A 72,089-nucleotide genomic window follows, 5' to 3' on the forward strand; every position below is an offset into this window, starting at 1 on the left:
ATGCAATAGTCATTTACAATCAAAATATTTAACATTAAAAAATTACCATTTCTGACCATCTGGAGAAAGTTCGACAGGTCACGGGTCATCGTTTTTCATCAGAAAATTTATTTTTGGGACTTTAGAAAAATTGATTCAAAATGTCATTTGTATTGTGCCTCATGTTGAATAACTACTTTTTAAAGCCTCAATGTGACCAAAATTGCCATTTTTACAGACTTTTTCTCCTACTCAGAGGCTTCTATTTCGACCAATTTCAGGCATTAAAATGACTCTAAACACACTTATTTTAGTTTCAGAAGTGATAATTCACATGCAATAGTCATTTACAGTCAAAATATTTAACATTAAAAAATTACCATTTCTGACCATCTGGACAAAGTTCGACAGGTCACAGATCATCGTTTTTCATCAGAAAATAGATTTTTTGGACTGTAGAAAAATTGATTCAAAATGTCATTTGGATTGTGCCTCATGTTGAATAACTACTTTTTAAAGCCTCAATGTGACCAAAATTGCCATATTTACAGACTTTTTCTCCTACTCAGAAGCTTCTATTTCAACCAATTTCAGGCATTAAAATGACTCTAAACACACTTATTTTAGTTCCAAAAGTGATAATTCACATGCAATAGTCATTTACAGTCAAAATATTTACCATTAAAATATCACCATTTCTGACCATCTGGACAAAGTTCGACAGGTCACGGGTCATCCTTTTTCATCAGAAAATAGATTTTTTGGACTGTAGAAAAATTGATTCAAAATGTCATTTGTATTGTGCCTCATGTTGAATAACTAGTTTTTAAATCCTCAATGTGAACAAAATTGCCATTTTTACAGACTTTTTCTCTTAATAGGAAGCTTCTATTTCAACCAATTTCAGGCATTAAAATGACTCTAAACACACTTATTTTAGTTCCAAAAGTTATAATTCACATGCAATAGTCATTTACAGTCCAAAAATTAAACATTAAAAAATTACCATTTCTGACCATCTGGAGAAAGTTCGACAGGTCACGGTTCATCGTTTTTCATCAGAAAATTTATTTTTTGGACTTTAGAAAAATTGATTCAAAATGTCATTTGTATTGTGCCTCATGTTGAATAACTATTTTTAAAGCCTCAATGTGACCAAAATTGCCATTTTTACAGACTTTTTCTCTTACTCGGAAGCTTCTATTTCAACCAATTTCAGGCATTAAAATGACTCTAAACACACTTATTTTAGTTCCAAAAGTTATAACTCACATGCAATAGTCATTTACAGTCCAAAAATTAAACATTAAAAAATTACCATTTCGGACCATCTGGAGAAAGTTCGACAGGTCACGGATCATCGTCTTTCATCAGAAAATTGATTTTTTGGACTGTAGAAAAATTGATTCAAAATGTCATTTGGATTGTGCCTCATGTTGAATAACTACTTTTTAAAGCCTCAATGTGACCAAAATTGCCATTTTTACAGACTTTTTCTCTTACTCGGAAGCTTCTATTTCAACCAATTTCAGGCATTAAAATGACTCTAAACACACTTATTTTAGTTCCAAAAGTTATAACTCACATGCAATAGTCATTTACAGTCCAAAAATTAAACATTAAAAAATTACCATTTCTGACCATCTGGAGAAAGTTCGACAGGTTACGGATCATCGTTTTTCATCAGAAAATAGTTTTTTTGGACTTTAGAAAAATTGATTCAAAATGTCATTTGGATTGTGCCTCATGTTGAATAACTACTTTTTAAAGCCTCAATGTGACCAAAATTGCCATATTTACAGACTTTTTCTCGTACTCAGAATCTTCTATTTCAACCAATTTCAGGCATTAAAATGACTCTAAACACACTTATTTTAGTTCCAAAAGTGATAATTCACATGCAATAGTCATTTACAGTCAAAATATTTACCATTAAAATATCACCATTTCTGACCATTTGGACAAAGTTCGACAGGTCACGGGTCATCCTTTTTCATCAGAAAATAGATTTTTTGGACTGTAGAAAAATTGATTCAAAATGTCATTTGTATTGTGCCTCATGTTGAATAACTACTTTTTAAAGCCTCAATGTGACCAAAATTGCCATTTTTACAGACTTTTTCTCCTACTCAGAAGCTTCTATTTCGCTAATTTCAGGTTTTAAAATGACTCTAAACACACTTATTTTAGTTTCAGAAGTGATAATTCACATGCAATAGTCATTGACAGTCAAAATATTTAACTTAAAAAAATTCCCATTTCTGACCATCTGGACAAAGATAGACAGGTCACGGATCATCGTTTTTCATCAGAAAATGTATTTTTTGGACTGTAGAAAAATTGATTCAAAATGTCATTTGGATTGTGCCTCATGTTGAAATATTACTTTTTAAAGCCTCAATGTGACCAAAAATGCCATTTTTACAGACTTTTTCTCCTACTCAGAGGCTTCTATTTCGACCAATTTCAGGCATTAAAATGACTCTAAACACACTTAGTTCAGTTTCAGAAGCGATAATTCACATGCAATAGTCATTTACAGTCAAAATATTTAACATTAAAAAATTACCATTTCTGACCATCTGGACAAAGTTAGACAGGTCACGGGTCATCGTTTTTCATCAGAAAATTGATTTTTTGGACTTTAGAAAAATTGATTTAAAATATCATTTGTATTGTGCCTCATATTGAATAACTACTTTTTAAAGCCTCAATGTGACCAAAATTGCCATTTTTACAGACTTTTTCTCTTACTCGGAAGCTTCTATTTCAACCAATTTCAGGCATTAAAATGACTCTAAACACACTTATTTTAGTTCCAAAAGTTATAACTCACATGCAATAGTCATTTACAGTCCAAAAATTAAACATTAAAAAATTACCATTTCTGACCATCTGGAGAAAGTTCGACAGGTTACGGATCATCGTTTTTCATCAGAAAATAGATTTTTTGGACTTTAGAAAAATTGATTCAAAATGTCATTTGGATTGTGCCTCATGTTGAATAACTACTTTTTAAAGCCTCAATGTGACCAAAATTGCCATATTTACAGACTTTTTCTCCTACTCAGAAGCTTCTATTTCAACCAATTTCAGGCATTAAAATGACTCTAAACACACTTATTTTAGTTCCAAAAGTTATAATTCACATGCAATAGTCATTTACAGTCCAAAAATTAAACATTAAAAAATTACCATTACTGACCATCTGGAGAAAGTTCAACAGGTCACGGTTCATCGTTTTTCATCAGAAAATTGATTTTTTGGACTGTAGAAAAATTGATTCAAAATGTCATTTGGATTGTGCCTCATGTTGAATAACTACTTTTTAAAGCCTCAATGTGACCAAAATTGCCATATTTACAGACTTTTTCTCCTACTCAGAAGCTTCTATTTCAACCAATTTCAGGCATTAAAATGACTCTAAACACACTTATTTTAGTTCCAAAAGTGATAATTCACATGCAATAGTCATTTACAGTCAAAATATTTACCATTAAAATATCACCATTTCTGACCATCTGGACAAAGTTCGACAGGTCACGGGTCATCCTTTTTCATCAGAAAATAGATTTTTTGGACTGTAGAAAAATTGATTCAAAATGTCATTTGTATTGTGCCTCATGTTGAATAACTACTTTTTAAATCCTCAATGTGAACAAAATTGCCATTTTTACAGACTTTTTCTCTTAATAGGAAGCTTCTATTTCAACCAATTTCAGGCATTAAAATGACTCTAAACACACTTATTTTAGTTCCAAAAGTTATAATTCACATGCAATAGTCATTTACAGTCCAAAAATTAAACATTACAAAATTACCATTTCTGACCATCTGGAGAAAGTTCGACAGGTCACGGTTCATCGTTTTTCATCAGAAAATTTATTTTTTGGACTTTAGAAAAATTGATTCAAAATGTCATTTGGATTGTGCCTCATGTTGAATAACTACTTTTTAAAGCCTCAATGTGACCAAAATTGCCATATTTACAGACTTTTTCTCGTACTCAGAATCTTCTATTTCAACCAATTTCAGGCATTAAAATGACTCTAAACACACTTATTTTAGTTCCAAAAGTGATAATTCACATGCAATAGTCATTTACAGTCAAAATATTTACCATTAAAATATCACCATTTCTGACCATTTGGACAAAGTTCGACAGGTCACGGGTCATCCTTTTTCATCAGAAAATAGATTTTTTGGACTGTAGAAAAATTGATTCAAAATGTCATTTGTATTGTGCCTCATGTTGAATAACTACTTTTTAAAGCCTCAATGTGACCAAAATTGCCATTTTTACAGACTTTTTCTCCTACTCAGAAGCTTCTATTTCGCTAATTTCAGGTTTTAAAATGACTCTAAACACACTTATTTTAGTTTCAGAAGTGATAATTCACATGCAATAGTCATTGACAGTCAAAATATTTAACTTAAAAAAATTCCCATTTCTGACCATCTGGACAAAGATAGACAGGTCACGGATCATCGTTTTTCATCAGAAAATGTATTTTTTGGACTGTAGAAAAATTGATTCAAAATGTCATTTGGATTGTGCCTCATGTTGAAATATTACTTTTTAAAGCCTCAATGTGACCAAAAATGCCATTTTTACAGACTTTTTCTCCTACTCAGAGGCTTCTATTTCGACCAATTTCAGGCATTAAAATGACTCTAAACACACTTAGTTCAGTTTCAGAAGCGATAATTCACATGCAATAGTCATTTACAGTCAAAATATTTAACATTAAAAAATTACCATTTCTGACCATCTGGACAAAGTTAGACAGGTCACGGGTCATCGTTTTTCATCAGAAAATTGATTTTTTGGACTTTAGAAAAATTGATTTAAAATATCATTTGTATTGTGCCTCATATTGAATAACTACTTTTTAAAGCCTCAATGTGACCAAAATTGCCATTTTTACAGACTTTTTCTCTTACTCGGAAGCTTCTATTTCAACCAATTTCAGGCATTAAAATGACTCTAAACACACTTATTTTAGTTCCAAAAGTTATAACTCACATGCAATAGTCATTTACAGTCCAAAAATTAAACATTAAAAAATTACCATTTCTGACCATCTGGAGAAAGTTCGACAGGTTACGGATCATCGTTTTTCATCAGAAAATAGATTTTTTGGACTTTAGAAAAATTGATTCAAAATGTCATTTGGATTGTGCCTCATGTTGAATAACTACTTTTTAAAGCCTCAATGTGACCAAAATTGCCATATTTACAGACTTTTTCTCCTACTCAGAAGCTTCTATTTCAACCAATTTCAGGCATTAAAATGACTCTAAACACACTTATTTTAGTTCCAAAAGTTATAATTCACATGCAATAGTCATTTACAGTCCAAAAATTAAACATTAAAAAATTACCATTACTGACCATCTGGAGAAAGTTCAACAGGTCACGGTTCATCGTTTTTCATCAGAAAATTGATTTTTTGGACTGTAGAAAAATTGATTCAAAATGTCATTTGGATTGTGCCTCATGTTGAATAACTACTTTTTAAAGCCTCAATGTGACCAAAATTGCCATATTTACAGACTTTTTCTCCTACTCAGAAGCTTCTATTTCAACCAATTTCAGGCATTAAAATGACTCTAAACACACTTATTTTAGTTCCAAAAGTGATAATTCACATGCAATAGTCATTTACAGTCAAAATATTTACCATTAAAATATCACCATTTCTGACCATCTGGACAAAGTTCGACAGGTCACGGGTCATCCTTTTTCATCAGAAAATAGATTTTTTGGACTGTAGAAAAATTGATTCAAAATGTCATTTGTATTGTGCCTCATGTTGAATAACTACTTTTTAAATCCTCAATGTGAACAAAATTGCCATTTTTACAGACTTTTTCTCTTAATAGGAAGCTTCTATTTCAACCAATTTCAGGCATTAAAATGACTCTAAACACACTTATTTTAGTTCCAAAAGTTATAATTCACATGCAATAGTCATTTACAGTCCAAAAATTAAACATTACAAAATTACCATTTCTGACCATCTGGAGAAAGTTCGACAGGTCACGGTTCATCGTTTTTCATCAGAAAATTTATTTTTTGGACTTTAGAAAAATTGATTCAAAATGTCATTTGTATTGTGCCTCATGTTGAATAACTATTTTTAAAGCCTCAATGTGACCAAAATTGCCATTTTTACAGACTTTTTCTCTTACTCGGAAGCTTCTATTTCAACCAATTTCAGGCATTAAAATGACTCTAAACACACTTATTTTAGTTCCAAAAGTTATAACTCACATGCAATAGTCATTTACAGTCCAAAAATTAAACATTAAAAAATTACCATTTCTGACCATCTGGAGAAAGTTCGACAGGTTACGGATCATCGTTTTTCATCAGAAAATAGATTTATTGGACTTTAGAAAAATTGATTCAAAATGTCATTTGTATTGTGCCTCATGTTGAATAACTACTTTTTAAAGCCTCAATGTGACCAAAATTGCCATTTTTACAGACTTTTTCTCTTACTCGGAAGCTTCTATTTCAACCAATTTCAGGCATTAAAATGACTCTAAACACACTTATTTTAGTTCCAAAAGTTATAACTCACATGCAATAGTCATTTACAGTCCAAAAATTAAACATTAAAAAATTACCATTTCTGACGATCTGGAGAAAGTTAGACAGGTCACGGATCATCGTCTTTCATCAGAAAATTGATTTTTTGGACTGTAGAAAAATTGATTCAAAATGTCATTTGGATTGTGCCTCATGTTGAATAACTACTTTTTAAAGCCTCAATGTGACCAAAATTGCCATTTTTACAGACTTTTTCTCCTACTCAGAAGCTTCTATTTCGCCAATTTCAGGTTTTAAAATGACTCTAAACACACTTATTTTTGTTTCAGAAGTGATAATTCACATGCAATAGTCATTTACAATCAAAATATTTAACATTAACAAATTACCATTTCTGACCATCTGGAGAAAGTTCGACAGGTCACGGGTCATCGTTTTTCATCAGAAAATTGATTTTTTGGACTTTAGAAAAATTGATTCAAAATATCATTTGTATTGTGCCTCATGTTGAATAACTACTTTTTAAAGCCTCAATATGACCAAAATTGCCATTTTTACAGACTTTTTCTAACACTCAGAGGCTTCTATTTCGACCAATTTCAGGCATTAAAATGACTCTAAACACACTTATTTCAGTTTCAGAAGTGATAATTCACATGCAATAGTCATTTACAGTGAAAATATTTAACATTAAAAAATTACCATTTCTGACCATCTGGACAAAGTTAGACAGGTCACAGATCATCGTTTTTCATCAGAAAATTGATTTTTTGGACTGTAGAAAAATTGATTCAAAATGTCATTTGGATTGTGCCTCATGTTGAATAACTACTTTTTAAAGCCTCAATGTGACCAAAATTGCCATTTTTACAGACTTTTCTCTTACTCGGAAGCTTCTATTTCAACGAATTTCAGGCATTAAAATGACTCTAAACACACTTATTTTAGTTCCAAAAGTTATAACTCACATGCAATAGTCATTTACAGTCCAAAAATTAAACATTAAAAAATTACCATTTCTGACCATCTGGAGAAAGTTCGACAGGTCACGGATCATCGTTTTTCATCAGAAAATAGATTTTTTGGACTTTAGAAAAATGTATTCAAAATGTCATTTGTATTGTGCCTCATGTTGAATAACTACTTTTTAAAGCCTCAATGTGAACAAAATTGCCATTTTTACAGACTTTTTCTCCTACTCAGAGGCTTCTATTTCGACCAATTTCAGGCATTAAAATGACTCTAAACACACTTATTTCAGTTTCAGAAGCGATAATTCACATGCAATAGTCATTTACAGTCAAAATATTTAACATTAAAAAATTACCATTTCTGACCATCTGGACAAAGTTAGACAGGTCACGGATCATCGTTTTTCATCAGAAAATTGATTTTTTGGACTGTAGAAAAATTGATTCAAAATGTCATTTGTATTGTGCCTCATGTTGAATAACTACTTTTTAAAGCCTCAATGTGACCAAAATTGCCATATTTACAGACTTTTTCTCCTACTCAGAAGCTTCTATTTCAACCAATTTCAGGCATTAAAATGACTCTAAACACACTTATTTTAGTTCCAAAAGTGATAATTCACATGCAATAGTCATTTACAGTCAAAATATTTACCATTAAAATATCACCATTTCTGACCATCTGGACAAAGTTCGACAGGTCACGGGTCATCCTTTTTCATCAGAAAATAGATTTTTTGGACTGTAGAAAAATTGATTCAAAATGTCATTTGTATTGTGCCTCATGTTGAATAACTACTTTTTAAATCCTCAATGTGAACAAAATTGCCATTTTTACAGACTTTTTCTCTTACTAGGAAGCTTCTATTTCAACCAATTTCAGGCATTAAAATGACTCTAAACACACTTATTTTAGTTCCAAAAGTTATAATTCACATGCAATAGTCATTTACAGTCCAAAAATTAAACATTAAAAAATTACCATTTCTGACCATCTGGAGAAAGTTCGACAGGTCACGGTTCATCGTTTTTCATCAGAAAATTTATTTTTTGGACTTTAGAAAAATTGATTCAAAATGTCATTTGTGTTGTACCTCATGTTGAATAACTATTTTTAAAGCCTCAATGTGACCAAAATTGCCATTTTTACAGACTTTTTCTCTTACTCGGAAGCTTCTATTTCAACCAATTTCAGGCATTAAAATGACTCTAAACACACTTATTTTAGTTCCAAAAGTTATAACTCACATGCAATAGTCATTTACAGTCCAAAAATTAAACATTAAAAAATTACCATTTCTGACCATCTGGAGAAAGTTCGACAGGTTACGGATCATCGTTTTTCATCAGAAAATAGATTTATTGGACTTTAGAAAAATTGATTCAAAATGTCATTTGTATTGTGCCTCATGTTGAATAACTACTTTTTAAATCCTCAATGTGAACAAAATTGCCATTTTTACAGACTTTTTCTCTTAATAGGAAGCTTCTATTTCAACCAATTTCAAGCATTAAAATGACACTAAACACACTTATTTTAGTTCCAAAAGTTATAATTCACATGCAATAGTCATTTACAGTCCAAAAATTAAACATTAAAAAATTACCATTTCTGACCATCTGGAGAAAGTTCAACAGGTCACGGTTCATCGTTTTTCATCAGAAAATTGATTTTTTGGACTGTAGAAAAATTGATTCAAAATGTCATTTGGATTGTGCCTCATGTTGAATAACTACTTTTTAAAGCCTCAATGTGACCAAAATTGCCATATTTACAGACTTTTTCTCCTACTCAGAAGCTTCTATTTCAACCAATTTCAGGCATTAAAATGACTCTAAACACACTTATTTTAGTTCCAAAAGTGATAATTCACATGCAATAGTCATTTACTGTCAAAATATTTACCATTAAAATATCACCATTTCTGACCATCTGGACAAAGTTCGACAGGTCACGGGTCATCCTTTTTCATCAGAAAATAGATTTTTTGGACTGTAGAAAAATTGATTCAAAATGTCATTTGTATTGTGCCTCATGTTGAATAACTACTTTTTAAAGCCTCAATGTGACCAAAATTGCCATTTTTACAGACTTTTTCTCCTACTCAGAAGCTTCTATTTCGCTAATTTCAGGTTTTAAAATGACTCTAAACACACTTATTTTAGTTTCAGAAGTGATAATTCACATGCAATAGTCATTGACAGTCAAAATATTTAACTTAAAAAAATTCCCATTTCTGACCATCTGGACAAAGTTAGACAGGTCACGGATCATCGTTTTTCATCAGAAAATGTATTTTTTGGACTGTAGAAAAATTGATTCAAAATGTCATTTGGATTGTGCCTCATGTTGAAATATTACTTTTTAAAGCCTCAATGTGACCAAAAATGCCATTTTTACAGACTTTTTCTCCTACTCAGAAGCTTCTATTTCGACCAATTTCAGGCATTAAAATAACTCTAAACACACTTATTTTAGTTCCAGAAGTGATAATTCACATGCAATAGTCATTTACAATCAAAATATTTAACATTAAAAAATTACCATTTCTGACCATCTGGAGAAAGTTCGACAGGTCACGGGTCATCGTTTTTCATCAGAAAATTTATTTTTGGGACTTTAGAAAAATTGATTCAAAATGTCATTTGTATTGTGCCTCATGTTGAATAACTACTTTTTAAAGCCTCAATGTGACCAAAATTGCCATTTTTACAGACTTTTTCTCCTACTCAGAGGCTTCTATTTCGACCAATTTCAGGCATTAAAATGACTCTAAACACACTTATTTTAGTTTCAGAAGTGATAATTCACATGCAATAGTCATTTACAGTCAAAATATTTAACATTAAAAAATTACCATTTCTGACCATCTGGACAAAGTTCGACAGGTCACAGATCATCGTTTTTCATCAGAAAATAGATTTTTTGGACTGTAGAAAAATTGATTCAAAATGTCATTTGGATTGTGCCTCATGTTGAATAACTACTTTTTAAAGCCTCAATGTGACCAAAATTGCCATATTTACAGACTTTTTCTCCTACTCAGAAGCTTCTATTTCAACCAATTTCAGGCATTAAAATGACTCTAAACACACTTATTTTAGTTCCAAAATTGATAATTCACATGCAATAGTCATTTACAGTCAAAATATTTACCATTAAAATATCACCATTTCTGACCATCTGGACAAAGTTCGACAGGTCACGGGTCATCCTTTTTCATCAGAAAATAGATTTTTTGGACTGTAGAAAAATTGATTCAAAATGTCATTTGTATTGTGCCTCATGTTGAATAACTAGTTTTTAAATCCTCAATGTGAACAAAATTGCCATTTTTACAGACTTTTTCTCTTAATAGGAAGCTTCTATTTCAACCAATTTCAGGCATTAAAATGACTCTAAACACACTTATTTTAGTTCCAAAAGTTATAATTCACATGCAATAGTCATTTACAGTCCAAAAATTAAACATTAAAAAATTACCATTTCTGACCATCTGGAGAAAGTTCGACAGGTCACGGTTCATCGTTTTTCATCAGAAAATTTATTTTTTGGACTTTAGAAAAATTGATTCAAAATGTCATTTGTATTGTGCCTCATGTTGAATAACTATTTTTAAAGCCTCAATGTGACCAAAATTGCCATTTTTACAGACTTTTTCTCTTACTCAGAAGCTTCTATTTCAACCAATTTCAGGCATTAAAATGACTCTAAACACACTTATTTTAGTTCCAAAAGTTATAACTCACATGCAATAGTCATTTACAGTCCAAAAATTAAACATTAAAAAATTACCATTTCGGACCATCTGGAGAAAGTTCGACAGGTCACGGATCATCGTCTTTCATCAGAAAATTGATTTTTTGGACTGTAGAAAAATTGATTCAAAATGTCATTTGGATTGTGCCTCATGTTGAATAACTACTTTTTAAAGCCTCAATGTGACCAAAATTGCCATTTTTACAGACTTTTTCTCTTACTCGGAAGCTTCTATTTCAACCAATTTCAGGCATTAAAATGACTCTAAACACACTTATTTTAGTTCCAAAAGTTATAACTCACATGCAATAGTCATTTACAGTCCAAAAATTAAACATTAAAAAATTACCATTTCTGACCATCTGGAGAAAGTTCGACAGGTTACGGATCATCGTTTTTCATCAGAAAATAGTTTTTTTGGACTTTAGAAAAATTGATTCAAAATGTCATTTGGATTGTGCCTCATGTTGAATAACTACTTTTTAAAGCCTCAATGTGACCAAAATTGCCATATTTACAGACTTTTTCTCCTACTCAGAATCTTCTATTTCAACCAATTTCAGGCATTAAAATGACTCTAAACACACTTATTTTAGTTCCAAAAGTGATAATTCACATGCAATAGTCATTTACAGTCAAAATATTTACCATTAAAATATCACCATTTCTGACCATCTGGACAAAGTTCGACAGGTCACGGGTCATCCTTTTTCATCAGAAAATAGATTTTTTGGACTGTAGAAAAATTGATTCAAAATGTCATTTGTATTGTGCCTCATGTTGAATAACTACTTTTTAAAGCCTCAATGTGACCAAAATTGCCATTTTTACAGACTTTTTCTCCTACTCAGAAGCTTCTATTTCGCTAATTTCAGGTTTTAAAATGACTCTAAACACACTTATTTTAGTTTCAGAAGTGATAATTCACATGCAATAGTCATTGACAGTCAAAATATTTAACTTAAAAAAATTCCCATTTCTGACCATCTGGACAAAGTTAGACAGGTCACGGATCATCGTTTTTCATCAGAAAATGTATTTTTTGGACTGTAGAAAAATTGATTCAAAATGTCATTTGGATTGTGCCTCATGTTGAAATATTACTTTTTAAAGCCTCAATGTGACCAAAAATGCCATTTTTACAGACTTTTTCTCCTACTCAGAGGCTTCTATTTCGACCAATTTCAGGCATTAAAATGACTCTAAACACACTTAGTTCAGTTTCAGAAGCGATAATTCACATGCAATAGTCATTTACAGTCAAAATATTTAACATTAAAAAATTACCATTTCTGACCATCTGGACAAAGTTAGACAGGTCACGGGTCATCGTTTTTCATCAGAAAATTGATTTTTTGGACTTTAGAAAAATTGATTTAAAATATCATTTGTATTGTGCCTCATATTGAATAACTACTTTTTAAAGCCTCAATGTGACCAAAATTGCCATTTTTACAGACTTTTTCTCTTACTCGGAAGCTTCTATTTCAACCAATTTCAGGCATTAAAATGACTCTAAACACACTTATTTTAGTTCCAAAAGTTATAACTCACATGCAATAGTCATTTACAGTCCAAAAATTAAACATTAAAAAATTACCATTTCTGACCATCTGGAGAAAGTTCGACAGGTTACGGATCATCGTTTTTCATCAGAAAATAGATTTTTTGGACTTTAGAAAAATTGATTCAAAATGTCATTTGGATTGTGCCTCATGTTGAATAACTACTTTTTAAAGCCTCAATGTGACCAAAATTGCCATATTTACAGACTTTTTCTCCTACTCAGAAGCTTCTATTTCAACCAATTTCAGGCATTAAAATGACTCTAAACACACTTATTTTAGTTCCAAAAGTTATAACTCACATGCAATAGTCATTTACAGTCCAAAAATTAAACATTAAAAAATTACCATTTCTGACCATCTGGAGAAAGTTCGACAGGTTACGGATCATCGTTTTTCATCAGAAAATAGATTTTTTGGACTTTAGAAAAATTGATTCAAAATGTCATTTGGATTGTGCCTCATGTTGAATAACTACTTTTTAAAGCCTCAATGTGACCAAAATTGCCATATTTACAGACTTTTTCTCCTACTCAGAAGCTTCTATTTCAACCAATTTCAGGCATTAAAATGACTCTAAACACACTTATTTTAGTTCCAAAAGTTATAATTCACATGCAATAGTCATTTACAGTCCAAAAATTAAACATTAAAAAATTACCATTACTGACCATCTGGAGAAAGTTCAACAGGTCACGGTTCATCGTTTTTCATCAGAAAATTGATTTTTTGGACTGTAGAAAAATTGATTCAAAATGTCATTTGGATTGTGCCTCATGTTGAATAACTACTTTTTAAAGCCTCAATGTGACCAAAATTGCCATATTTACAGACTTTTTCTCCTACTCAGAAGCTTCTATTTCAACCAATTTCAGGCATTAAAATGACTCTAAACACACTTATTTTAGTTCCAAAAGTGATAATTCACATGCAATAGTCATTTACAGTCAAAATATTTACCATTAAAATATCACCATTTCTGACCATCTGGACAAAGTTCGACAGGTCACGGGTCATCCTTTTTCATCAGAAAATAGATTTTTTGGACTGTAGAAAAATTGATTCAAAATGTCATTTGTATTGTGCCTCATGTTGAATAACTACTTTTTAAATCCTCAATGTGAACAAAATTGCCATTTTTACAGACTTTTTCTCTTAATAGGAAGCTTCTATTTCAACCAATTTCAGGCATTAAAATGACTCTAAACACACTTATTTTAGTTCCAAAAGTTATAATTCACATGCAATAGTCATTTACAGTCCAAAAATTAAACATTACAAAATTACCATTTCTGACCATCTGGAGAAAGTTCGACAGGTCACGGTTCATCGTTTTTCATCAGAAAATTTATTTTTTGGACTTTAGAAAAATTGATTCAAAATGTCATTTGTATTGTGCCTCATGTTGAATAACTATTTTTAAAGCCTCAATGTGACCAAAATTGCCATTTTTACAGACTTTTTCTCTTACTCGGAAGCTTCTATTTCAACCAATTTCAGGCATTAAAATGACTCTAAACACACTTATTTTAGTTCCAAAAGTTATAACTCACATGCAATAGTCATTTACAGTCCAAAAATTAAACATTAAAAAATTACCATTTCTGACCATCTGGAGAAAGTTCGACAGGTTACGGATCATCGTTTTTCATCAGAAAATAGATTTATTGGACTTTAGAAAAATTGATTCAAAATGTCATTTGTATTGTGCCTCATGTTGAATAACTACTTTTTAAAGCCTCAATGTGACCAAAATTGCCATTTTTACAGACTTTTTCTCTTACTCGGAAGCTTCTATTTCAACCAATTTCAGGCATTAAAATGACTCTAAACACACTTATTTTAGTTCCAAAAGTTATAACTCACATGCAATAGTCATTTACAGTCCAAAAATTAAACATTAAAAAATTACCATTTCTGACGATCTGGAGAAAGTTAGACAGGTCACGGATCATCGTCTTTCATCAGAAAATTGATTTTTTGGACTGTAGAAAAATTGATTCAAAATGTCATTTGGATTGTGCCTCATGTTGAATAACTACTTTTTAAAGCCTCAATGTGACCAAAATTGCCATTTTTACAGACTTTTTCTCCTACTCAGAAGCTTCTATTTCGCCAATTTCAGGTTTTAAAATGACTCTAAACACACTTATTTTTGTTTCAGAAGTGATAATTCACATGCAATAGTCATTTACAATCAAAATATTTAACATTAACAAATTACCATTTCTGACCATCTGGAGAAAGTTCGACAGGTCACGGGTCATCGTTTTTCATCAGAAAATTGATTTTTTGGACTTTAGAAAAATTGATTCAAAATATCATTTGTATTGTGCCTCATGTTGAATAACTACTTTTTAAAGCCTCAATGTGACCAAAATTGCCATTTTTACAGACTTTTTCTCTTACTCGGAAGCTTCTATTTCAACGAATTTCAGGCATTAAAATGACTCTAAACACACTTATTTTAGTTCCAAAAGTTATAACTCACATGCAATAGTCATTTACAGTCCAAAAATTAAACATTAAAAAATTACCATTTCTGACCATCTGGAGAAAGTTCGACAGGTCACGGATCATCGTTTTTCATCAGAAAATAGATTTTTTGGACTTTAGAAAAATGTATTCAAAATGTCATTTGTATTGTGCCTCATGTTGAATAACTACTTTTTAAAGCCTCAATGTGAACAAAATTGCCATTTTTACAGACTTTTTCTCCTACTCAGAGGCTTCTATTTCGACCAATTTCAGGCATTAAAATGACTCTAAACACACTTATTTCAGTTTCAGAAGCGATAATTCACATGCAATAGTCATTTACAGTCAAAATATTTAACATTAAAAAATTACCATTTCTGACCATCTGGACAAAGTTAGACAGGTCACACGGATCATCGTTTTTCATCAGAAAATTGATTTTTTGGACTGTAGAAAAATTGATTCAAAATGTCATTTGGATTGTGCCTCATGTTGAATAACTACTTTTTAAAGCCTCAATGTGACCAAAATTGCCATATTTACAGACTTTTTCTCCTACTCAGAAGCTTCTATTTCAACCAATTTCAGGCATTAAAATGACTCTAAACACACTTATTTTAGTTCCAAAAGTGATAATTCACATGCAATAGTCATTTACAGTCAAAATATTTACCATTAAAATATCACCATTTCTGACCATCTGGACAAAGTTCGACAGGTCACGGGTCATCCTTTTTCATCAGAAAATAGATTTTTTGGACTGTAGAAAAATTGATTCAAAATGTCATTTGTATTGTGCCTCATGTTGAATAACTACTTTTTAAATCCTCAATGTGAACAAAATTGCCATTTTTACAGACTTTTTCTCTTACTAGGAAGCTTCTATTTCAACCAATTTCAGGCATTAAAATGACTCTAAACACACTTATTTTAGTTCCAAAAGTTATAATTCACATGCAATAGTCATTTACAGTCCAAAAATTAAACATTAAAAAATTACCATTTCTGACCATCTGGAGAAAGTTCGACAGGTCACGGTTCATCGTTTTTCATCAGAAAATTTATTTTTTGGACTTTAGAAAAATTGATTCAAAATGTCATTTGTGTTGTACCTCATGTTGAATAACTATTTTTAAAGCCTCAATGTGACCAAAATTGCCATTTTTACAGACTTTTTCTCTTACTCGGAAGCTTCTATTTCAACCAATTTCAGGCATTAAAATGACTCTAAACACACTTATTTTAGTTCCAAAAGTTATAACTCACATGCAATAGTCATTTACAGTCCAAAAATTAAACATTAAAAAATTACCATTTCTGACCATCTGGAGAAAGTTCGACAGGTTACGGATCATCGTTTTTCATCAGAAAATAGATTTATTGGACTTTAGAAAAATTGATTCAAAATGTCATTTGTATTGTGCCTCATGTTGAATAACTACTTTTTAAAGCCTCAATGTGACCAAAATTGCCATTTTTACAGACTTTTTCTCTTACTCGGAAGCTTCTATTTCAACCAATTTCAGGCATTAAAATGACTCTAAACACACTTATTTTAGTTCCAAAAGTTATAACTCACATGCAATAGTCATTTACAGTCCAAAAATTAAACATTAAAAAATTACCATTTCTGACGATCTGGAGAAAGTTAGACAGGTCACGGATCATCGTCTTTCATCAGAAAATTGATTTTTTTGGACTGTAGAAAAATTGATTCAAAATGTCATTTGGATTGTGCCTCATGTTGAATAACTACTTTTTAAAGCCTCAATGTGACCAAAAATGCCATTTTTACAGACTTTTTCTCCTACTCAGAAGCTTCTATTTCGACCAATTTCAGGCATTAAAATGACTCTAAACACACTTATTTTAGTTCCAAAAGTTATAATTCACATGCAACTGTCATTTACAATAAAAATATTTAACATTAAAAAATTACCATTTCTGACCATCTGGAGAAAGTTCGACAGGTCACGGGTCATCGTTTTTCATCAGAAAATTGATTTTTTGGACTTTAGAAAAATTGATTCAAAATATCATTTGTATTGTGCCTCATATTGAATAACTACTTTTTAAAGCCTCAATGTGACCAAAATTGCCATTTTTACAGACTTTTTCTCTTACTCGGAAGCTTCTATTTCAACCAATTTCAGGCATTAAAATGACTCTAAACACACTTATTTTAGTTCCAAAAGTTATAACTCACATGCAATAGTCATTCACAGTCCAAAAATTAAACATTAAAAAATTACCATTTCTGACCATCTGGAGAAAGTTCGACAGGTTACGGATCATCGTTTTTCATCAGAAAATAGATTTTTTGGACTTTAGAAAAATTGATTCAAAATATCATTTGGATTGTGCCTCATGTTGAATAACTACTTTTTAAAGCCTCAATGTGACCAAAATTGCCATATTTACAGACTTTTTCTCCTACTCAGAAGCTTCTATTTCAACCAATTTCAGGCATTAAAATGACTCTAAACACACTTAATTTAGTTCCAAAAGTAATAATTCACATGCAATAGTCATTTACAGTCATAATATTTACCATTAAAATATCACCATTTCTGACCATCTGGACAAAGTTCGACAGGTCACGGGTCATCCTTTTTCATCAGAAAATAGATTTTTTGGACTGTAGAAAAATTGATTCAAAATGTCATTTGTATTGTGCCTCATGTTGAATAACTACTTTTTAAATCCTCAATGTGAACAAAATTGCCATTTTTACAGACTTTTTCTCTTACTAGGAAGCTTCTATTTCAACCAATTTCAGGCATTAAAATGACTCTAAACACACTTATTTTAGTTCCAAAAGTTATAATTCACATGCAATAGTCATTTACAGTCCAAAAATTAAACATTAAAAAATTACCATTTCTGACCATCTGGAGAAAGTTCGACAGGTTACGGATCATCGTTTTTCATCAGAAAATAGATTTATTGGACTTTAGAAAAATTGATTCAAAATGTCATTTGTATTGTGCCTCATGTTGAATAACTACTTTTTAAAGCCTCAATGTGACCAAAATTGCCATTTTTACAGACTTTTTCTCTTACTCGGAAGCTTCTATTTCAACCAATTTCAGGCATTAAAATGACTCTAAACACACTTACTTTAGTTCCAAAAGTTATATCTCACATGCAATAGTCATTTACAGTCCAAAAATTAAACATTAAAAAATTACCATTTCTGACGATCTGGAGAAAGTTAGACAGGTCACGGATCATCGTCTTTCATCAGAAAATTGATTTTTTGGACTGTAGAAAAATTGATTCAAAATGTCATTTGGATTGTGCCTCATGTTGAATAACTACTTTTTAAAGCCTCAATGTGACCAAAATTGCCATTTTTACAGACTTTTTCTCCTACTCAGAAGCTTCTATTTCGCCAATTTCAGGTTTTAAAATGACTCTAAACACACTTATTTTAGTTTCAGGAGTGATAATTCACATGCAATAGTCATTTACAATCAAAATATTTAACATTAACAAATTACCATTTCTGACCATCTGGAGAAAGTTCGACAGGTCACGGGTCATCGTTTTTCATCAGAAAATTGATTTTTTGGACTTTAGAAAAATTGATTCAAAATGTCATTTGGATTGTGCCTCATGTTGAATAACTACTTTTTAAAGCCTCAATGTGACCAAAATTGCCATTTTTACAGACTTTTTCTCCTACTCAGAAGCTTCTATTTCGCCAATTTCAGGTTTTAAAATGACTCTAAACACACTTATTTTAGTTTCAGGAGTGATAATTCACATGCAATAGTCATTTACAATCAAAATATTTAACATTAACAAATTACCATTTCTGACCATCTGGACAAAGTTCGACAGGTCACGAGTCATCCTTATTCATCAGAAAATAGATTTTTTGGACTGTAGAAAATTGATTCAAAATGTCATTTGTATTGTGCCTCATGTTGAATAACTACTTTTTATATCCTCAATGTGAACAAAATTGCCATTTTTACAGACTTTTTCTCTTACTCGGAAGCTTCTATTTCAACCAATTTCAGGCATTAAAATGACTCTAAACACACTTATTTTAGTTCCAAAAGTTATAACTCACATGCAATAGTCATTTACAGTCCAAAAATTAAACATTAAAAAATTACCATTTCTGACCATCTGGAGAAAGTTCGACAGGTTACGGATCATCGTTTTTCATCAGAAAATAGATTTTTTGGACTTTAGAAAAATTGATTCAAAATGTCATTTGTATTGTGCCTCATGTTGAATAACTACTTTTTAAAGCCTCAATGTGACCAAAATTGCCATTTTTACAGACTTTTTCTCTTACTCGGAAGCTTCTATTTCAACCAATTTCAGGCATTAAAATGACTCTAAACACACTTATTTTAGTTCCAAAAGTTATAACTCACATGCAATAGTCATTTACAGTCCAAAAATTAAACATTAAAAAATTACCATTTCTTACCATCTGGAGAAAGTTCGACAGGTCACGGTTCATCGTTTTTCATCAGAAAATAGATTTTTTGGACTTTAGAAAAATTGATTCAAAATGTCATTTGTATTGTGCCTCATGTTGAAAACCTACTTTTTAAAGCCTCAATGTGACCAAAATTGCAATTTTTACAGACTTTTTCTCTTACTCGGAAGCTTCTATTTCAACCAATTTCAGGCATTAAAATGACTCTAAACACACTTATTTTAGTTCCAAAAGTTATAACTCACATGCAATAGTCATTTACAGTCCAAAAATTAAACATTAAAAAATTACCATTTCTGACCATCTGGAGAAAGTTCCACAGGTTACGGATCATCGTTTTTCATCAGAAAATAGATTTTTTGGACTTTAGAATAATTGATTCAAAATGTCATTTGAAGCCTCAATGTGACTAAAATTGCCACTTTTACAGACTTTTTCTCCTACACAGAAGCTTCAATTTCGACCAATTTCAGGCATTAAAATGACTCTAAACACACTTATTTTAGTTCCAAAAGTGATCATTCACATGCAATATTCATTTACAGTAAAAATATTTAACAATAAAAATCTTACCATTTCTGACCATCTGGAGAAAGTTCGACAGGTCACGGGTCATCGTTTTTCATCAGAAAATTTTTTGGACTTTAGAAAAATTGATTCAAAATGTCATTTGTATTGTGCTTCATGTTGAATAACTACTTTTTAAAGCCTCAATGTGACCAAAATTGCCATTTTTACAGACTTTTTCTCCTACTCAGAGGCTTCTATTTCGACCAATTTCAGGCATTAAAATGACTCTAAACACACTTATTTCAGTTTCAGAAGCGAGAATTCACATGCAATAGTCATTTACAGTCAAAATATTTAACATTAAAAAATTACCATTTCTGACCATCTGGACAAAGTTAGACAGGTCACGGATCATCGTTTTTCATCAGAAAATTGATTTTTTGGACTGTAGAAAAATTGATTCAAAATGTCATTTGGATTGTGCCTCATGTTGAATAACTACTTTTTAAAGCCTCAATGTGACCAAAATTGCCATATTTACAGACTTTTTCTCCTACTCAGAAGCTTCTATTTCAACCAATTTCAGGCATTAAAATGACTCTAAACACACTTATTTTAGTTCCAAAAGTGATAATTCACATGCAATAGTCATTTACAGTCAAAATATTTACCATTAAAATATCACCATTTCTGACCATCTGGACAAAGTTCGACAGGTCACGGGTCATCCTTTTTCATCAGAAAATAGATTTTTTGGACTGTAGAAAAATTGATTCAAAATGTCATTTGTATTGTGCCTCATGTTGAATAACTACTTTTTAAATCCTCAATGTGAACAAAATTGCCATTTTTACAGACTTTTTCTCTTAATAGGAAGCTTCTATTTCAACCAATTTCAGGCATTAAAATGACTCTAAACACACTTATTTTAGTTCCAAAAGTTATAATTCACATGCAATAGTCATTTACAGTCCAAAAATTAAACATTAAAAAATTACCATTTCTGACCATCTGGAGAAAGTTCGACAGGTCACGGTTCATCGTTTTTCATCAGAAAATTTATTTTTTGGACTTTAGAAAAATTGATTCAAAATGTCATTTGTATTGTGCCTCATGTTGAATAACTATTTTTAAAGCCTCAATGTGACCAAAATTGCCATTTTTACAGACTTTTTCTCTTACTCGGAAGCTTCTATTTCAACCAATTTCAGGCATTAAAATGACTCTAAACACACTTATTTTAGTTCCAAAAGTTATAACTCACATGCAATAGTCATTTACAGTCCAAAAATTAAACATTAAAAAATTACCATTTCTGACCATCTGGAGAAAGTTCGACAGGTTACGGATCATCGTTTTTCATCAGAAAATAGATTTATTGGACTTTAGAAAAATTGATTCAAAATGTCATTTGTATTGTGCCTCATGTTGAATAACTACTTTTTAAAGCCTCAATGTGACCAAAATTGCCATTTTTACAGACTTTTTCTCTTACTCGGAAGCTTCTATTTCAACCAATTTCAGGCATTAAAATGACTCTAAACACACTTATTTTAGTTCCAAAAGTTATAACTCACATGCAATAGTCATTTACAGTCCAAAAATTAAACATTAAAAAATTACCATTTCTGACGATCTGGAGAAAGTTAGACAGGTCACGGATCATCGTCTTTCATCAGAAAATTGATTTTTTGGACTGTAGAAAAATTGATTCAAAATGTCATTTGGATTGTGCCTCATGTTGAATAACTACTTTTTAAAGCCTCAATGTGACCAAAATTGCCATTTTTACAGACTTTTTCTCCTACTCAGAAGCTTCTATTTCGCCAATTTCAGGTTTTAAAATGACTCTAAACACACTTATTTTTGTTTCAGAAGTGATAATTCACATGCAATAGTCATTTACAATCAAAATATTTAACATTAACAAATTACCATTTCTGACCATCTGGAGAAAGTTCGACAGGTCACGGGTCATCGTTTTTCATCAGAAAATTGATTTTTTGGACTTTAGAAAAATTGATTCAAAATATCATTTGTATTGTGCCTCATGTTGAATAACTACTTTTTAAAGCCTCAATGTGACCAAAATTGCCATTTTTACAGACTTTTTCTCCCACTCAGAGGCTTCTATTTCGACCAATTTCAGGCATTAAAATGACTCTAAACACACTTATTTCAGTTTCAGAAGTGATAATTCACATGCAATAGTCATTTACAGTCAAAATATTTAACATTAAAAAATTACCATTTCTGACCATCTGGACAAAGTTAGACAGGTCACAGATCATCGTTTTTCATCAGAAAATTGATTTTTTGGACTGTAGAAAAATTGATTCAAAATGTCATTTGGATTGTGCCTCATGTTGAATAACTACTTTTTAAAGCCTCAATGTGACCAAAATTGCCATTTTTACAGACTTTTCTCTTACTCGGAAGCTTCTATTTCAACGAATTTCAGGCATTAAAATGACTCTAAACACACTTATTTTAGTTCCAAAAGTTATAACTCACATGCAATAGTCATTTACAGTCCAAAAATTAAACATTAAAAAATTACCATTTCTGACCATCTGGAGAAAGTTCGACAGGTCACGGATCATCGTTTTTCATCAGAAAATAGATTTTTTGGACTTTAGAAAAATGTATTCAAAATGTCATTTGTATTGTGCCTCATGTTGAATAACTACTTTTTAAAGCCTCAATGTGAACAAAATTGCCATTTTTACAGACTTTTTCTCCTACTCAGAGGCTTCTATTTCGACCAATTTCAGGCATTAAAATGACTCTAAACACACTTATTTCAGTTTCAGAAGCGATAATTCACATGCAATAGTCATTTACAGTCAAAATATTTAACATTAAAAAATTACCATTTCTGACCATCTGGACAAAGTTAGACAGGTCACGGATCATCGTTTTTCATCAGAAAATTGATTTTTTGGACTGTAGAAAAATTGATTCAAAATGTCATTTGGATTGTGCCTCATGTTGAATAACTACTTTTTAAAGCCTCAATGTGACCAAAATTGCCATATTTACAGACTTTTTCTCCTACTCAGAAGCTTCTATTTCAACCAATTTCAGGCATTAAAATGACTCTAAACACACTTATTTTAGTTCCAAAAGTGATAATTCACATGCAATAGTCATTTACAGTCAAAATAGTTACCATTAAAATATCACCATTTCTGACCATCTGGACAAAGTTCGACAGGTCACGGGTCATCCTTTTTCATCAGAAAATAGATTTTTTGGACTGTAGAAAAATTGATTCAAAATGTCATTTGTATTGTGCCTCATGTTGAATAACTACTTTTTAAATCCTCAATGTGAACAAAATTGCCATTTTTACAGACTTTTTCTCTTACTAGGAAGCTTCTATTTCAACCAATTTCAGGCATTAAAATGACTCTAAACACACTTATTTTAGTTCCAAAAGTTATAATTCACATGCAATAGTCATTTACAGTCCAAAAATTAAACATTAAAAAATTACCATTTCTGACCATCTGGAGAAAGTTCGACAGGTCACGGTTCATCGTTTTTCATCAGAAAATTTATTTTTTGGACTTTAGAAAAATTGATTCAAAATGTCATTTGTGTTGTACCTCATGTTGAATAACTATTTTTAAAGCCTCAATGTGACCAAAATTGCCATTTTTACAGACTTTTTCTCTTACTCGGAAGCTTCTATTTCAACCAATTTCAGGCATTAAAATGACTCTAAACACACTTATTTTAGTTCCAAAAGTTATAACTCACATGCAATAGTCATTTACAGTCCAAAAATTAAACATTAAAAAATTACCATTTCTGACCATCTGGAGAAAGTTCGACAGGTTACGGATCATCGTTTTTCATCAGAAAATAGATTTATTGGACTTTAGAAAAATTGATTCAAAATGTCATTTGTATTGTGCCTCATGTTGAATAACTACTTTTTAAAGCCTCAATGTGACCAAAATTGCCATTTTTACAGACTTTTTCTCTTACTCGGAAGCTTCTATTTCAACCAATTTCAGGCATTAAAATGACTCTAAACACACTTATTTTAGTTCCAAAAGTTATAACTCACATGCAATAGTCATTTACAGTCCAAAAATTAAACATTAAAAAATTACCATTTCTGACGATCTGGAGAAAGTTAGACAGGTCACGGATCATCGTCTTTCATCAGAAAATTGATTTTTTTGGACTGTAGAAAAATTGATTCAAAATGTCATTTGGATTGTGCCTCATGTTGAATAACTACTTTTTAAAGCCTCAATGTGACCAAAAATGCCATTTTTACAGACTTTTTCTCCTACTCAGAAGCTTATATTTCGACCAATTTCAGGCATTAAAATGACTCTAAACACACTTATTTTAGTTCCAAAAGTTATAATTCACATGCAATTGTCATTTACAATAAAAATATTTAACATTAAAAAATTACCATTTCTGACCATCTGGAGAAAGTTCGACAGGTCACGGGTCATCGTTTTTCATCAGAAAATTTATTTTTTGGACTTTAGAAAAATTGATTCAAAATATCATTTGTATTGTGCCTCATATTGAATAACTACTTTTTAAAGCCTCAATGTGACCAAAATTGCCATTTTTACAGACTTTTTCTCTTACTCGGAAGCTTCTATTTCAACCAATTTCAGGCATTAAAATGACTCTAAACACACTTATTTTAGTTCCAAAAGTTATAACTCACATGCAATAGTCATTCACAGTCCAAAAATTAAACATTAAAAAATTACCATTTCTGACCATCTGGAGAAAGTTCGACAGGTTACGGATCATCGTTTTTCATCAGAAAATAGATTTTTTGGACTTTAGAAAAATTGATTCAAAATGTCATTTGGATTGTGCCTCATGTTGAATAACTACTTTTTAAAGCCTCAATGTGACCAAAATTGCCATATTTACAGACTTTTTCTCCTACTCAGAAGCTTCTATTTCAACCAATTTCAGGCATTAAAATGACTCTAAACACACTTATTTTAGTTCCAAAAGTAATAATTCACATGCAATAGTCATTTACAGTCATAATATTTACCATTAAAATATCACCATTTCTGACCATCTGGACAAAGTTCGACAGGTCACGGGTCATCCTTTTTCATCAGAAAATAGATTTTTTGGACTGTAGAAAAATTGATTCAAAATGTCATTTGTATTGTGCCTCATGTTGAATAACTACTTTTTAAATCCTCAATGTGAACAAAATTGCCATTTTTACAGACTTTTTCTCTTACTAGGAAGCTTCTATTTCAACCAATTTCAGGCATTAAAATGACTCTAAACACACTTATTTTAGTTCCAAAAGTTATAATTCACATGCAATAGTCATTTACAGTCCAAAAATTAAACATTAAAAAATTACCATTTCTGACCATCTGGAGAAAGTTCGACAGGTTACGGATCATCGTTTTTCATCAGAAAATAGATTTATTGGACTTTAGAAAAATTGATTCAAAATGTCATTTGTATTGTGCCTCATGTTGAATAACTACTTTTTAAAGCCTCAATGTGACCAAAATTGCCATTTTTACAGACTTTTTCTCTTACTCGGAAGCTTCTATTTCAACCAATTTCAGGCATTAAAATGACTCTAAACACACTTACTTTAGTTCCAAAAGTTATATCTCACATGCAATAGTCATTTACAGTCCAAAAATTAAACATTAAAAAATTACCATTTCTGACGATCTGGAGAAAGTTAGACAGGTCACGGATCATCGTCTTTCATCAGAAAATTGATTTTTTGGACTGTAGAAAAATTGATTCAAAATGTCATTTGGATTGTGCCTCATGTTGAATAACTACTTTTTAAAGCCTCAATGTGACCAAAATTGCCATTTTTACAGACTTTTTCTCCTACTCAGAAGCTTCTATTTCGCCAATTTCAGGTTTTAAAATGACTCTAAACACACTTATTTTAGTTTCAGGAGTGATAATTCACATGCAATAGTCATTTACAATCAAAATATTTAACATTAACAAATTACCATTTCTGACCATCTGGAGAAAGTTCGACAGGTCACGGGTCATCGTTTTTCATCAGAAAATTGATTTTTTGGACTTTAGAAAAATTGATTCAAAATGTCATTTGGATTGTGCCTCATGTTGAATAACTACTTTTTAAAGCCTCAATGTGACCAAAATTGCCATTTTTACAGACTTTTTCTCCTACTCAGAAGCTTCTATTTCGCCAATTTCAGGTTTTAAAATGACTCTAAACACACTTATTTTAGTTTCAGGAGTGATAATTCACATGCAATAGTCATTTACAATCAAAATATTTAACATTAACAAATTACCATTTCTGACCATCCGGACAAAGTTCGACAGGTCACGAGTCATCCTTATTCATCAGAAAATAGATTTTTTGGACTGTAGAAAATTGATTCAAAATGTCATTTGTATTGTGCCTCATGTTGAATAACTACTTTTTATATCCTCAATGTGAACAAAATTGCCATTTTTACAGACTTTTTCTCTTACTCGGAAGCTTCTATTTCAACCAATTTCAGGCATTAAAATGACTCTAAACACACTTATTTTAGTTCCAAAAGTTATAACTCACATGCAATAGTCATTTACAGTCCAAAAATTAAACATTAAAAAATTACCATTTCTGACCTTCTGGAGAAAGTTCGACAGGTTACGGATCATCGTTTTTCATCAGAAAATAGATTTTTTGGACTTTAGAAAAATTGATTCAAAATGTCATTTGTATTGTGCCTCATGTTGAATAACTACTTTTTAAAGCCTCAATGTGACCAAAATTGCCATTTTTACAGACTTTTTCTCTTACTCGGAAGCTTCTATTTCAACCAATTTCAGGCATTAAAATGACTCTAAACACACTTATTTTAGTTCCAAAAGTTATAACTCACATGCAATAGTCATTTACAGTCCAAAAATTAAACATTAAAAAATTACCATTTCTTACCATCTGGAGAAAGTTCGACAGGTCACGGTTCATCGTTTTTCATCAGAAAATAGATTTTTTGGACTTTAGAAAAATTGATTCAAAATGTCATTTGTATTGTGCCTCATGTTGAAAACCTACTTTTTAAAGCCTCAATGTGACCAAAATTGCAATTTTTACAGACTTTTTCTCTTACTCGGAAGCTTCTATTTCAACCAATTTCAGGCATTAAAATGACTCTAAACACACTTATTTTAGTTCCAAAAGTTATAACTCACATGCAATAGTCATTTACAGTCCAAAAATTAAACATTAAAAAATTACCATTTCTGACCATCTGGAGAAAGTTCCACAGGTTACGGATCATCGTTTTTCATCAGAAAATAGATTTTTTGGACTTTAGAATAATTGATTCAAAATGTCATTTGAAGCCTCAATGTGACTAAAATTGCCACTTTTACAGACTTTTTCTCCTACACAGAAGCTTCAATTTCGACCAATTTCAGGCATTAAAATGACTCTAAACACACTTATTTTAGTTCCAAAAGTGATCATTCACATGCAATATTCATTTACAGTAAAAATATTTAACAATAAAAATCTTACCATTTCTGACCATCTGGAGAAAGTTCGACAGGTCACGGGTCATCGTTTTTCATCAGAAAATTTTTTGGACTTTAGAAAAATTGATTCAAAATGTCATTTGTATTGTGCTTCATGTTGAATAACTACTTTTTAAAGCCTCAATGTGACCAAAATTGCCATTTTTACAGACTTTTTCTCCTACTCAGAGGCTTCTATTTCGACCAATTTCAGGCATTAAAATGACTCTAAACACACTTATTTCAGTTTCAGAAGCGAGAATTCACATGCAATAGTCATTTACAGTCAAAATATTTAACATTAAAAAATTACCATTTCTGACCATCTGGACAAAGTTAGACAGGTCACGGATCATCGTTTTTCATCAGAAAATTGATTTTTTGGACTGTAGAAAAATTGATTCAAAATGTCATTTGGATTGTGCCTCATGTTGAATAACTACTTTTTAAAGCCTCAATGTGACCAAAATTGCCATATTTACAGACTTTTTCTCCTACTCAGAAGCTTCTATTTCAACCAATTTCAGGCATTAAAATGACTCTAAACACACTTATTTTAGTTCCAAAATTGATAATTCACATGCAATAGTCATTTACAGTCCAAAAATTAAACATTAAAAAATTACCATTTCTGACCATCTGGAGAAAGTTCGACAGGTCACGGTTCATCGTTTTCCATCAGAAAATTTATTTTTTGGACTTTAGAAAAATTGATTCAAAATGTCATTTGTATTGTGCCTCATGTTGAATAACTATTTTTAAAGCCTCAATGTGACCAAAATTGCCATTTTTACAGACTTTTTCTCTTACTCGGAAGCTTCTATTTCAACCAATTTCAGGCATTAAAATGACTCTAAACAAACTTATTTTAGTTCCAAAAGTTATAACTCACATGCAATAGTCATTTACAGTCCAAAAATTAAACATTAAAAAACTACCATTTCTGACGATCTGGAGAAAGTTCGACAGGTCACGGATCATCGTCTTTCATCAGAAAGTTGATTTTTTGGACTTTAGAAAAATTGATTCAAAATGTCATTTGTATTGTGCCTCATGTTGAATAACTATTTTTAAAGCCTCAATGTGACCAAAATTGCCATTTTTACAGACTTTTTCTCTTACTCGGAAGCTTCTATTTCAACCAATTTCAGGCATTAAAATGACTCTAAACAAACTTATTTTAGTTCCAAAAGTTATAACTCACATGCAATAGTCATTTACAGTCCAAAAATTAAACATTAAAAAACTACCATTTCTGACGATCTGGAGAAAGTTAGACAGGTCACGGATCATCGTCTTTCATCAGAAAGTTGATTTTTTGGACTGTAGAAAAATTGATTCAAAATGTCATTTGGATTGTGCCTCATGTTGAATAACTACTTTTTAAAGCCTCAATGTGACCAAAATTGCCATTTTTACAGACTTTTTCTCCTACTCAGAAGCTTCTATTTCGACCAATTTCAGGGATTAAAATGACTCTAAACACACTTATTTTAGTTCCAAAAGTTATAATTCACATGCAATTGTCATTTACAATAAAAATATTTAACATTAAAAAATTACCATTTCTGACCATCTGGAGAAAGTTCGACAGGTCACGGGTCATCGTTTTTCATCAGAAAATTGATTTTTTGGACTGTAGAAAAATGTATTCAAAATGTCATTTGTATTGTGCCTCATGTTAAATAACTACTTTTTAAAGCCTCAATGTGAACAAAATTGCCATTTTTACAGACTTTTTCTCTTACTCGGAAGCTTCTATTTCAACCAATTTCAGGCATTAAAATGACTCTAAACACACTTATTTTAGTTCCAAAAGTTATAACTCACATGCAATAGTCATTTACAGTCCAAAAATTAAACATTAAAAAATTACCATTTCTGACCATCTGGAGAAAGTTCGACAGGTTACGGATCATCGTTTTTCATCAGAAAATAGATTTTTTGGACTTTAGAAAAATTGATTCAAAATGTCATTTGTATTGTGCCTCATGTTGAATAACTACTTTTTAAAGCCTCAATGTGACCAAAATTGCCATTTTTACAGACTTTTTCTCTTACTCGGAAGCTTCTATTTCAACCAATTTCAGGCATTAAAATGACTCTAAACACACTTATTTTAGTTCCAAAAGTTATAACTCACATGCAATAGTCATTTACAGTCCAAAAATTAAACATTAAAAAATTACCATTTCTTACCATCTGGAGAAAGTTCGACAGGTCACGGTTCATCGTTTTTCATCAGAAAATAGATTTTTTGGACTTTAGAAAAATTGATTCAAAATGTCATTTGTATTGTGCCTCATGTTGAAAACCTACTTTTTAAAGCCTCAATGTGACCAAAATTGCAATTTTTACAGACTTTTTCTCTTACTCGGAAGCTTCTATTTCAACCAATTTCAGGCATTAAAATGACTCTAAACACACTTATTTTAGTACCAAAAGTTATAACTCACATGCAATAGTCATTTACAGTCCAAAAATTAAACATTAAAAAATTACCATTTCTGACCATCTGGAGAAAGTTCCACAGGTTACGGATCATCGTTTTTCATCAGAAAATAGATTTTTTGGACTTTAGAATAATTGATTCAAAATGTCATTTGAAGCCTCAATGTGACTAAAATTGCCACTTTTACAGACTTTTTCTCCTACACAGAAGCTTCAATTTCGACCAATTTCAGGCATTAAAATGACTCTAAACACACTTATTTTAGTTCCAAAAGTGATCATTCACATGCAATATTCATTTACAGTAAAAATATTTAACAATAAAAATCTTACCATTTCTGACCATCTGGAGAAAGTTCGACAGGTCACGGGTCATCGTTTTTCATCAGAAAATTTTTTGGACTTTAGAAAAATTGATTCAAAATGTCATTTGTATTGTGCTTCATGTTGAATAACTACTTTTTAAAGCCTCAATGTGACCAAAATTGCCATTTTTACAGACTTTTTCTCCTACTCAGAGGCTTCTATTTCGACCAATTTCAGGCATTAAAATGACTCTAAACACACTTATTTCAGTTTCAGAAGCGAGAATTCACATGCAATAGTCATTTACAGTCAAAATATTTAACATTAAAAAATTACCATTTCTGACCATCTGGACAAAGTTAGACAGGTCACGGATCATCGTTTTTCATCAGAAAATTGATTTTTTGGACTGTAGAAAAATTGATTCAAAATGTCATTTGGATTGTGCCTCATGTTGAATAACTACTTTTTAAAGCCTCAATGTGACCAAAATTGCCATATTTACAGACTTTTTCTCCTACTCAGAAGCTTCTATTTCAACCAATTTCAGGCATTAAAATGACTCTAAACACACTTATTTTAGTTCCAAAAGTGATAATTCACATGCAATAGTCATTTACAGTCAAAATATTTACCATTAAAATATCACCATTTCTGACCATCTGGACAAAGTTCGACAGGTCACGGGTCATCCTTTTTCATCAGAAAATAGATTTTTTGGACTGTAGAAAAATTGATTCAAAATGTCATTTGTATTGTGCCTCATGTTGAATAACTACTTTTTAAATCCTCAATGTGAACAAAATTGCCATTTTTACAGACTTTTTCTCTTAATAGGAAGCTTCTATTTCAACCAATTTCAGGCATTAAAATGACTCTAAACACACTTATTTTAGTTCCAAAAGTTATAATTCACATGCAATAGTCATTTACAGTCCAAAAATTAAACATTAAAAAATTACCATTTCTGACCATCTGGAGAAAGTTCGACAGGTCACGGTTCATCGTTTTTCATCAGAAAATTTATTTTTTGGACTTTAGAAAAATTGATTCAAAATGTCATTTGTATTGTGCCTCATGTTGAATAACTATTTTTAAAGCCTCAATGTGACCAAAATTGCCATTTTTACAGACTTTTTCTCTTACTCGGAAGCTTCTATTTCAACCAATTTCAGGCATTAAAATGACTCTAAACACACTTATTTTAGTTCCAAAAGTTATAACTCACATGCAATAGTCATTTACAGTCCAAAAATTAAACATTAAAAAATTACCATTTCTGACCATCTGGAGAAAGTTCGACAGGTTACGGATCATCGTTTTTCATCAGAAAATAGATTTATTGGACTTTAGAAAAATTGATTCAAAATGTCATTTGTATTGTGCCTCATGTTGAATAACTACTTTTTAAAGCCTCAATGTGACCAAAATTGCCATTTTTACAGACTTTTTCTCTTACTCGGAAGCTTCTATTTCAACCAATTTCAGGCATTAAAATGACTCTAAACACACTTATTTTAGTTCCAAAAGTTATAACTCACATGCAATAGTCATTTACAGTCCAAAAATTAAACATTAAAAAATTACCATTTCTGACGATCTGGAGAAAGTTAGACAGGTCACGGGTCATCGTCTTTCATCAGAAAATTGATTTTTTGGACTTTAGAAAAATGTATTCAAAATGTCATTTGTATTGTGCCTCATGTTGAATAACTACTTTTTAAAGCCTCAATGTGAACAAAATTGCCATTTTTACAGACTTTTTCTCCTACTCAGAGGCTTCTATTTCGACCAATTTCAGGCATTAAAATGACTCTAAACACACTTATTTCAGTTTCAGAAGCGATAATTCACATGCAATAGTCATTTACAGTCAAAATATTTAACATTAAAAAATTACCATTTCTGACCATCTGGACAAAGTTAGACAGGTCACGGATCATCGTTTTTCATCAGAAAATTGATTTTTTGGACTGTAGAAAAATTGATTCAAAATGTCATTTGGATTGTGCCTCATGTTGAATAACTACTTTTTAAAGCCTCAATGTGACCAAAATTGCCATATTTACAGACTTTTTCTCCTACTCAGAAGCTTCTATTTCAACCAATTTCAGGCATTAAAATGACTCTAAACACACTTATTTTAGTTCCAAAAGTGATAATTCACATGCAATAGTCATTTACAGTCAAAATAGTTACCATTAAAATATCACCATTTCTGACCATCTGGACAAAGTTCGACAGGTCACGGGTCATCCTTTTTCATCAGAAAATAGATTTTTTGGACTGTAGAAAAATTGATTCAAAATGTCATTTGTATTGTGCCTCATGTTGAATAACTACTTTTTAAATCCTCAATGTGAACAAAATTGCCATTTTTACAGACTTTTTCTCTTACTAGGAAGCTTCTATTTCAACCAATTTCAGGCATTAAAATGACTCTAAACACACTTATTTTAGTTCCAAAAGTTATAATTCACATGCAATAGTCATTTACAGTCCAAAAATTAAACATTAAAAAATTACCATTTCTGACCATCTGGAGAAAGTTCGACAGGTCACGGTTCATCGTTTTTCATCAGAAAATTTATTTTTTGGACTTTAGAAAAATTGATTCAAAATGTCATTTGTGTTGTACCTCATGTTGAATAACTATTTTTAAAGCCTCAATGTGACCAAAATTGCCATTTTTACAGACTTTTTCTCTTACTCGGAAGCTTCTATTTCAACCAATTTCAGGCATTAAAATGACTCTAAACACACTTATTTTAGTTCCAAAAGTTATAACTCACATGCAATAGTCATTTACAGTCCAAAAATTAAACATTAAAAAATTACCATTTCTGACCATCTGGAGAAAGTTCGACAGGTTACGGATCATCGTTTTTCATCAGAAAATAGATTTATTGGACTTTAGAAAAATTGATTCAAAATGTCATTTGTATTGTGCCTCATGTTGAATAACTACTTTTTAAAGCCTCAATGTGACCAAAATTGCCATTTTTACAGACTTTTTCTCTTACTCGGAAGCTTCTATTTCAACCAATTTCAGGCATTAAAATGACTCTAAACACACTTATTTTAGTTCCAAAAGTTATAACTCACATGCAATAGTCATTTACAGTCCAAAAATTAAACATTAAAAAATTACCATTTCTGACGATCTGGAGAAAGTTAGACAGGTCACGGATCATCGTCTTTCATCAGAAAATTGATTTTTTTGGACTGTAGAAAAATTGATTCAAAATGTCATTTGGATTGTGCCTCATGTTGAATAACTACTTTTTAAAGCCTCAATGTGACCAAAAATGCCATTTTTACAGACTTTTTCTCCTACTCAGAAGCTTCTATTTCGACCAATTTCAGGCATTAAAATGACTCTAAACACACTTATTTTAGTTCCAAAAGTTATAATTCACATGCAATTGTCATTTACAATAAAAATATTTAACATTAAAAAATTACCATTTCTGACCATCTGGAGAAAGTTCGACAGGTCACGGGTCATCGTTTTTCATCAGAAAATTGATTTTTTGGACTTTAGAAAAATTGATTCAAAATATCATTTGTATTGTGCCTCATATTGAATAACTACTTTTTAAAGCCTCAATGTGACCAAAATTGCCATTTTTACAGACTTTTTCTCTTACTCGGAAGCTTCTATTTCAACCAATTTCAGGCATTAAAATGACTCTAAACACACTTATTTTAGTTCCAAAAGTTATAACTCACATGCAATAGTCATTCACAGTCCAAAAATTAAACATTAAAAAATTACCATTTCTGACCATCTGGAGAAAGTTCGACAGGTTACGGATCATCGTTTTTCATCAGAAAATAGATTTTTTGGACTTTAGAAAAATTGATTCAAAATGTCATTTGGATTGTGCCTCATGTTGAATAACTACTTTTTAAAGCCTCAATGTGACCAAAATTGCCATATTTACAGACTTTTTCTCCTACTCAGAAGCTTCTATTTCAACCAATTTCAGGCATTAAAATGACTCTAAACACACTTATTTTAGTTCCAAAAGTAATAATTCACATGCAATAGTCATTTACAGTCATAATATTTACCATTAAAATATCACCATTTCTGACCATCTGGACAAAGTTCGACAGGTCACGGGTCATCCTTTTTCATCAGAAAATAGATTTTTTGGACTGTAGAAAAATTGATTCAAAATGTCATTTGTATTGTGCCTCATGTTGAATAACTACTTTTTAAATCCTCAATGTGAACAAAATTGCCATTTTTACAGACTTTTTCTCTTACTAGGAAGCTTCTATTTCAACCAATTTCAGGCATTAAAATGACTCTAAACACACTTATTTTAGTTCCAAAAGTTATAATTCACATGCAATAGTCATTTACAGTCCAAAAATTAAACATTAAAAAATTACCATTTCTGACCATCTGGAGAAAGTTCGACAGGTTACGGATCATCGTTTTTCATCAGAAAATAGATTTATTGGACTTTAGAAAAATTGATTCAAAATGTCATTTGTATTGTGCCTCATGTTGAATAACTACTTTTTAAAGCCTCAATGTGACCAAAATTGCCATTTTTACAGACTTTTTCTCTTACTCGGAAGCTTCTATTTCAACCAATTTCAGGCATTAAAATGACTCTAAACACACTTACTTTAGTTCCAAAAGTTATATCTCACATGCAATAGTCATTTACAGTCCAAAAATTAAACATTAAAAAATTACCATTTCTGACGATCTGGAGAAAGTTAGACAGGTCACGGATCATCGTCTTTCATCAGAAAATTGATTTTTTGGACTGTAGAAAAATTGATTCAAAATGTCATTTGGATTGTGCCTCATGTTGAATAACTACTTTTTAAAGCCTCAATGTGACCAACATTGCCATTTTTACAGACTTTTTCTCCTACTCAGAAGCTTCTATTTCGCCAATTTCAGGTTTTAAAATGACTCTAAACACACTTATTTTAGTTTCAGGAGTGATAATTCACATGCAATAGTCATTTACAATCAAAATATTTAACATTAACAAATTACCATTTCTGACCATCTGGAGAAAGTTCGACAGGTCACGGGTCATCGTTTTTCAATCAGAAAATTGCTTTTTTGGACTTTAGAAAAATTGATTCAAAATGTCATTTGGATTGTGCCTCATGTTGAATAACTACTTTTTAAAGCCTCAATGTGACCAAAATTGCCATTTTTACAGACTTTTTCTCCTACTCAGAAGCTTCTATTTCGCCAATTTCAGGTTTTAAAATGACTCTAAACACACTTATTTTAGTTTCAGGAGTGATAATTCACATGCAATAGTCATTTACAATCAAAATATTTAACATTAACAAATTACCATTTCTGACCATCTGGACAAAGTTCGACAGGTCACGAGTCATCCTTATTCATCAGAAAATAGATTTTTTGGACTGTAGAAAATTGATTCAAAATGTCATTTGTATTGTGCCTCATGTTGAATAACTACTTTTTATATCCTCAATGTGAACAAAATTGCCATTTTTACAGACTTTTTCTCTTACTCGGAAGCTTCTATTTCAACCAATTTCAGGCATTAAAATGACTCTAAACACACTTATTTTAGTTCCAAAAGTTATAACTCACATGCAATAGTCATTTACAGTCCAAAAATTAAACATTAAAAAATTACCATTTCTGACCATCTGGAGAAAGTTCGACAGGTTACGGATCATCGTTTTTCATCAGAAAATAGATTTTTTGGACTTTAGAAAAATTGATTCAAAATGTCATTTGTATTGTGCCTCATGTTGAATAACTACTTTTTAAAGCCTCAATGTGACCAAAATTGCCATTTTTACAGACTTTTTCTCTTACTCGGAAGCTTCTATTTCAACCAATTTCAGGCATTAAAATGACTCTAAACACACTTATTTTAGTTCCAAAAGTTATAACTCACATGCAATAGTCATTTACAGTCCAAAAATTAAACATTAAAAAATTACCATTTCTTACCATCTGGAGAAAGTTCGACAGGTCACGGTTCATCGTTTTTCATCAGAAAATAGATTTTTTGGACTTTAGAAAAATTGATTCAAAATGTCATTTGTATTGTGCCTCATGTTGAAAACCTACTTTTTAAAGCCTCAATGTGACCAAAATTGCAATTTTTACAGACTTTTTCTCTTACTCGGAAGCTTCTATTTCAACCAATTTCAGGCATTAAAATGACTCTAAACACACTTATTTTAGTTCCAAAAGTTATAACTCACATGCAATAGTCATTTACAGTCCAAAAATTAAACATTAAAAAATTACCATTTCTGACCATCTGGAGAAAGTTCCACAGGTTACGGATCATCGTTTTTCATCAGAAAATAGATTTTTTGGACTTTAGAATAATTGATTCAAAATGTCATTTGAAGCCTCAATGTGACTAAAATTGCCACTTTTACAGACTTTTTCTCCTACACAGAAGCTTCAATTTCGACCAATTTCAGGCATTAAAATGACTCTAAACACACTTATTTTAGTTCCAAAAGTGATCATTCACATGCAATATTCATTTACAGTAAAAATATTTAACAATAAAAATCTTACCATTTCTGACCATCTGGAGAAAGTTCGACAGGTCACGGGTCATCGTTTTTCATCAGAAAATTTTTTGGACTTTAGAAAAATTGATTCAAAATGTCATTTGTATTGTGCTTCATGTTGAATAACTACTTTTTAAAGCCTCAATGTGACCAAAATTGCCATTTTTACAGACTTTTTCTCCTACTCAGAGGCTTCTATTTCGACCAATTTCAGGCATTAAAATGACTCTAAACACACTTATTTCAGTTTCAGAAGCGAGAATTCACATGCAATAGTCATTTACAGTCAAAATATTTAACATTAAAAAATTACCATTTCTGACCATCTGGACAAAGTTAGACAGGTCACGGATCATCGTTTTTCATCAGAAAATTGATTTTTTGGACTGTAGAAAAATTGATTCAAAATGTCATTTGGATTGTGCCTCATGTTGAATAACTACTTTTTAAAGCCTCAATGTGACCAAAATTGCCATATTTACAGACTTTTTCTCCTACTCAGAAGCTTCTATTTCAACCAATTTCAGGCATTAAAATGACTCTAAACACACTTATTTTAGTTCCAAAATTGATAATTCACATGCAATAGTCATTTACAGTCCAACAATTAAACATTAAAAAATTACCATTTCTGACCATCTGGAGAAAGTTCGACAGGTCACGGTTCATCGTTTTCCATCAGAAAATTTATTTTTTGGACTTTAGAAAAATTGATTCAAAATGTCATTTGTATTGTGCCTCATGTTGAATAACTATTTTTAAAGCCTCAATGTGACCAAAATTGCCATTTTTACAGACTTTTTCTCTTACTCGGAAGCTTCTATTTCAACCAATTTCAGGCATTAAAATGACTCTAAACAAACTTATTTTAGTTCCAAAAGTTATAACTCACATGCAATAGTCATTTACAGTCCAAAAATTAAACATTAAAAAACTACCATTTCTGACGATCTGGAGAAAGTTAGACAGGTCACGGATCATCGTCTTTCATCAGAAAATTGATTTTTTGGACTGTAGAAAAATTGATTCAAAATATCATTTGTATTGTGCCTCATATTGAATAACTACTTTTTAAAGCCTCAATGTGACCAAAATTGCCATTTTTACAGACTTTTTCTCTTACTCGGAAGCTTCTATTTCAACCAATTTCAGGCATTAAAATGACTATAAACACACTTATTTTAGTTCCAAAAGTGATAATTCACATGCAATAGTCATTTACAGTCATAATATTTACCATTAAAATATCACCATTTCTGACCATCTGGACAAAGTTCGACAGGTCACGGGTCATCCTTTTTCATCAGAAAATAGATTTTTTGGACTGTAGAAAAATTGATTCAAAATGTCATTTGTATTGTGCCTCATGTTGAATAACTACTTTTTAAATCCTCAATGTGAACAAAATTGCCATTTTTACAGACTTTTTCTCTTACTAGGAAGCTTCTATTTCAACCAATTTCAGGCATTAAAATGACTCTAAACACACTTATTTTAGTTCCAAAAGTTATAATTCACATGCAATAGTCATTTACAGTCCAAAAATTAAACATTAAAAAATTACCATTTCTGACCATCTGGAGAAAGTTCGACAGGTCACGATTCATCATTTTTCATTAGAAAATTTATTTTTTGGACTTTAGAAAAATTGATTCAAAATGTCATTTGTATTGTGCCTCATGTTGAATAACTAATTTTTAAAGCCTCAATGTGACCAAAATTGCCACTTTTACAGACTTTTTCACTTACTCGGAAGCTTCTATTTCAACCAATTTCAGGCATTAAAATGACTCTAAACACACTTATTTTAGTTCCAAAAGTTATAACTCACATGCAATAGTCATTTACAGTCCAAAAATTAAACATTAAAAAATTACCATTTCTGACGATCTGGAGAAAGTTAGACAGGTCACGGATCATCGTCTTTCATCAGAAAATTGATTTTTTGGACTGTAGAAAAATTGATTCAAAATGTCATTTGGATTGTGCCTCATGTTGAATAACTACTTTTTAAAGCCTCAATGTGACCAAAATTGCCATTTGTACAGACTTTTTCTCCTACTCAGAAGCTTCTATTTCGCCAATTTCAGGTTTTAAAATGACTCTAAACACACTTATTTTAGTTTCAGGAGTGATAATTCACATGCAATAGTCATTTACAATCAAAATATTTAACATTAACAAATTACCATTTCTGACCATCTGGAGAAAGTTCGACAGGTCACGGGTCATCGTTTTTCATCAGAAAATTGATTTTTTGGACTTTAGAAAAATTGATTCAAAATATCATTTGTATTGTGCCTCATGTTGAATAACTACTTTTTAAAGCCTCAATGTGACCAAAATTGCCATTTTTACAGACTTTTTCTCCCACTCAGAGGCTTCTATTTCGACCAATTTCAGGCATTAAAATGACTCTAAACACACTTATTTCAGTTTCAGAAGTGATAATTCACATGCAATAGTCATTTACAGTCAAAATATTTAACATTAAAAAATTACCATTTCTGACCATCTGGACAAAGTTCGACAGGTCACGAGTCATCCTTATTCATCAGAAAATAGATTTTTTGGACTGTAGAAAATTGATTCAAAATGTCATTTGTATTGTGCCTCATGTTGAATAACTACTTTTTATATCCTCAATGTGAACAAAATTGCCATTTTTACAGACTTTTTCTCTTACTCGGAAGCTTCTATTTCAACCAATTTCAGGCATTAAAATGACTCTAAACACACTTATTTTAGTTCCAAAAGTTATAACTCACATGCAATAGTCATTTACAGTCCAAAAATTAAACATTAAAAAATTACCATTTCTGACCATCTGGAGAAAGTTCGACAGGTTACGGATCATCGTTTTTCATCAGAAAATAGATTTTTTGGACTTTAGAAAAATTGATTCAAAATGTCATTTGTATTGTGCCTCATGTTGAATAACTACTTTTTAAAGCCTCAATGTGACCAAAATTGCCATTTTTACAGACTTTTTCTCTTACTCGGAAGCTTCTATTTCAACCAATTTCAGGCATTAAAATGACTCTAAACACACTTATTTTAGTTCCAAAAGTTATAACTCACATGCAATAGTCATTTACAGTCCAAAAATTAAACATTAAAAAATTACCATTTCTGACCATCTGGAGAAAGTTCGACAGAAAGATCATCGTTTTTCATCAGAAAATAAATTTTTTGGACTTTAGAAAAATTGATTCAAAATGTCATTTGTATTGTGCCTCATGTTGAATAACTACTTTTTAAAGCCTCAATGTGACCAAAATTGTCATTTTTACAGACTTTTCTCTTACTCGGAAGCTTCTATTTCAACGAATTTCAGGCATTAAAATGACTCTAAACACACTTATTTTAGTTCCAAAAGTTATAACTCACATGCAATAGTCATTTACAGTCCAAAAATTAAACATTAAAAAATTACCATTTCTGACCATCTGGAGAAAGTTCGACAGGTCACGGATCATCGTTTTTCATCAGAAAATAGATTTTTTGGACTTTAGAAAAATTGATTCAAAATGTCATTTGTATTGTGCCTCATGTTGAATAACTACTTTTTAAAGCCTCAATGTGACCAAAATTGCCATTTTTACAGACTTTTTCTCCTACTCAGAGGCTTCTATTTCGACCAATTTCAGGCAATAAAATGACTCTAAACACACTTATTTCAGTTTCAGAAGCGATAATTCACAGGCAATAGTCATTTACAGTCAAAATATTTAACATTAAAAAATTACCATTTCTGACCATCTGGACAAAGTTAGACAGGTCACGGATCATCGTTTTTCATCAGAAAATTGATTTTTTGGACTGTAGAAAAATTGATTCAAAATGTCATTTGGATTGTGCCTCATGTTGAATAACTACTTTTTAAAGCCTCAATGTGACCAAAATTGCCATATTTACAGACTTTTTCTGCTACTCAGAAGCTTCTATTTCAACCAATTTCAGGCATTAAAATGACTCTAAACACACTTATTTTAGTTCCAAAAGTGATAATTCACATGAAATAGTCATTTACAGTAAAAATATTTACCATTAAAATATCACCATTTCTGACCATCTGGACAAAGTTCGACAGGTCACGGGTCATCCTTTTTCATCAGAAAATAGATTTTTTGGACTGTAGAAAAATTGATTCAAAATGTCATTTGTATTGTGCCTCATGTTGAATAACTACTTTTTAAATCCTCAATGTGAACAAAATTGCCATTTTTACAGACTTTTTCTCTTACTAGGAAGCTTCTATTTCAACCAATTTCAGGCATTAAAATGACTCTAAACACACTTATTTTAGTTCCAAAAGTTATAATTCACATGCAATAGTCATTTACAGTCCAAAAATTAAACATTAAAAAATTACCATTTCTGACCATCTGGAGAAAGTTCGACAGGTCACGGGTCATCGTTTTTCATTAGAAAATTTCTTTTTTGGACTTTAGAAAAATTGATTCAAAATATCATTTGTATTGTGCCTCATGTTGAATAACTAATTTTTAAAGCCTCAATGTGACCAAAATTGCCATTTTTACAGACTTTTTCACTTACTCGGAAGCTTCTATTTCAACCAATTTCAGGCATTAAAATGACTATAAACACACTTATTTTAGTTCCAAAAGTTATAACTCACATGCAATAGTCATTTACAGTCCAAAAATTAAACATTAAAAAATTACCATTTCTGACCATCTGGAGAAAGTTCGACAGGTTACGGATCATCGTTTTTCATCAGAAAATAGATTTTTTGGACTGTAGAAAAATTGATTCAAAATGTCATTTGTATTGTGCTTCATGTTGAATAACTACTTTTTAAAGCCTCAATGTGACCAAAATTGCCATTTTTACAGACTTTTTCTCCTACTCAGAGGCTTCTATTTCAACCAATTTCAGGCATTAAAATGACTCTAAACACACCTATTTCAGTTTCAGAAGTGATAATTCACAAGCAATAGTCATTTACAGTCAAAATATTTAACATTAAAAAATTACCATTTCTGACCATCTGGACAAAGTTAGACAGGTCACGGGTCATCCTTTTTCATCAGAAAATAGATTTTTTGGACTGTAGAAAAATTGATTCAAAATGTCATTTGTATTGTGCCTCATGTTGAATAACTACTTTTTAAATCCTCAATGTGAACAAAATTGCCATTTTTACAGACTTTTTCTCTTACTAGGAAGCTTCTATTTCAACCAATTTCAGGCATTAAAATGACTCTAAACACACTTATTTTAGTTCCAAAAGTTATAATTCACATGCAATAGTCATTTACAGTTCAAAAATTAAACATTAAAAAATTAACATTTCTGACCATCTGGAGAAAGTTCGACAGGTCACGGTTCATCGTTTTTCATCAGAAAATTTATTTTTTGGACTTTAGAAAAATTGATTCAAAATGTCATTTGTATTGTGCCTCATGTTGAATAACTACTTTTTAAAGCCTCAATGTGACCAAAATTGCCATTTTTACAGACTTTTTCTCTTACTCGGAAGCTTCTATTTCAACCAATTTCAGGCATTAAAATGACTCTAAACACACTTATTTTAGTTCCAAAAGTTATAACTCACATGCAATAGTCATTTACAGTCCAAAAATTAAACATTAAAAAATTACCATTTCTGACCATCTGGAGAAAGTTCGACAGGTTACGGATCATCGTTTTTCATCAGAAAATAGATTTTTTGGACTTTAGAAAAATTGATTCAAAATGTCATTTGTATTGTGCCTCATGTTGAATAACTACTTTTTAAAGCCTCAATGTGACCAAAATTGCCATTTTTACAGACTTTTTCTCTTACTCGGAAGCATCTATTTCAACCAATTTCAGGCATTAAAATGACTCTAAACACACTTATTTTAGTTCCAAAAGTTATAACTCACATGCAATAGTCATTTACAGTCCAAAAATTAAATATTAAAAAATTACCATTTCTGACCATCTGGAGAAAGTTAGACAGGTCACGGATCATCGTCTTTCATCAGAAAATTGATTTTTTGGACTGTAGAAAAATTGATTCAAAATGTCATTTGGATTGTGCCTCATGTTGAATAACTACTTTTTAAAGCCTCAATGTGACCAAAATTGCCAAGTTTACAGACTTTTTCTCCTACTCAGAAGCTTCTATTTCGACCAATTTCAGGCATTAAAATGACTCTAAACACACTTATTTCTGTTTCAGAAGTGATAATTCACATGCAATAGTCATTTACAGTCAAAATATTTAATATTAAAAAATTACCATTTCTGACCATCTGGAGAAAGTTCGACAGGTTACGGATCATCGTTTTTCATCAGAAAATAGATTTATTGGACTTTAGAAAAATTGATTCAAAATGTCATTTGTATTGTGCCTCATGTTGAATAACTACTTTTTAAAGCCTCAATGTGACCAAAATTGCCATATTTACAGACTTTTTCTCTTACTCGGAAGCGTCTATTTCAACCAATTTCAGGCATTAAAATGACTCTAAACACACTTATTTTAGTTCCAAAAGTTATAACTCACATGCAATAGTCATTTACAGTCAAAATATTTACCATTAAAATATCACCATTTCTGACCATCTGGACAAAGTTCGACAGGTCACGGATCATCGTTTTTCATCAGAAAATAGATTTTTTGGACTGTAGAAAAATTGATTCAAAATGTCATTTGGATTGTGCCTCATGTTGAATAACTACTTTTTAAAGCCTCAATGTGACCAAAATTGCCATATTTACAGACTTTTTCTCCTACTCAGAAGCTTCTATTTCGACCAATTTCAGGCATTAAAATGACTCTAAACACACTTATTTTAATTCCAAAAGTGATAATTCACATGCAATAGTCATTTACAGTCAAAATATTTACCATTAAAATATCACCATTTCTGACCATCTGGACAAAGTTCGACAGGTCACGGGTCATCCTTTTTCATCAGAAAATAGATTTTTTGGACTGTAGAAAAATTGATTCAAAATGTCATTTGTATTGTGCCTCATGTTGAATAACTACTTTTTAAAGCCACAATTTGACCAAAATTGCAATTTTTACAGACTTTTTCTCCTACTCAGAAGCTTCTATTTCGACCAATTTCAGGCATTAAAATGACTCTAAACACCCTTATTTTTGTTTCAGAAGTGATAATTCACATGCAATAGTCATTTACAGTCAAAATATTTAACATTAAAAAATTACCATTTCTGACCATCTGGACAAATTTCGACAGGTCACGGATCATCGTTTTTCATCAGAAAATAGATTTTTTGGACTGTAGAAAAAATGATTCAAAATGTCATTTGGATTGTACCTCATGTTGAAAAATTACTTTTTAAAGCCTCAATGTGACCAAAATTGCCATATTTACAGACTTTTTCTCTTACTCGGAAGCTTCTATTTCAACCAATTTCAGGCATTAAAATGACTCTAAACACACTTATTTTAGTTCCAAAAGTTATAACTCACATGCAATAGTCATTTACAGTCAAAATATTTACCATTAAAATATCACCATTTCTGACCATCTGGACAAAGTTCGACAGGTCACGGATCATCGTTTTTCATCAGAAAATAGATTTTTTGGACTGTAGAAAAATTGATTCAAAATGTCATTTGTATTGTGCCTCATGTTGAATAACTACTTTTTAAAGCCACAATTTGACCAAAATTGCCATTTTTACAGACTTTTTCTCCTACTCAGAAGCTTCTATTTCGACCAATTTCAGGCATTAAAATGACTCTAAACACCCTCATTTTTGTTTCAGAAGTGATAATTCACATGCAATAGTCATTTACAGTCAAAATATTTAACATTAAAAAATTACCATTTCTGACCATCTGGACAAATTTCGACAGGTCACGGATCATCGTTTTTCATCAGAAAATAGATTTTTTGGACTGTAGAAAAAATGATTCAAAATGTCATTTGGATTGTACCTCATGTTGAAAAATTACTTTTTAAAGCATCAATGTGACCAAAATTGCCATATTTACAGACTTTTTCTCCTACTCAGAAGCTTCTATTTCGACCAATTTCAGGCATTAAAATGACTCTAAACACACTTATTTTAATTCCAAAAGTGATAATTCACATGCAATAGTCATTTACAGTCAAAATATTTACCATTAAAATATCACCATTTCTGACCATCTGGACAAAGTTCGACAGGTCACGGGTCATCCTTTTTCATCAGAAAATAGATTTTTTGGACTGTAGAAAAATTGATTCAAAATGTCATTTGTATTGTGCCTCATGTTGAATAACTACTTTTTAAATCCTCAATGTGAACAAAATTGCCATTTTTACAGACTTTTTCTCTTACTAGGAAGCTTCCATTTCAACCAATTTCAGGCATTAAAATGACTCTAAACACACTTATTTTAGTTCCAAAAGTTATAATTCACATGCAATAGTCATTTACAGTTCAAAAATTAAACATTAAAAAATTAACATTTCTGACCATCTGGAGAAAGTTCGACAGGTCACAGTTCATCGTTTTTCATCAGAAAATTTATTTTTTGGACTTTAGAAAAATTGATTCAAAATGTCATTTGTATTGTGCCTCATGTTGAATAACTACTTTTTAAAGCCTCAATGTGACCAAAATTGCCATTTTTACAGACTTTTTCTCTTACTCGGAAGCTTCTATTTCAACCAATTTCAGGCATTAAAATGACTCTAAACACACTTATTTTAGTTCCAAAAGTTATAACTCACATGCAATAGTCATTTACAGTCCAAAAATTAAACATTAAAAAATTACCATTTCTGACCATCTGGAGAAAGTTCGACAGGTTACGGATCATCGTTTTTCATCAGAAAATAGATTTTTTGGACTTTAGAAAAATTGATTCACAATGTCATTTGTATTGTGCCTCATGTTGAATAACTACTTTTTAAAGCCTCAATGTGACCAAAATTGCCATTTTTACAGACTTTTTCTCTTACTCAGAAGCTTCTATTTCGACCAATTTCAGGCATTAAAATGACTCTAAACACACTTATTTCAGTTTCAGAAGTGATAATTCACATGCAATAGTCATTTACAGTCAAAATATTTAATATTAAAAAATTACCATTTCTGACCATCTGGACAAAGTTAGACAGGTCACGGATCATCGTTTTTCATCAGAAAATTGATTTTTTGGACTGTAGAAAAATTGATTCAAAATGTCATTTGGATTGTGCCTCGTGTTGAATAACTACTTTTTAAAGCCTCAATGTGACCAAAATTGCCAAGTTTACAGACTTTTTCTCCTACTCAGAAGCTTCTATGTCGATCAATTTCAGGCATTAAAATGACTCTAAACACACTTATTTTAGTTCCAAAAGTGATTACTCACATGCAATAGTCATTTACAGTCAAAATATTTAACATTAAAAAATCACCATTTCTGACCATCTGGACAAAGTTCGACAGGTCACGGATCATCGTTTTTCATCAGAAAATAGATTTTTTGGACTGTAGAAAAATTGATTCAAAATGTCATTTGTATTGTGCCTCATGTTGAATAACTACTTTTTAAATCCTCAATGTGACCAAAATTGCCATTTTTACAGACTTTTTCTCTTACTCGTAAGCTTCTATTTCAACCAATTTCAGGGATTTAAATGACTCTAAACACACTTATTTTAGTTTCAGAAGTGATAATTCACATGCAATAGTCATTTACAGTCAAAATATTTAACATTAAAAAATTACCATTTCTGACCATCTGGAGAAAGTTCGACAGGTCACGTGTCATCGTTTTTCATCAGAAAATGTATTTTTTGGACTTTAAGAAAAATTGATTTAAAATGTCATTTGTATTGTGCCTCATGTTGAATAACTACGTTTTAAAGCCTCAATGTGACCAAAATTGCCATTTTTACAGACTTTTTCTCCTACTCAGAGGCTTCTATTTCGACCAATTTCAGGCATTAAAATGACTCTAAACACACCTATTTCAGTTTCAGAAGTGATAATTCACAAGCAATAGTCATTTACAGTCAAAATATTTAACATTAAAAAATTACCATTTCTGACCATCTGGACAAAGTTAGACAGGTCACGGATCATCGTTTTTCATCATAAAATTGATTTTTTGGACTGTAGAAAAATTGATTCAAAATGTCATTTGGATTGTGCCTCATGTTGAATAACTACTTTTTAAAGCCTCAATGTGACCAAAATTGCCATATTTACAGACTTTTTCTCCTACTCAGAAGCTTCTATTTCGACCAATTTCAGGCATTAAAATGACTCTAAACACACTTATTTTAATTCCAAAAGTGATAATTCACATGCAATAGTCATTTACAGTCAAAATATTTACCATTAAAATATCACCATTTCTGACCATCTGGACAAAGTTCGACAGGTCACGGGTCATCCTTTTTCATCAGAAAATAGATTTTTTGGACTGTAGAAAAATTGATTCAAAATGTCATTTGTATTGTGCCTCATGTTGAATAACTACTTTTTAAATCCTCAATGTGAACAAAATTGCCATTTTTACAGACTTTTTCTCTTACTAGGAAGCTTCCATTTCAACCAATTTCAGGCATTAAAATGACTCTAAACACACTTATTTTAGTTCCAAAAGTTATAATTCACATGCAATAGTCATTTACAGTTCAAAAATTAAACATTAAAAAATTAACATTTCTGACCATCTGGAGAAAGTTCGACAGGTCACGGTTCATCGTTTTTCATCAAAAAATTTATTTTTTGGACTTTAGAAAAATTGATTCAAAATGTCATTTGTATTGTGCCTCATGTTGAATAACTACTTTTTAAAGCCTCAATGTGACCAAAATTGCCATTTTTACAGACTTTTTCTCTTACTCGGAAGCTTCTATTTCAACCAATTTCAGGCATTAAAATGACTCTAAACACACTTATTTTAGTTCCAAAAGTTATAACTCACATGCAATAGTCATTTACAGTCCAAAAATTAAACATTAAAAAATTACCATTTCTGACCATCTGGAGAAAGTTCGACAGGTTACGGATCATCGTTTTTCATCAGAAAATAGATTTTTTGGACTTTAGAAAAATTGATTCAAAATGTCATTTGTATTGTGCCTCATGTTGAATAACTACTTTTTAAAGCCTCAATGTGACCAAAATTGCCATTTTTACAGACTTTTTCTCTTACTCAGAAGCTTCTATTTCGACCAATTTCAGGCATTAAAATGACTCTAAACACACTTATTTCAGTTTCAGAAGTGATAATTCACATGCAATAGTCATTTACAGTCAAAATATTTAATATTAAAAAATTACCATTTCTGACCATCTGGACAAAGTTAGACAGGTCACGGATCATCGTTTTTCATCAGAAAATTGATCTTTTGGACTGTAGAAAAATTGATTCAAAATGTCATTTGGATTGTGCCTCGTGTTGAATAACTACTTTTTAAAGCCTCAATGTGACCAAAATTGCCAAGTTTACAGACTTTTTCTCCTACTCAGAAGCTTCTATGTCGATCAATTTCAGGCATTAAAATGACTCTAAACACACTTATTTTAGTTCCAAAAGTGATTACTCACATGCAATAGTCATTTACAGTCAAAATATTTAACATTAAAAAATCACCATTTCTGACCATCTGGACAAAGTTCGACAGGTCACGGATCATCGTTTTTCATCAGAAAATAGATTTTTTGGACTGTAGAAAAATTGATTCAAAATGTCATTTGTATTGTGCCTCATGTTGAATAACTACTTTTTAAAGCCACAATTTGACCAAAATTGCCATTTTTACAGATTTTTTCTCCTACTCAGAAGCTTCTATTTCGACCAATTTCAGGCATTAAAATGACTCTAAACACACTTATTTTAATTCCAAAAGTGATAATTCACATGCAATAGTCATTTACAGTCAAAATATTTACCATTAAAATATCACCATTTCTGACCATCTGGACAAAGTTCGACAGGTCACGGGTCATCCTTTTTCATCAGAAAATAGATTTTTTGGACTGTAGAAAAATTGATTCAAAATGTCATTTGTATTGTGCCTCATGTTGAATAACTACTTTTTAAATCCTCAATGTGAACAAAATTGCCATTTTTACAGACTTTTTCTCTTACTAGGAAGCTTCCATTTCAACCAATTTCAGGCATTAAAATGACTCTAAACACACTTATTTTAGTTCCAAAAGTTATAATTCACATGCAATAGTCATTTACAGTTCAAAAATTAAACATTAAAAAATTAACATTTCTGACCATCTGGAGAAAGTTCGACAGGTCACAGTTCATCGTTTTTCATCAGAAAATTTATTTTTTGGACTTTAGAAAAATTGATTCAAAATGTCATTTGTATTGTGCCTCATGTTGAATAACTACTTTTTAAAGCCTCAATGTGACCAAAATTGCCATTTTTACAGACTTTTTCTCTTACTCGGAAGCTTCTATTTCAACCAATTTCAGGCATTAAAATGACTCTAAACACACTTATTTTAGTTCCAAAAGTTATAACTCACATGCAATAGTCATTTACAGTCCAAAAATTAAACATTAAAAAATTACCATTTCTGACCATCTGGAGAAAGTTCGACAGGTTACGGATCATCGTTTTTCATCAGAAAATAGATTTTTTGGACTTTAGAAAAATTGATTCACAATGTCATTTGTATTGTGCCTCATGTTGAATAACTACTTTTTAAAGCCTCAATGTGACCAAAATTGCCATTTTTACAGACTTTTTCTCTTACTCAGAAGCTTCTATTTTGACCAATTTCAGGCATTAAAATGACTCTAAACACACTTATTTCAGTTTCAGAAGTGATAATTCACATGCAATAGTCATTTACAGTCAAAATATTTAATATTAAAAAATTACCATTTCTGACCATCTGGACAAAGTTAGACAGGTCACGGATCATCGTTTTTCATCAGAAAATTGATTTTTTGGACTGTAGAAAAATTGATTCAAAATGTCATTTGGATTGTGCCTCGTGTTGAATAACTACTTTTTAAAGCCTCAATGTGACCAAAATTGCCAAGTTTACAGACTTTTTCTCCTACTCAGAAGCTTCTATGTCGATCAATTTCAGGCATTAAAATGACTCTAAACACACTTATTTTAGTTCCAAAAGTGATTACTCACATGCAATAGTCATTTACAGTCAAAATATTTAACATTAAAAAATCACCATTTCTGACCATCTGGACAAAGTTCGACAGGTCACGGATCATCGTTTTTCATCAGAAAATAGATTTTTTGGACTGTAGAAAAATTGATTCAAAATGTCATTTGTATTGTGCCTCATGTTGAATAACTACTTTTTAAATCCTCAATGTGACCAAAATTGCCATTTTTACAGACTTTTTCTCTTACTCGTAAGCTTCTATTTCAACCAATTTCAGGCATTTAAATGACTCTAAACACACTTATTTTAGTTTCAGAAGTGATAATTCACATGCAATAGTCATTTACAGTCAAAATATTTAACATTAAAAAATTACCATTTCTGACCATCTGGAGAAAGTTCGACAGGTCACGTGTCATCGTTTTTCATCAGAAAATGTATTTTTTGGACTTTAAGAAAAATTGATTTAAAATGTCATTTGTATTGTGCCTCATGTTGAATAACTACGTTTTAAAGCCTCAATGTGACCAAAATTGCCATTTTTACAGACTTTTTCTCCTACTCAGAGGCTTCTATTTCGACCAATTTCAGGCATTAAAATGACTCTAAACACACCTATTTCAGTTTCAGAAGTGATAATTCACAAGCAATAGTCATTTACAGTCAAAATATTTAACATTAAAAAATTACCATTTCTGACCATCTGGACAAAGTTAGACAGGTCACGGATCATCGTTTTTCATCATAAAATTGATTTTTTGGACTGTAGAAAAATTGATTCAAAATGTCATTTGGATTGTGCCTCATGTTGAATAACTACTTTTTAAAGCCTCAATGTGACCAAAATTGCCATATTTACAGACTTTTTCTCCTACTCAGAAGCTTCTATTTCGACCAATTTCAGGCATTAAAATGACTCTAAACACACTTATTTTAATTCCAAAAGTGATAATTCACATGCAATAGTCATTTACAGTCAAAATATTTACCATTAAAATATCACCATTTCTGACCATCTGGACAAAGTTCGACAGGTCACGGGTCATCCTTTTTCATCAGAAAATAGATTTTTTGGACTGTAGAAAAATTGATTCAAAATGTCATTTGTATTGTGCCTCATGTTGAATAACTACTTTTTAAATCCTCAATGTGAACAAAATTGCCATTTTTACAGACTTTTTCTCTTACTAGGAAGCTTCCATTTCAACCAATTTCAGGCATTAAAATGACTCTAAACACACTTATTTTAGTTCCAAAAGTTATAATTCACATGCAATAGTCATTTACAGTTCAAAAATTAAACATTAAAAAATTAACATTTCTGACCATCTGGAGAAAGTTCGACAGGTCAGGGTTCATCGTTTTTCATCAGAAAATTTATTTTTTGGACTTTAGAAAAATTGATTCAAAATGTCATTTGTATTGTGCCTCATGTTGAATAACTACTTTTTAAAGCCTCAATGTGACCAAAATTGCCATTTTTACAGACTTTTTCTCTTACTCGGAAGCTTCTATTTCAACCAATTTCAGGCATTAAAATGACTCTAAACACACTTATTTTAGTTCCAAAAGTTATAACTCACATGCAATAGTCATTTACAGTCCAAAAATTAAACATTAAAAAATTACCATTTCTGACCATCTGGAGAAAGTTCGACAGGTTACGGATCATCGTTTTTCATCAGAAAATAGATTTTTTGGACTTTAGAAAAATTGATTCAAAATGTCATTTGTATTGTGCCTCATGTTGAATAACTACTTTTTAAAGCTTCAATGTGACCAAAATTGCCATTTTTACAGACTTTTTCTCTTACTCAGAAGCTTCTATTTCGACCAATTTCAGGCATTAAAATGACTCTAAACACACTTATTTCAGTTTCAGAAGTGATAATTCACATGCAATAGTCATTTACAGTCAAAATATTTAATATTAAAAAATTACCATTTCTGACCATCTGGACAAAGTTAGACAGGTCACGGATCATCGTTTTTCATCAGAAAATTGATTTTTTGGACTGTAGAAAAATTGATTCAAAATGTCATTTGGATTGTGCCTCGTGTTGAATAACTACTTTTTAAAGCCTCAATGTGACCAAAATTGCCAAGTTTACAGACTTTTTCTCCTACTCAGAAGCTTCTATGTCGATCAATTTCAGGCATTAAAATGACTCTAAACACACTTATTTTAGTTCCAAAAGTGATTACTCACATGCAATAGTCATTTACAGTCAAAATATTTAACATTAAAAAATCACCATTTCTGACCATCTGGACAAAGTTCGACAGGTCACGGATCATCGTTTTTCATCAGAAAATAGATTTTTTGGACTGTAGAAAAATTGATTCAAAATGTCATTTGTATTGTGCCTCATGTTGAATAACTACTTTTTAAAGCCACAATTTGACCAAAATTGCCATTTTTACAGACTTTTTCTCCTACTCAGAAGCTTCTATTTCGACCAATTTCAGGCATTAAAATGACTCTAAACACCCTTATTTTTGTTTCAGAAGTGATAATTCACATGCAATAGTCATTTACAGTCAAAATATTTAACATTAAAAAATTACCATTTCTGACCATCTGGACAAATTTCGACAGGTCACGGATCATCGTTTTTCATCAGAAAATAGATTTTTTGGACTGTAGAAAAATTGATTCAAAATGTCATTTGGATTGTACCTCATGTTGAAAAATTACTTTTTAAAGCCTCAATGTGACCAAAATTGCCATTTTTACAGACTTTTTCTCCTACTCAGAAGCTTCTATTTCTACCAATTTCAGGCATTAAAATGACACTAAACACACTTATTTTAGTTCCAAAAGTGATAATTCACATGCAATAGTCATTTACAGTCAAAATATTTAACATTAAAAAATCACCATTTCTGACCATCTGGAGAAAGTTCGACAGGTCACGGGTCATCGTTTTTCATCAGAAAATAGATTTTTTAGACTGTAGAAAAATTGATTCAAAATGTCATTTGGATTGTCCCTCATGTTGAATAACTACTTTTTAAATCCTCAATGTGACCAAAATTGCCATTTTTACAGACTTTTTCTCTTACTCGGAAGCTTCTATTTCAACCAATTTCAGGCATTAAAATGACTCTAAACACACTTATTTTAGTCAAAAGTTATAATTCACATGCGATAGTCATTTACAGTCCAAAAATTAAACATTAAAAAATTACCATTTCTTACCATCTGGAGAAAGTTCGACAGGTCACGGTTCATCGTTTTTCATCAGAAAATGTATTTTTGGGACTTTAGAAAAATTGATTCAAAATGTCATTTGTATTGTGCCTCATGTTGAATAACTACTTTTTAAAGCCTCAATGTGACCAAAATTGCCATTTTTACAGACTTTTTCTCTTACTCGGAAGCTTCTATTTCAACCAATTTCAGGCATTAAAATGACTCTAAACACACTTATTTTAGTTTCAGAAGTGATAATTCACATGCAATAGTCATTTACAGTCAAAATATTTAACATTAAAAAATTACCATTTCTGACCATCTGGAGAAAGTTCGACAGGTCACGTGTCATCGTTTTTCATCAGAAAATGTATTTTTTGGACTTTAAGAAAAATTGATTTAAAATGTCATTTGTATTGTGCCTCATGTTGAATAACTACTTTTTAAAGCCTCAATGTGACCAAAATTGCCATTTTTACAGACTTTTTCTCTTACTCGGAAGCTTCTATTTCAACGAATTTCAGGCATTAAAATGACTCTATACACACTTATTTTAGTTCCAAAAGTTATAACTCACATGCAATAGTCATTTACAGTCCAAAAATTAAACATTAAAAAATAACCATTTCTGACCATCTGGAGAAAGTTCGACAGGTCACGGATCATCGTTTTTCATCAGAAAATAGATTTTTTGGACTTTAGAAAAATTGATTCAAAACGTCATTTGTATTGTGCCTCATGTTGAATAACTACTTTTTAAAGCCTCAATGTGACCAAAATTGCCATATTTACAGACTTTTTCTCCTACTCAGAAGCTTCTATTTCAACCAATTTCAGGCATTAAAATGACTCTAAACACACTTATTTTAGTTCCAAAAGTGATAATTCACATGCAATAGTCATTTACAGTCAAAATATTTACCATTAAAATATCACCATTTCTGACCATCTGGACAAAGTTCGACAGGTCACGGGTCATCCTTTTTCATCAGAAAATAGATTTTTTGGACTGTAGAAAAATTGATTCAAAATGTCATTTGTATTGTGCCTCATGTTGAATAACTACGTTTTAAAGCCTCAATGTGACCAAAATTGCCATATTTACAGACTTTTTCTCTTACTCGGAAGCTTCAATTTCAACCAATTTCAGGCATTAAAATTACTCTAAACACACTTATTTTAGTTCCAAAAGTTATAACTCACATGCAATAGTCATTTACAGTCCAAAAATTAAACATAAAAAAGTTACCATTTCTGACCATCTGGAGAAAGTTCGACAGGTCACGAGTCATCGTTTTTCATCAGAAAATTGATTTTTTGGACTTTAGAAAAATTGATTCAAAATGTCATTTGTATTGTGCCTCATGTTGAATAACTACTTTTTAAAGCCTCAATGTGACCAAAATTGCCATTTTTACAGACTTTTTCTCCTACTCAAAGGCTTCTATTTCGACCAATTTCAGGCATTAAAATGACTCTAAACACACCTATTTCAGTTTCAGAAGTGATAATTCACAAGCAATAGTCATTTACAGTCAAAATATTTAACATTAAAAAATTACCATTTCTGACCATCTGGACAAAGTTAGACAGGTCACGGGTCATCCTTTTTCATCAGAAAATAGATTTTTTGGACTGTAGAAAAATTGATTCAAAATGTCATTTGTATTGTGCCTCATGTTGAATAACTACTTTTTAAATCCTCAATGTGAACAAAATTGCCATTTTTACAGACTTTTTCTCTTACTAGGAAGCTTCTATTTCAACCAATTTCAGGCATTAAAATGACTCTAAACACACTTATTTTAGTTCCAAAAGTTATAATTCACATGCAATAGTCATTTACAGTTCAAAAATTAAACATTAAAAAATTAACATTTCTGACCATCTGGAGAAAGTTCGACAGGTCACGGTTCATCGTTTTTCATCAGAAAATTTATTTTTTGGACTTTAGAAAAATTGATTCAAAATGTCATTTGTATTGTGCCTCATGTTGAATAACTACTTTTTAAAGCCTCAATGTGACCAACATTGCCATTTTTACAGACTTTTTCTCTTACTCGGAAGCTTCTATTTCAACCAATTTCAGGCATTAAAATGACTCTAAACACACTTATTTTAGTTCCAAAAGTTATAACTCACATGCAATAGTCATTTACAGTCCAAAAATTAAACATTAAAAAATTACCATTTCTGACCATCTGGAGAAAGTTCGACAGGTTACGGATCATCGTTTTTCATCAGAAAATAGATTTTTTGGACTTTAGAAAAATTGATTCAAAATGTCATATGTATTGTGCCTCATGTTGAATAACTACTTTTTAAAGCCTCAATGTGACCAAAATTGCCATTTTTACAGACTTTTTCTCTTACTCGGAAGCTTCTATTTCAACCAATTTCAGGCATTAAAATGACTCTAAACACACTTATTTTAGTTCCAAAAGTTATAACTCACATGCAATAGTCATTTACAGTCCAAAAATTAAATATTAAAAAATTACCATTTCTGACCATCTGGAGAAAGTTAGACAGGTCACGGATCATCGTCTTTCATCAGAAAATTGATTTTTTGGACTGTAGAAAAATTGATTCAAAATGTCATTTGGATTGTGCCTCATGTTGAATAACTACTTTTTAAAGCCTCAATGTGACCAAAATTGCCAAGTTTACAGACTTTTTCTCCTACTCAGAAGCTTCTATTTCGACCAATTTCAGGCATTAAAATGACTCTAAACACACTTATTTCTGTTTCAGAAGTGATAATTCACATGCAATAGTCATTTACAGTCAAAATATTTAATATTAAAAAATTACCATTTCTGACCATCTGGACAAATTTCGACAGGTCACGGATCATCGTTTTTCATCAGAAAATAGATTTTTTGGACTGTAGAAAAATTGATTCAAAATGTCATTTGGATTGTGCCTCATTTTGAATAACTACTTTTTAGAGCCTCAATGTGACCAAAATTGCCAAGTTTACAGACTTTTTCTCCTACTCAGAAGCTTCTATTTCGATCAATTTCAGGCATTAAAATGACTCTAAACACACTTATTTTAGTTCCAAAAGTGATAACTCACATGCAATAGTCATTTACAGTCAAAATATTTAACATTAAAAAATCACCATTTCTGACCATCTGGACAAAGTTCGACAGGTCACGGATCATCGTTTTTCATCAGAAAATAGATTTTTTGGACTGTAGAAAAATTGATTCAAAATGTCATTTGTATTGTGCCTCATGTTGAATAACTACTTTTTAAAGCCACAATTTGACCAAAATTGCCATTTTTACAGACTTTTTCTCCTACTCAGAAGCTTCTATTTCGACCAATTTCAGGCATTAAAATGACTCTAAACACCCTTATTTTTGTTTCAGAAGTGATAATTCACATGCAATAGTCATTTACAGTCAAAATATTTAACATTAAAAAATTACCATTTCTGACCATCTGGACAAATTTCGACAGGTCACGGATCATCGTTTTTCATCAGAAAATAGATTTTTTGGACTGTAGAAAAATTGATTCAAAATGTCATTTGGATTGTACCTCATGTTGAAAAATTACTTTTTAAAGCCTCAATGTGACCAAAATTGCCATATTTACAGACTTTTTCTCCTACTCAGAAGCTTCTATTTCGACCAATTTCAGGCATTAAAATGACTCTAAACACACTTATTTTAATTCCAAAAGTGATAATTCACATGCAATAGTCATTTACAGTCAAACTATTTACCATTAAAATATCACCATTTCTGACCATCTGGACAAAGTTCGACAGGTCACGGGTCATCCTTTTTCATCAGAAAATAGATTTTTTGGACTGTAGAAAAATTGAGTCAAAATGTCATTTGTATTGTGCCTCATGTTGAATAACTACTTTTTAAAGCCTCAATGTGACCAAAATTGCCATTTTTACAGACTTTTTCTCTTACTAGGAAGCTTCTATTTCAACCAATTTCAGGCATTAAAATGACTCTAAACACACTTATTTTAGTTCCAAAAGTTATAATTCACATGCAATAGTCTTTTACAGTTCAAAAATTAAACATTAAAAAATGAACATTTCTGACCATCTGGAGAAAGTTCGACAGGTCACGGTTCATCGTTTTTCATCAGAAAATTTATTTTTTGGACTTTAGAAAAATTGATTCAAAATGTCATTTGTATTGTGCCTCATGTTGAAAAACTACTTTTTAAAGCCTCAATGTGACCAAAATTGCCATTTTTACAGACTTTTTCTCTTACTCGGAAGCTTCTATTTCAACCAATTTCAGGCATTAAAATGACTCTAAACACACTTATTTTAGTTCCAAAAGTTATAACTCACATGCAATAGTCATTTACAGTCAAAATATTTAACATTAAAAAATTACCATTTCTGACCATCTGGACAAAGTTAGACAGGTCACAGATCATCGTTTTTTATCAGAAAATTGATTTTTTGGACTGTAGAAAAATTGATTCAAAATGTCATTTGGATTGTGCCTCATGTTGAATAACTACTTTTTAAAGCCTCAATGTGACCAAAATTGCAAAGTTTACAGACTTTTTCTCCTACTCAGAAGCTTCTATTTCGATCAATTTCAGGCATTAAAATGACTCTAAATACACTTCTTTTAGTTCCAAAAATGATAATTCAGATGCAATAGTCATTTACAGTCAAAATATTTAACATTGAAAAATCACCATTTCTGACCATCTGGACAAAGTTCGACAGGTCACGGATCATCGTTTTTCATCAGAAAATAGATTTTTGGGACTGTAGAAAAATTGATTCAAAATGTCATTTGTATTGTGCCTCATGGTGAATAACTACTTTTTAAAGCCTCAGTGTGACCAAAATTGCCATTTTTACAGACTTTTTCTCCTACTCAGAGGCTTCTATTTCGACCAATTACAGGCATTAAAATGACTCTAAACACCCTTATTTTTGTTTCAGAAGTGATAATTCACATGCAATAGTCATTTACAGTCAAAATATTTAACATTAAAAAATTACCATTTCTGACCATCTGGACAAAGTTCGACAGGTCACGGATCATCGTTCTTCATCAGAAAATTGATTTTTTGGACTGTAGAAAAATTGATTCAAAATGTCATTTGGATTGTACCTCATGTTGAAAAATTACTTTTTAAAGCCTCAATGTGACCAAAATTGCCATTTTTACAGACTTTTTCTCCTACTCAGAAGCTTCTATTTCTACCAATTTCAGGCATTAAAATGACACTAAACACACTTATTTTAGTTCCAAAAGTGATAATTCACATGCAATAGTCATTTACAGTCAAAATATTTAACATTAAAAAATCACCATTTCTGACCATCTGGAGAAAGTTCGACAGGTCACGGGTCATCGTTTTTCATCAGAAAATAGATTTTTTAGACTGTAGAAAAATTGATTCAAAATGTCATTTGGATTGTCCCTCATGTTGAATAACTACTTTTTAAATCCTCAATGTGACCAAAATTGCCATTTTTACAGACTTTTTCTCTTACTCGTAAGCTTCTATTTCAACCAATTTCAGGCATTTAAATGACTCTAAACACACTTATTTTAGTTTCAGAAGTGATAATTCACATGCAATAGTCATTTACAGTCAAAATATTTAACATTAAAAAATTACCATTTCTGACCATCTGGAGAAAGTTCGACAGGTCACGTGTCATCGTTTTTCATCAGAAAATGTATTTTTTGGACTTTAAGAAAAATTGATTTAAAATGTCATTTGTATTGTGCCTCATGTTGAATAACTACGTTTTAAAGCCTCAATGTGACCAAAATTGCCATTTTTACAGACTTTTTCTCCTACTCAGAGGCTTCTATTTCGACCAATTTCAGGCATTAAAATGACTCTAAACACACCTATTTCAGTTTCAGAAGTGATAATTCACAAGCAATAGTCATTTACAGTCAAAATATTTAACATTAAAAAATTACCATTTCTGACCATCTGGACAAAGTTAGACAGGTCACGGATCATCGTTTTTCATCATAAAATTGATTTTTTGGACTGTAGAAAAATTGATTCAAAATGTCATTTGGATTGTGCCTCATGTTGAATAACTACTTTTTAAAGCCTCAATGTGACCAAAATTGCCATATTTACAGACTTTTTCTCCTACTCAGAAGCTTCTATTTCGACCAATTTCAGGCATTAAAATGACTCTAAACACACTTATTTTAATTCCAAAAGTGATAATTCACATGCAATAGTCATTTACAGTCAAAATATTTACCATTAAAATATCACCATTTCTGACCATCTGGACAAAGTTCGACAGGTCACGGGTCATCCTTTTTCATCAGAAAATAGATTTTTTGGACTGTAGAAAAATTGATTCAAAATGTCATTTGTATTGTGCCTCATGTTGAATAACTACTTTTTAAATCCTCAATGTGAACAAAATTGCCATTTTTACAGACTTTTTCTCTTACTAGGAAGCTTCCATTTCAACCAATTTCAGGCATTAAAATGACTCTAAACACACTTATTTTAGTTCCAAAAGTTATAATTCACATGCAATAGTCATTTACAGTTCAAAAATTAAACATTAAAAAATTAACATTTCTGACCATCTGGAGAAAGTTCGACAGGTCACGGTTCATCGTTTTTCATCAGAAAATTTATTTTTTGGACTTTAGAAAAATTGATTCAAAATGTCATTTGTATTGTGCCTCATGTTGAATAACTACTTTTTAAAGCCTCAATGTGACCAAAATTGCCATTTTTACAGACTTTTTCTCTTACTCGGAAGCTTCTATTTCAACCAATTTCAGGCATTAAAATGACTCTAAACACACTTATTTTAGATCCAAAAGTTATAACTCACATGCAATAGTCATTTACAGTCCAAAAATTAAACATTAAAAAATTACCATTTCTGACCATCTGGAGAAAGTTCGACAGGTTACGGATCATCGTTTTTCATCAGAAAATTGATTTTTTGGACTGTAGAAAAATTGATTCAAAATGTCATTTGGATTGTGCCTCGTGTTGAATAACTACTTTTTAAAGCCTCAATGTGACCAAAATTGCCAAGTTTACAGACTTTTTCTCCTACTCAGAAGCTTCTATGTCGATCAATTTCAGGCATTAAAATGACTCTAAACACACTTATTTTAGTTCCAAAAGTGATTACTCACATGCAATAGTCATTTACAGTCAAAATATTTAACATTAAAAAATCACCATTTCTGACCATCTGGACAAAGTTCGACAGGTCACGGATCATCGTTTTTCATCAGAAAATAGATTTTTTGGACTGTAGAAAAATTGATTCAAAATGTCATTTGTATTGTGCCTCCTGTTGAATAATTACTTTTTAAAGCCACAATTTGACCAAAATTGCCATTTTTACAGACTTTTTCTCCTACTCAGAAGCTTCTATTTCGACCAATTTCAGGCATTAAAATGACTCTAAACACCCTTATTTTTGTTTCAGAAGTGATAATTCACATGCAATAGTCATTTACAGTCAAAATATTTAACATTAAAAAATTACCATTTCTGACCATCTGGACAAATTTCGACAGGTCACGGATCATCGTTTTTCATCAGAAAATAGATTTTTTGGACTGTAGAAAAATTGATTCAAAATGTCATTTGGATTGTACCTCATGTTGAAAAATTACTTTTTAAAGCCTCAATGTGACCAAAATTGCCATTTTTACAGACTTTTTCTCCTACTCAGAAGCTTCTATTTCTACCAATTTCAGGCATTAAAATGACACTAAACACACTTATTTTAGTTCCAAAAGTGATAATTCACATGCAATAGTCATTTACAGTCAAAATATTTAACATTAAAAAATCACCATTTCTGACCATCTGGAGAAAGTTCGACAGGTCACGGGTCATCGTTTTTCATCAGAAAATAGATTTTTAGACTGTAGAAAAATTGATTCAAAATGTCATTTGGATTGTCCCTCATGTTGAATAACTACTTTTTAAATCCTCAATGTGACCAAAATTGCCATTTTTACAGACTTTTTCTCTTACTCGGAAGCTTCTATTTCAACCAATTTCAGGCAATAAAACGACTCTAAACACACTTATTTTAGTCAAAAGTTATAATTCACATGCGATAGTCATTTACAGTCCAAAAATTAAACATTAAAAAATTACCATTTCTTACCATCTGGAGAAAGTTCGACAGGTCACGGTTCATCGTTTTTCATCAGAAAATGTATTTTTGGGACTTTAGAAAAATTGATTCAAAATGTCATTTGTATTGTGCCTCATGTTGAATAACTACTTTTTAAAGCCTCAATGTGACCAAAATTGCCATTTTTACAGACTTTTTCTCTTACTCGGAAGCTTCTATTTCAACCAATTTCAGGCATTAAAATGACTCTAAACACACTTATTTTAGTTCCAAAAGTTATAACTCACATGCAATAGTCATTTACAGTCAAAATATTTAACATTAAAAAATTACCATTTCAGACCATCTGGACAAAGTTCGACAGGTCACGGATCATCGTTTTTCATAAGAAAATTGATTTTTAGGACTTTAGAAAAATTGATTCAAAATGTCATTTGTATTGTGCCTCATGTTGAATAACTACTTTTTAAAGCCTCAATGTGACCAAAATTGCCATTTTTACAGACTTTTTCTCTTACTCGGAAGCTTCTATTTCAACCAATTTCTAGCATTAAAATGACTCTAAACACACTTATTTTAGTTCCAAAAGTTATAATTCACATGCAATAGTCATTTACAGTCCAAAACTTAAACATTAAAAAATTACCATTTCTTACCATCTGGAGAAAGTTCGACAGGTCACGGTTCATCGTTTTTCATCAGAAAATTTATTTTTTGGACTTTAGAAAAATTGATTCAAAATGTCATTTGTATTGTGCCTCATGTTGAATAACTACTTTTTAAAGCCTCAATGTGACCAAAATTGCCATTTTTACAGACTTTTTCTCCTACTCAGAGGCTTCTATTTCGACCAATTTCAGGCATTAAAATGACTCTAAACACACCTATTTCATTTTCAGAAGTGATAATTCACATGCAATAGTCATTTACAGTCAAAATATTTAACATTAAAAAATTACCATTTCTGACCATCTGGAGAAAGTTCGACAGGTTACGGATCATCGTTTTTCACCAGAAAATAGATTTTTTGGACTTTAGAAAAATTGATTCAAAATGTCATTTGTATTGTGCCTCATGTTGAATAACTACTTTTTAAAGCCTCAATGTGACCAAAATTGCCATTTTTACAGACTTTTTCTCTTACTCGGAAGCTTCTATTTCAACGAATTTCAGGCATTAAAATGACTCTAAACACACTTATTTTAGTTCCAAAAGTTATAACTCACATGCAATAGTCATTTACAGTCCAAAAATTAAACATTAAAAAATAACCATTTCTGACCATCTGGAGAAAGTTCGACAGGTCACGGATCATCGTTTTTCATCAGAAAATAGATTTTTTGGACTTTAGAAAAATTGATTCAAAACGTCATTTGTATTGTGCCTCATGTTGAATAACTACTTTTTAAAGCCTCAATGTGACCATAATTGCCATATTTACAGACTTTTTCTCCTACTCAGAAGCTTCTATTTCAACCAATTTCAGGCATTAAAATGACTCTAAACACACTTATTTTAGTTCCAAAAGTGATAATTCACATGCAATAGTCATTTACAGTCAAAATATTTACCATTAAAATATCACCATTTCTGACCATCTGGACAAAGTTCGACAGGTCACGGGTCATCCTTTTTCATCAGAAAATAGATTTTTTGGACTGTAGAAAAATTGATTCAAAATGTCATTTGTATTGTGCCTCATGTTGAATAACTACTTTTTAAAGCCTCAATGTGACCAAAATTGCCATTTTTACAGACTTTTTCTCTTACTCGGAAGCTTCTATTTCAACCAATTTCAGGCATTAAAATGACTCTAAACACACTTATTTTAGTTCCAAAAGTTATAATTCACATGCAATAGTCATTTACAGTCCAAAAATTAAACATTAAAAAATTACCATTTCTTACCATCTGGAGAAAGTTCGACAGGTCACGGTTCATCGTTTTTCATCAGAAAATTTATTTTTTGGACTTTAGAAAAATTGATTCAAAATGTCATTTGTATTGTGCCTCATGTTGAATAACTACTTTTTAAAGCTTCAATGTGACCAAAATTACCATTTTTACAGACTTTTTCTCTTACTCGGAAGCTTCTATTTCAACCAATTTCAGGCATTAAAATGACTCTAAACACACTTATTTTAGTTCCAAAAGTGATAATTGACATGCAATAGTCATTTACAGTCAAAATATTTACCATTAAAATATCACCATTTCTGACCATCTGGACAAAGTTCGACAGGTCACGGGTCATCCTTTTTCATCAGAAAATAGATTTTTTGGACTGTAGAAAAATTGATTCAAAATGTCATTTGTATTGTGCCTCATGTTGAATAACTACGTTTTAAAGCCTCAATGTGACCAAAATTGCCATATTTACAGACTTTTTCTCTTACTCGGAAGCTTCAATTTCAACCAATTTCAGGCATTAAAATTACTCTAAACACACTTATTTTAGTTCCAAAAGTTATAACTCACATGCAATAGTCATTTACAGTCCAAAAATTAAACATAAAAAAGTTACCATTTCTGACCATCTGGAGAAAGTTCGACAGGTCACGAGTCATCGTTTTTCATCAGAAAATTGATTTTTTGGACTTTAGAAAAAATGATTCAAAATGTCATTTGTATTGTGCCTCATGTTGAATAACTACTTTTTAAAGCCTCAATGTGACCAAAATTGCCATTTTTACAGACTTTTTCTCCTACTCAAAGGCTTCTATTTCGACCAATTTCAGGCATTAAAATGACTCTAAACACACCTATTTCAGTTTCAGAAGTGATAATTCACAAGCAATAGTCATTTACAGTCAAAATATTTAACATTAAAAAATTACCATTTCTGACCATCTGGACAAAGTTCGACAGGTCACGGGTCATCCTTTTTCATCAGAAAATTTATTTTTTGGACTTTAGAAAAATTGATTCAAAATGTCATTTGTATTGTGCCTCATGTTGAATAACTACTTTTTAAAGCCTCAATGTGACCAAAATTGCCATTTTTACAGACTTTTTCTCTTACTCGGAAGCTTCTATTTCAACCAATTTCAGGCATTAAAATGACTCTAAACACACTTATTTTAGTTCCAAAAGTTATAACTCACATGCAATAGTCATTTACAGTCCAAAAATTAAACATTAAAAAATTACCATTTCTGACCATCTGGAGAAAGTTCGACAGGTTACGGATCATCGTTTTTCATCAGAAAATAGATTTTTTGGACTTTAGAAAAATTGATTCAAAATGTCATTTGTATTGTGCCTCATGTTGAATAACTACTTTTTAAAGCCTCAATGTGACCAAAATTGCCATTTTTACAGACTTTTTCTCTTACTAGGAAGCTTCTATTTCAACGAATTTCAGGCATTAAAATGACTCTAAACACACTTATTTTAGTTCCAAAAGTTATAACTCACATGCAATAGTCATTTACAGTCCAAAAATTAAATATTAAAAAATTACCATTTCTGACCATCTGGAGAAAGTTAGACAGGTCACGGATCATCGTCTTTCATCAGAAAATTGATTTTTTGGACTGTAGAAAAATTGATTCAAAATGTCATTTGGATTGTGCCTCATGTTGAATAACTACTTTTTAAAGCCTCAATGTGACCAAAATTGCCAAGTTTACAGACTTTTTCTCCTACTCAGAAGCTTCTATTTCGACCAATTTCAGGCATTAAAATGACTCTAAACACACTTATTTCTGTTTCAGAAGTGATAATTCACATGCAATAGTCATTTACAGTCAAAATATTTAATATTAAAAAATTACCATTTCTGACCATCTGGACAAAGTTAGACAGGTCACGGATCATCGTTTTTCATCAGAAAATTGATTTTTTGGACTGTAGAAAAATTGATTCAAAATGTCATTTGGATTGTGCCTCATGTTGAATAACTACTTTTTAAAGCCTCAATGTGACCAAAATTGCCAAGTTTACAGACTTTTTCTCCTACTCAGAAGCTTCTATTTCGATCAATTTCAGGCATTAAAATGACTCTAAACACACTTATTTTAGTTCCAAAAGTGATAACTCACATGCAATAGTCATTTACAGTCAAAATATTTAACATTAAAAAATCTCCATTTCTGACCATCTGGACAAAGTTCGACAGGTCACGGATCATCGTTTTTCATCAGAAAATAGATTTTTTGGACTGTAGAAAAATTGATTCAAAATGTCATTTGTATTGTGCCTCATGTTGAATAACTACTTTTTAAAGCCACAATTTGACCAAAATTGCCATTTTTACAGACTTTTTCTCCTACTCAGAAGCTTCTATTTCGACCAATTTCAGGCATTAAAATGACTCTAAACACCCTTATTTTTGTTTCAGAAGTGATAATTCACATGCAATAGTCATTTACAGTCAAAATATTTAACATTAAAAAATTACCATTTCTGACCATCTGGACAAATTTCGACAGGTCACGGATCATCGTTTTTCATCAGAAAATAGATTTTTTGGACTGTAGAAAAATTGATTCAAAATGTCATTTGGATTGTACCTCATGTTGAAAAATTACTTTTTAAAGCCTCAATGTGACCAAAATTGCCATATTTACAGACTTTTTCTCCTACTCAGAAGCTTCTATTTCGACCAATTTCAGGCATTAAAATGACTCTAAACACACTTATTTTAATTCCAAAAGTGATAATTCACATGCAATAGTCATTTACAGTCAAACTATTTACCATTAAAATATCACCATTTCTGACCATCTGGACAAAGTTCGACAGGTCACGGGTCATCCTTTTTCATCAGAAAATAGATTTTTTGGACTGTAGAAAAATTGAGTCAAAATGTCATTTGTATTGTGCCTCATGTTGAATAACTACTTTTTAAAGCCTCAATGTGACCAAAATTGCCATTTTTACAGACTTTTTCTCTAACTAGGAAGCTTCTATTTCAACCAATTTCAGGCATTAAAATGACTCTAAACACACTTATTTTAGTTCCAAAAGTTATAATTCACATGCAATAGTCATTTACAGTTCAAAAATTAAACATTAAAAAATTAACATTTCTGACCATCTGGAGAAAGTTCGACAGGTCACGGTTCATCGTTTTTCATCAGAAAATTTATTTTTTGGACTTTAGAAAAATTGATTCAAAATGTCATTTGTATTGTGCCTCATGTTGAAAAACTACTTTTTAAAGCCTCAATGTGACCAAAATTGCCATTTTTACAGACTTTTTCTCTTACTCGGAAGCTTCTATTTCAACCAATTTCAGGCATTAAAATGACTCTAAACACACTTATTTTAGTTCCAAAAGTTATAACTCACATGCAATAGTCATTTACAGTCAAAATATTTAACATTAAAAAATTACCATTTCTGACCATCTGGACAAAGTTAGACAGGTCACAGATCATCGTTTTTTATCAGAAAATTGATTTTTTGGACTGTAGAAAAATTGATTCAAAATGTCATTTGGATTGTGCCTCATGTTGAATAACTACTTTTTAAAGCCTCAATGTGACCAAAATTGCAAAGTTTACAGACTTTTTCTCCTACTCAGAAGCTTCTATTTCGATCAATTTCAGGCATTAAAATGACTCTAAATACACTTCTTTTAGTTCCAAAAGTGATAATTCAGATGCAATAGTCATTTACAGTCAAAATATTTAACATTAAAAAATCACCATTTCTGACCATCTGGACAAAGTTCGACAGGTCACGGATCATCGTTTTTCATCAGAAAATAGATTTTTGGGACTGTAGAAAAATTGATTCAAAATGTCATTTGTATTGTGCCTCATGGTGAATAACTACTTTTTAAAGCCTCAGTGTGACCAAAATTGCCATTTTTACAGACTTTTTCTCCTACTCAGAGGCTTCTATTTCGACCAATTACAGGCATTAAAATGACTCTAAACACACTTATTTTAGTTCCAAAAGTGATAACTCACATGCAATAGTCATTTACAGTCAAAATATTTAACATTAAAAAATCTCCATTTCTGACCATCTGGACAAAGTTCGACAGGTCACGGATCATCGTTTTTCATCAGAAAATAGATTTTTTGGACTGTAGAAAAATTGATTCAAAATGTCATTTGTATTGTGCCTCATGTTGAATAACTACTTTTTAAAGCCACAATTTGACCAAAATTGCCATTTTTACAGACTTTTTCTCCTACTCAGAAGCTTCTATTTCGACCAATTTCAGGCATTAAAATGACTCTAAACACCCTTATTTTTGTTTCAGAAGTGATAATTCACATGCAATAGTCATTTACAGTCAAAATATTTAACATTAAAAAATTACCATTTCTGACCATCTGGACAAATTTCGACAGGTCACGGATCATCGTTTTTCATCAGAAAATAGATTTTTTGGACTGTAGAAAAATTGATTCAAAATGTCATTTGGATTGTACCTCATGTTGAAAAATTACTTTTTAAAGCCTCAATGTGACCAAAATTGCCATATTTACAGACTTTTTCTCCTACTCAGAAGCTTCTATTTCGACCAATTTCAGGCATTAAAATGACTCTAAACACACTTATTTTAATTCCAAAAGTGATAATTCACATGCAATAGTCATTTACAGTCAAACTATTTACCATTAAAATATCACCATTTCTGACCATCTGGACAAAGTTCGACAGGTCACGGGTCATCCTTTTTCATCAGAAAATAGATTTTTTGGACTGTAGAAAAATTGAGTCAAAATGTCATTTGTATTGTGCCTCATGTTGAATAACTACTTTTTAAAGCCTCAATGTGACCAAAATTGCCATTTTTACAGACTTTTTCTCTAACTAGGAAGCTTCTATTTCAACCAATTTCAGGCATTAAAATGACTCTAAACACACTTATTTTAGTTCCAAAAGTTATAATTCACATGCAATAGTCATTTACAGTTCAAAAATTAAACATTAAAAAATTAACATTTCTGACCATCTGGAGAAAGTTCGACAGGTCACGGTTCATCGTTTTTCATCAGAAAATTTATTTTTTGGACTTTAGAAAAATTGATTCAAAATGTCATTTGTATTGTGCCTCATGTTGAAAAACTACTTTTTAAAGCCTCAATGTGACCAAAATTGCCATTTTTACAGACTTTTTCTCTTACTCGGAAGCTTCTATTTCAACCAATTTCAGGCATTAAAATGACTCTAAACACACTTATTTTAGTTCCAAAAGTTATAACTCACATGCAATAGTCATTTACAGTCAAAATATTTAACATTAAAAAATTACCATTTCTGACCATCTGGACAAAGTTAGACAGGTCACAGATCATCGTTTTTTATCAGAAAATTGATTTTTTGGACTGTAGAAAAATTGATTCAAAATGTCATTTGGATTGTGCCTCATGTTGAATAACTACTTTTTAAAGCCTCAATGTGACCAAAATTGCAAAGTTTACAGACTTTTTCTCCTACTCAGAAGCTTCTATTTCGATCAATTTCAGGCATTAAAATGACTCTAAATACACTTCTTTTAGTTCCAAAAGTGATAATTCAGATGCAATAGTCATTTACAGTCAAAATATTTAACATTAAAAAATCACCATTTCTGACCATCTGGACAAAGTTCGACAGGTCACGGATCATCGTTTTTCATCAGAAAATAGATTTTTGGGACTGTAGAAAAATTGATTCAAAATGTCATTTGTATTGTGCCTCATGGTGAATAACTACTTTTTAAAGCCTCAGTGTGACCAAAATTGCCATTTTTACAGACTTTTTCTCCTACTCAGAGGCTTCTATTTCGACCAATTACAGGCATTAAAATGACTCTAAACACCCTTATTTTTGTTTCAGAAGTGATAATTCACATGCAATAGTCATTTACAGTCAAAATATTTAACATTAAAAAATTACCATTTCTGACCATCTGGACAAAGTTCGACAGGTCACGGATCATCGTTCTTCATCAGAAAATTGATTTTTTGGACTGTAGAAAAATTGATTCAAAATGTCATTTGGATTGTACCTCATGTTGAAAAATTACTTTTTAAAGCCTCAATGTGACCAAAATTGCCATTTTTACAGACTTTTTCTCCTACTCAGAAGCTTCTATTTCTACCAATTTCAGGCATTAAAATGACACTAAACACACTTATTTTAGTTCCAAAAGTGATAATTCACATGCAATAGTCATTTACAGTCAAAATATTTAACATTAAAAAATCACCATTTCTGACCATCTGGAGAAAGTTCGACAGGTCACGGGTCATCGTTTTTCATCAGAAAATAGATTTTTTAGACTGTAGAAAAATTGATTCAAAATGTCATTTGGATTGTCCCTCATGTTGAATAACTACTTTTTAAATCCTCAATGTGACCAAAATTGCCATTTTTACAGACTTTTTCTCTTACTCGTAAGCTTCTATTTCAACCAATTTCAGGCATTTAAATGACTCTAAACACACTTATTTTAGTTTCAGAAGTGATAATTCACATGCAATAGTCATTTACAGTCAAAATATTTAACATTAAAAAATTACCATTTCTGACCATCTGGAGAAAGTTCGACAGGTCACGTGTCATCGTTTTTCATCAGAAAATGTATTTTTTGGACTTTAAGAAAAATTGATTTAAAATGTCATTTGTATTGTGCCTCATGTTGAATAACTACGTTTTAAAGCCTCAATGTGACCAAAATTGCCATTTTTACAGACTTTTTCTCCTACTCAGAGGCTTCTATTTCGACCAATTTCAGGCATTAAAATGACTCTAAACACACCTATTTCAGTTTCAGAAGTGATAATTCACAAGCAATAGTCATTTACAGTCAAAATATTTAACATTAAAAAATTACCATTTCTGACCATCTGGACAAAGTTAGACAGGTCACGGATCATCGTTTTTCATCATAAAATTGATTTTTTGGACTGTAGAAAAATTGATTCAAAATGTCATTTGGATTGTGCCTCATGTTGAATAACTACTTTTTAAAGCCTCAATGTGACCAAAATTGCCATATTTACAGACTTTTTCTCCTACTCAGAAGCTTCTATTTCGACCAATTTCAGGCATTAAAATGACTCTAAACACACTTATTTTAATTCCAAAAGTGATAATTCACATGCAATAGTCATTTACAATCAAAATATTTACCATTAAAATATCACCATTTCTGACCATCTGGACAAAGTTCGACAGGTCACGGGTCATCCTTTTTCATCAGAAAATAGATTTTTTGGACTGTAGAAAAATTGATTCAAAATGTCATTTGTATTGTGCCTCATGTTGAATAACTACTTTTTAAATCCTCAATGTGAACAAAATTGCCATTTTTACAGACTTTTTCTCTTACTAGGAAGCTTCCATTTCAACCAATTTCAGGCATTAAAATGACTCTAAACACACTTATTTTAGTTCCAAAAGTTATAATTCACATGCAATAGTCATTTACAGTTCAAAAATTAAACATTAAAAAATTAACATTTCTGACCATCTGGAGAAAGTTCGACAGGTCACGGTTCATCGTTTTTCATCAGAAAATTTATTTTTTGGACTTTAGAAAAATTGATTCAAAATGTCATTTGTATTGTGCCTCATGTTGAATAACTACTTTTTAAAGCCTCAATGTGACCAAAATTGCCATTTTTACAGACTTTTTCTCTTACTCGGAAGCTTCTATTTCAACCAATTTCAGGCATTAAAATGACTCTAAACACACTTATTTTAGATCCAAAAGTTATAACTCACATGCAATAGTCATTTACAGTCCAAAAATTAAACATTAAAAAATTACCATTTCTGACCATCTGGAGAAAGTTCGACAGGTTACGGATCATCGTTTTTCATCAGAAAATTGATTTTTTGGACTGTAGAAAAATTGATTCAAAATGTCATTTGGATTGTGCCTCGTGTTGAATAACTACTTTTTAAAGCCTCAATGTGACCAAAATTGCCAAGTTTACAGACTTTTTCTCCTACTCAGAAGCTTCTATGTCGATCAATTTCAGGCATTAAAATGACTCTAAACACACTTATTTTAGTTCCAAAAGTGATTACTCACATGCAATAGTCATTTACAGTCAAAATATTTAACATTAAAAAATCACCATTTCTGACCATCTGGACAAAGTTCGACAGGTCACGGATCATCGTTTTTCATCAGAAAATAGATTTTTTGGACTGTAGAAAAATTGATTCAAAATGTAATTTGTATTGTGCCTCATGTTGAATAATTACTTTTTAAAGCCACAATTTGACCAAAATTGCCATTTTTACAGACTTTTTCTCCTACTCAGAAGCTTCTATTTCGACCAATTTCAGGCATTAAAATGACTCTAAACACCCTTATTTTTGTTTCAGAAGTGATAATTCACATGCAATAGTCATTTACAGTCAAAATATTTAACATTAAAAAATTACCATTTCTGACCATCTGGACAAATTTCGACAGGTCACGGATCATCGTTTTTCATCAGAAAATAGATTTTTTGGACTGTAGAAAAATTGATTCAAAATGTCATTTGGATTGTACCTCATGTTGAAAAATTACTTTTTAAAGCCTCAATGTGACCAAAATTGCCATTTTTACAGACTTTTTCTCCTACTCAGAAGCTTCTATTTCTACCAATTTCAGGCATTAAAAT

Source organism: Triturus cristatus, chromosome 2_2 (genome assembly GCF_964204655.1).
Source record: "Triturus cristatus chromosome 2_2, aTriCri1.1, whole genome shotgun sequence".
Lineage (NCBI taxonomy): Eukaryota > Metazoa > Chordata > Amphibia > Caudata > Salamandridae > Triturus > Triturus cristatus.